The following is a 71,340-nucleotide window of genomic DNA, read 5'->3' on the forward strand; positions in this document are numbered from 1 at the left end:
GAGAAGAGAGAGAGATGACAGAAACAGAAGAACCAGGGGAACATTTTCATGTAACATTCAGTTGAGATTGGTGGAATTACTGAGCCTCTTCCCCTGCTCAGGGGAATGGTAAGGACCCTGAGGAGGGAAAGATGAAATGTTGGACTTTTGGGCAGCCCAAACACAAGGCACAGAGGCAGATACTCTTCTGCTCTCCATTGATCTGGATCCAGAATTGATGATGCTGTCGGCACTGTATGACAGGACAATTTACACCAGATGAACTTTTGAACTTTTCAATCTATTTCTTTACATTAAAAATCTAACTCTGCTAAAAATGTAACTAACCTATCATTAAAAATTTAAACTCATATTGGACAGGCCATAATATGATTGGCTTTTCACTTAGCATGCAGGTTTTTCGGTTGCAGTGAATGCAAAATCATGCATTCAGGGAAGTTTTTTTTAAAGTACCACATGACAAGCTACCATGATTACACATGGAAGATCAGATATTGTCACTAACAGGGTGACCATTATAACCTCAGATAAATATAATTTATGATATGGTCTCTTATAAGGAACAGAGGGGGAAAACTCCATATACTCGCAGAGGGAAAACAGGGGATTGTGGGAAGGTTTGGAGCTACTAATCCTTAGCACATTGGTACCTCTGCTCCTGACATAGCCAGTAGCACATGGCATGACGTGGCAAGCTAACGGGACTCAGATGCTCGTCTTCTCTCACACACTCTGACGCCGTCTCCTACAAGGTCTATAATTACACCGGGAGTTTGGGGAATTGTTATCTCTCACATTTCTTCCTCAGCTTTATAAATTGTGATATTCCTCCGCTGAGACTAAGAGTCAGATTCAATATGCACAATAACTGTATCTCTGACACTGGATACCGATTCCCAATGGCTGGACGCCTCTTGCCCCAGCTTGTTCAATGATACATGCAACTGCCTTTAATGGGTGAGTATTTTTTTCTGTATTTTGAGAGTAGTTTTAATTACTGAGTTATGAGCTTGGTCAGCTAGAGACAACAGTTGCAGTTGCAGACTTGATCTTTGTGTTTGTGATACACCTTTTCCGCTGCAAGCTGCTGCATGCCCATGACCCATTACGTAAAATACCCTGCTATCAGTTGCATACAATATCCCTCAGCAAGGGCACCAGGGCATTCAGCCTGAGGGAGATGGTGGACATTATTGGACACACAGTCACAACATTCAACACAGACATACTCACATACTGTGAGTAGGAAGTTCATGAAACACAAACTCAGAACTCCCCCTAGTGACTGCTTTATGCTAACACAGACCTAAACCCATCCAAATTATATGCCTCTAAATCTGAGTTTTTTTTTCCAAATTTAATATTAATTCATATCAAATCCCAAGGTTTTTAGAGCCATATTGAGGAATTATAAGGGGAAAGGACTTGGATCTATGTATATGTTGAGTGTGTGTGTGTGTGTGTGTGTGTGTGTGTGTGTGTGTGTGTGTCTCTGTGTGTCAGTGGATGTCTCAGACCAGGTACCAGCGTTGGTGGGAATTTATGTATTTATGTATCTGGAGGTCTTTCTCCACACCCTCACTATAACTAAATGGTGCAAAGGGTATTTTTGTCATCTGTGTCATAATCATTGAGATTGTGTGATTATTGCTTTTCAATAAAATGTTGCAAGCACACACATGCTTTGTTCAGACGTTTGTTGGACGTACAACCTGGCAATACTTGCTTTTGCTTGAAGCTGTCCTTAAGGACGAGGAAAGAAGAATCTTGACTGTTCCATGCTGAAGTAAATCATTGTTTGACAATTGTTTGGACATCCATTTCACTGAGGTCGGGATTGTGATATAGTACATGTGCAGCACCTATGAGGAACAAGAGCTTTCTTAAGAGTAGAATGTAACACCAAGCATGACGTAAATGCCTCTGCATACAGTATCTTTACCTATTTACGGGTGAATGTTTTGAAAGACTTCCTTCTCAGAGTAACAATTGGCCACAAAAACACTTCTTACAGGATCAACAATAAAAAACTCATAAACCATTCAACAGATATGAAGTGCAATAGACATCTTCTGTTTACATTTAGCTGCTTTACAGATATTTTTATCCAGAGAGACTTGCATTGGTTGTAATTCTTATATGTTATCCATTTATACAGCTGAATTTTTACTGAGGCAATTCCGGGTTAAGCACCTTGTCCAGGGGTTCAACAGCAGTGCCCCAGCTGGCTATCAAGCCCCCACCTTTTTTGGGTGACAGGCCCTGCCACTCCTTACCACTACACCACAGTCCTACATCATAGAGGCTTCCACCTTCTAAAATTGTTCAAGGGGGAAAAAACAAGCTTGACACTTGATTGAGGCTGAAACTGTGTTTGAAGAACAGGTTTTTAAATTTTAAATTTGATATTGAATCATAGATGTCTTGTAAGACAACGGCAAGCAGATGGCAATGTTATGTGACTCCAGCAAAAAAAAGCTACAGCTGCATCAAAACAGAAACTGACACTGAATCAGCTCACAAGGCCAAGCTCACTGTGGATGATAGCTTCCAGTCTCCACAATCAGAGCTCTCTCTGCAGATTACTATATGGAATAATTATCAATGTGGTTACAGTAGAATTTATGCTGCAGGCCAGATCCACTTCAGTCTGATACCTGTTTGGCTTATTCTTACACTATACACCATGTATATTACAAAATATAATATATTCACAATGTATTAAATGCCCAAAGGCTGAAATTGCAGTCATCAAACTCTCTCTCCCCCCTTCTCTCTATCTCTCTTTTTCAAACGTATTCCCTCTCCTTCTGTGTATGTGTTTGCGTGTGTGCGTGCGTGCATGCGCATGGCTGTGTGTGTGCACATATGCATGTGTGTGAGTGTGTATGTGTGTGTGTGTGTGTGTGTGTGTTGAAGTGAGAAGGGGCAGACTGAGTCATTGGAAAACAGGAAGTGCTTGGCTCTAGCTACAGCTGATGAGTATTTATGTATGGGTGGATGTTTATCTGTTTGTTGACAACTAAACCCTGTCGTTAGACCAATGCAGGCAGCTGTTTGGTAAAACTGGATGTCCAAATCCCTTATGAGTAGTTGACCAAGTTTGCTCATTTTCAGGAATGCCCCACTGGCCACACCCCTTCTCTGACGCATCTGATAAACACTTCCTAGAGGAAGCCTATGACTATATTTGTATTGGTTTTGATTTGATCCTGTGCATGTCAGCATGATGATAGCACAATTTTTAATCCACCAGAAAGGGACAGTCTTACTGGACAAATTAAAAATTGATCACACTTCTCCACAAGTGTCTTATTTAAAAATAGCCCGAGACATCTCTATACATTTCACTGAACTACACTAACTGACATAACGTAAAACACATCTGTTGTTCTGTATTTTCATACCCATTATCAGCAGCTCTTCATTTGTGCAGATGAGAACTAGGACCTTGATGGGGCAATAGTGACCTCTGGTGGTTAGGAGAGACCAAGAAAAGATGTCTAGAGGAAAAAATAGCTTCTCAATCTGCTCATCAAAACAGAATGTCACTAGTTCATTGTGTGCATTGTCAAATACAACGGGGAACCCAACCTGCAGTAGCTCTCTGTCTATATAATGCACCATACACATAGCCAGGACAGCTATAGCAAACACGGACAAATTGTCTGACCCAAGATCCCTCTTCCGATGTCCTGCGCTGAGCAGAGCTCTTGGACAGACAGCATTCTAGTACGTGTCATTCTGCCTCGTCGGAGTCATTATGGGGGAAAAAAAGAGTCCTCTGAGTCTTAATTCCAATGAAAGGCCGCTCTCATCGCTTTTGTGTAGGTTACAACAGCTGCTGTGTCACCCGTCCTCGACACACCAGTCTCTGTTATGTAAAGTTGAACTTGACCCACACACGCTGCTTTTCAATTAACACTTTCCTTACTGCACAGGGACACCACCCTGGATCAGATCACTAGGCCGGTCTGACCCGCCTGCTGTGTCTAGAAGCTCAGCTCCAGGTGATTCCCTGGGGGGCACCATCCACTGGCTTGCCCGGCCGTGTCTTCCCCTCACTCCAGCTCACCTCCACTTCAGCTGCGGTCATGCAAAACTCCAAACACTCCACCTGAAACAGGCACAATAAAGGTAACCACTCCCCTGCCAGTACTCTCCCATAGTGAATGAGTCAGCTACCTCACTAACCATGTACCACTCTTTCAATCCTCAGGCTGTGTGTAAATAAACCCTCAGGCTCATACTTCCCCACCCCATTTAAAGAGGCACAGGTGTGCCTTCTTAACAGTCAGCTTACGCAGGGGCCCATCCCGCTTCCACTCCCAGGTAAGCTCCCACTATCTGACAGCTTAATACAGTCTGACATGATAATATACTATGTAAATGATGTATGACCTATCCCTGCCACATGACTCAGCTCTGCTATTGCTAACATTGCCACCAAAAACTATTTTTCTCACTCTATGACATCTACTGTTAATGCATAATAATTAAGCTTTTTTGCTTTACTTCTGCAGGAATGGGGAAATTTCTGTGCTTAAAAGGATGATTGAACTCCATGAATACCATGCTAATGGACTGCTTCCTTTTGAAAGAGCCATTTGTCTTAGGAAATGTCCTTATCTTCTCAAGAGTTGGCGTTGCAGGCTGCAACAGAACAAGGTTTGTTCTCACTTCCTGAACCAGACTGACCATTGACCACTGAATGTGCAGCAGCAGAATCACTTAGGAACACATAAAACTGCTCGTATGATGCGGAGATAAAGTCTTGAATCAAAAATGATAGGATAACGGACTTATAGAATGCTTTTTGCACACAGTTCTAAAACATATGATATCTATGTGAAGAAACAGATGGAAAAACAGCTAAAAAAATTACAACACAAAAAGAAGAGAGAACAGAGGTGTGCATTTAATTATGCGGAGGCAGCATTGGCCTCCGCTATACAATCTGACATGCCAGAAAACAGACAACTGATGACATTAAACAGTCCTTAAAAAAAACAAGTTTGGTGCATTTGTACAGAAGATGTAAACACAAAGAACTTCACTTAAGGATTCTCATTGTTTGTGTACTAAGTATAGCAAAAAGGGTGTTGCAATGTTGTTTGGGTCATACTTTTGGAGAAGACATTCCATTGCAATATGATCAGACAACATGGGTCCGTCTCAATTACATCGTCCCCCGAGTAGGCAGAATGAGTTCAGAATGTTCAAAGTTGCAAATAAACCTGGATGCTGTCAATCCTTATAACAAGATCTAATACTGTGCATCAAGGTAGGGTTATGTGTTTTTACACTTAATAAAACTTAACAAAATTCTCTTTAGAATGGCACAGTCAGGGATTATGAATGCAGCCTCCAGATGCCCCGAAGGGCTCCCTGACTAAGGCCACTGAGGCTGCGTCAGTGTAATTAAGCAACGGCAAATTAATCAGGGGGAGAGGGATTTAATTGTATTGATGCTGTTAACGACTGATAGCTTTTTTAAAGAATGGAACTTTGTTGAAGCTTATTGTCATTTACAAACTTTATAGAACACAGACGTAATACTGCTGGGGTGGTGTGGGTCCAGGATTTGGACATGGGAGCAGTCGCTGTGTAAAGTGATGTGACAGTGGACAGGTTGGATGTATACAGTATGTGTGTATTTTTATCCTCTGTTTTATGTATATCCCACATGTCTGTACAGCTTTGTTTTATGGCTGTTGGCCAAGACATCATTGTTTAAAGAATGGTTATCCAAAAAATTAATAATATAAAAGGCGTATCTGTTGCAAAAGCTTGCTTGCAGATACAAGCAAAAATATACTTCAGATAGCAGACAAACTGGAGATAACAAAACCTACAGGCCGATGATACCAGCCCCACTTGAAATTGGCTATGGTGAGCCTGTTGCTTGCCATGATTTAAATACAGCTCAAGTCTTTGATCCCCCTTTAAATTACATTCAAAATTACAGTTCTGGCCAACCTGTTACAACGAAAGCACCACTTCAATCCGCACAGTAACTTCCGATGGCAAATATGGTACTAAGCAGAAACTCACAGTAAGGTGATATATCTAGCGGCTTGGCAGCCAGACGCACTGTGAAAATATGATTACACAACGATAGCGACGCTTGTACCAGAGATTTAAAAGCAAAACATGACAAGGCTATTAGGTCCATGTCTGCAAATATCACATCAATCTGCACATGTACTGTAACATATTTCAACTACAAATGTTCTCTACATGACGGTACTCGTTCTTGGCAGAACTGTGTGCCATCACGCATGCTGTAATTAACGGGTCAGCTCTGGCGGTAATTAGAGCCTATCGCGGCAGTTCAAGAGCCGTCACGGCGGCCGTCTGATGTACCGCACGGGTTGCCGTAGCAATGATCTCTGTCACTCCTTCGATGATTGTTGGTAAGATGGCGTCGGCGCACACACAGGCGAGTCTGGACTCTGCAGGCGGATAAGAAAGTGGGCACCGAGGGCGCTGATTTGAGCAGACCTTGCAAGAAAGTGCAAACCGCAGTAATCTTTAGCCTGACATGGTGGGTTCAGTGCACGACTAGAAAATACCCCCTCGCCTTGGTATGGAGCCCCCGGACCGCAGCGATCACAGCAGGTAAGCGAATGGGAGTTATTCTGTGCAATTTACGATCATGAACTACATAGCCGGGACCTGGCCCCTGCCACATTGTGAGCTTGTGGCGAATATCAAAGCATGGCCATGATTGCGCTTGCGCACTTGTAGGTGGCTACCTTCCTGTCAAATAGTGATCAGCGTGCAGTTGCAACCTCCAGTGAAAAGTTGCAAACTTTTGGAAGAAAAAAATTGCAATTATATAAATATATGCATTTGCTTTGCGGTCTGTGGTGAATAGTGAAGGAGCTGGTGAAAATGCTTTTCATCTGAAAAAGGTAAAATTACTACGACGAATTGACTAGAAGGAACAGAACATCAGACTTAGCTAGCCAGCTAGCCAGCGAGCTACCGCTCGCCGTATTGTCTGCTTGCGTAGCTAGCTATCAAGGTAGCATGAAATCCTTTGTAATAAAGTTTTAAGATTAAACTCAAGCGCTGGAAGGTGACACAGTATGCATGCATCTCTAGCCTTCTTCACTTGCTAAACTTGTTTAGCTAACAAGCAAGCTAGCTAAACGTGGTGCACGCAACAGATGATCATTATCGCTCAGTTAACGATTGCTTGGATTTTTATTCTGTCTTTGTCTCCGTGCATTGCGTGATATATTAAATCAGAGATGAAGCACCACGCAGCTTTGCAGAAGCCCTCTAACGTTGTTACGTTGTGATTAGCGCTGGGCTCGCAGTGTGTACCAGGGAAATGTATGTTAGCTAGCTGTGCTCGAACCAAAACTATTAGATAACCCCAGCAGCAACGTGAATCTTCTATTGATATTGGCATTCATAATCTTTACATATGTGATTGAGACTATTCTGTGGGTGTATTAGGCAGCCAATATTACGTAGCGCTGATATTCTGCATTAGTAACTCGTCAGCCCGTTTTATCATCTTGTAGCTTTTGCCTTTATTCTCATCGGTGATTGCTTTCTTAGAGCTGTCTTGCAAACCATTCCATGGGTCAAGGTAATGTTGCTAGCTACCCATTTAACACGATACTAGTAGCATAAGTGTTATTCAGGTGATGCTGTGAGATGTGGCAATTATCTCTACTATCTTACCAGCTATGTAAATTTACTGTAAATGCACTTGTTGGCTCATGAGACTGATTTTGCATTGGGGATTGCATTTGCTTTCAGTGCTTGCTCATTGTAAAATGAAGGAGACACGTGAATGTGTTGACGCCTTTACGGTTTTTGCAGCTAGGCAGCTTTACACTTAATTTTTGAACGCGCCTGATACCGAATGTGATTTAGTCAGGTCGTAATTGATATTGCTAACTAGTTATGTAGGTAGCAATAATTAATACGCTACAAATAAAACGGGAGGTTAGAGTAAAAATATGCCTTAAGTATTGTTGCTCAGTGTACGATGATGAACTGAACTCCAGCTCTTTGTGTTCATTAAACTTGTCGTATTGGATTTCTCCAGTTACAAGGAAACGTTTGAACATGGCTGATGGCGTTGCTGTTTCGTATTGTTGGACTTTGAAACTCCACTCGTATGGGAGTGCCATTGAAGTACGCGCTGCCAAGTTTTCCAGCGAGAAGTGCGTTTTTGTTATCCACATCTCTGTTGACCCCGCACGACGTCATTGCGCGCCTTTGAGGCGACAGATTCTTTGGAATGCGGTGTTGTGTCTGTACAATAGCACCCCTCTCCCACCCCAAACACTTATGCATAGCATTGCACTGATGCGTTGCCCCTGCGCTGTCAAAAGGTAAAACGTAATATTCGGTGTTTTAAATTGTATTTCTAGAATTTCTAGTGTTGTTGTTTTCGTTTAAGCCTGCAAGCAGTGGACGACAGTACACTCGGCTTTTGCAGTCGAGGCACAGAACAGAGCAGACAGTGTCTATTATGAATGGGTGAGAGAAGGGTGGAGAGCGGGGAATATTTTGTTCTGTTCTGTGCTCCATTTGTGGAAGCTTATTGTATTTTTGCACGTGATACATAACCATGCCTGCAGGCACTTCCTGTAAGAAGCTAAGAAACTGGACCTGGCTGGCACTGCCAATGCTCTGGTTTAAAACCTGCTTTAATGGTGTGGGCTGGGTGGGTGGGGAGTAAATACCTTGATGGTGACATGATGTCACACCTCCTCTCACTCTTAGGAAAAGAGGGGCATTTCCTGTTGGATTCGCAGAATGTCTGAGGGGCCCCTTTGTCTAAGAGGGGCACAAACAATGTATGTGTGCAGTGCTCTCTCTCGACATATGTATATGCAAACTTAAAGTATTTATCGTTTGTGTTACTGTCTGGCACATGCAAGGCTAGATAAATGTTGCTTTGGCATTCCCCCCTTCACCCTTCACACACACACACACACACACACACACACACACACACACACAGGCATTCCTGGGATTTCAGAATGTGGCGTGTATAGTGGAGAACACTGCTAGGGCTGGAACTCATTATAACGTATTTATTTGTTAGCAGGCCCCAGAGCCAATTGTGGTGCTAACCACACGCTTCCGAACTCCCAAGACTCTCTGAAATTCTGGGTGCTACCCTCTCTCCCGTGACGTGTGCACAATTACGGCGCTGCATGTGCACATGGATGGCCCGCGGTGCACGAGCTCCAGCACCGCTACAGAGCGCTTGTCGAAGTGACCCGCCTGCCCGGCGACGTTATCACCCAGCCGTCCTTCGCGGAATTTGGGAGCGAGGGAGCATTTAAGTTTGTGTGGAGGGGGGCAAAGTTAAAGTGTGACTTTTTGTCTGCCCCAAACTTGCCCCTCCCCTATCCGGCCCTGTCACGGCACACGCAGATTTGTGAGCCCCTGGAAGAGGAGAGGCTTTACCAGAGCTGTGCGGCTGTGTCTAGGGGTAGGAAGTGGCGTAACATTATCTAGGCTCTTATTGCATGATTTATTTACTTAGTAGAGGCCCACATCCAAGTCCGCTTGCATGCTCCTTGTTTTCCTATGTCGCAAATTACGGCTAGACTTATAGTTTCTTTTACTTGAGGGACTTTGGTGAAGTATCGTACAATCAGATGGTTATGTCAGTGTTCTCGCCCACCTAGACTATGGACTGAGCCCTTGCTCTGCTGGCCAGGCTCCGAAAGCCTGTGTGGTCCTCTGTGTAAACGCATCCTGTGGATGGCCTTTGGCCCGTAGCTGTTGCTGTTATTGCAGGGCCGCATTACTGGGTGCAGGTTTAAGCAGCTCTCCAGCTCCCTCGCGGAGGCCTGGGCGATGACTGGCATTCCTCACATTTCCACATTTCGCTGTTCAGACGCCAGCCACAGGTGTGAGATGTTTTGCGTTCGGTGCTAGAAGGCTTCTTCTTGGTTATTTCAGGAAACCATGATGAGGGTGAAAGCAATCCAGAAGGGCAGGGAGAGGAGATTGCGCCGTTATTCCAGCAAAAAGGAACCCTCTAATTCGTTCAAGGAGCTTATTGTTTCAGAGCACAATTGTTTGTGCAACGGCAGCACTAATTTACTGTCAGGTCTATCCCAGTGGTGTCCTCGCCATTGAAAAGAACAGGATACATAGTTGCGTTTCCTGTCTTATTGGTTGTGTGAGGGTTCATTTCATGTTTTTAGATTCAGCTGTGGTCTAACAGGAATGAGTTTCTTATTTCCTGAAAGATTTGATGTGCGAGTTCAGTGGCTTCTATAGCTCTGAGAAGCATTGTGCAGTAGGTCTGTTGAAAAACGGGCAAACTTGGTAATCAGTTCTCAGGCACATCACTGTGGCGATGGTGCCATCTGGGGTGGCATTGGTTGCGCTATGGTCTCGTTTGTGTTTAGTGCTAGCGCTAGGTGTGTCCTGTTGCCTGTGGCGAGGTGTGCATTTGGTGACATGGTGCTGTTTTTAAACCCGCATGTCAAAGTATAAAATAGTTGAAGACGGTGTTCTCCCCCCTTCCCTGGGCCCCCTAATAGCTTGTGTAACCAGACCACGTGCTAACCTGTCTGTTGAGGACAGGGTAGCTTCAAACGCTCCCGTGTTTGCCCTTGCCGGCTGTGTCATTTGCAGTGTCCTAGACTGCGGCGTGCATTGCGGAGAAGGGCAGGGGCATTAGCGAAAAGGGATCAGTGTGCAGTAGCAGAGAGCGGGGGGGACCCGTCATCTGGAAGGGAGATTGTTGATTGTTTTGGATGGTGCTGTGTGCGGCTGGACCATTTAGCTGGGTCAGGCCGTGGCTGAAAGAAGGCCTTTACAGAACACTTCTGTACTTCAACAGATTGGTCATGCTGAGTTTGTGAGGCTGGGCGCTCAGAGGTGGAGTGGAATTCCTGCAGTTCTAAAGGGCATTTTGCAAAGTGCGAATAATGCAAAGCTGCGCTGGCTAAAGGGGACTGTTGTGCAGATAAATAATATCATGTGCTGTCAAAGGTTGCCCCCGGAAGGCAGAATGTGCAAGACACTTTCCCTGATGAAGGAAAAAAATTTGCGGATTAGAAAAAGGGAGAGACTGAAAGAAATGGAGGGACTGAATGAGACAGAGTGAAAGTGAAAGAGAGGGAGAGAGATTGAAAGAGAAAGAGAGATTGAAAGAGAGAGGGGGAGATAAAGGCATATTTGATTGCCTCTGTGATTTAATAAGCGAGAGGGAGAGAGCAAGAGAGCAGAGACTCCAGGGTGTTTGTCAGGGAGGCAGAGGGAGAGAATGCCGAGTACTGTTCCGGGTGGGGCTGTGTTGTTGGGTTGTGGACTTGCTGTTCCTCAGGCAGGGCGGGGTGCAGTCTGTCTCCTGCTCTCTGCATTATTTCTTCTGGAAGGCAGGGCCCCCCGACTGGCTACCCGTCCTGCTGTGCAGGGTTTTCAAGGGAAAAGGCGCAATTAGGGAGCTGGCGTGTGCCATGTCCCCTAGGCACAGAGGGACGGGGAGAGGGTGGTCTGCTGGTTGGCACAGCACTGACACAGTGAAGCGAAGTATTTATGACAAAGGCTTCAGAGAGAAATAAACAAGTACCCCATTTCAAGGGTTGGATACTGGCTTGCAGGGCAACATGATGTGTGCTTTTTAAACACCCCCACCCCCCATGAGGAGCTAAACCCCCCCTGTGCAGGGATGGGAGTGTGTCATAGGGCAGACGGTAAAAGCAAAACAGGGAGAGTGTGTGTGTGTGTGTGTGTGTGTGTGTGTGTGCGTGTGCGCTTTGGCTGAGCACAGACAGTGTTTGTGACCCAGGCAGCTGCTTCTGAAATGTGCTTTTCAGTGCACTACAGAGGTCAAAGAAGGAGCCAGTTTAAGCAGTCAAATCCTTTCAGAGACAATCAGGTGAAGAAGTAATTGCCTGACTCATAACTGTCAGCATACTTTTAAACTCTGCCCTAATTGGACGTGATTGTTAATGTGCCCAGCTGTCCTTTTATTTCCTGAATTTTGCCGCCTCTGACTCACTGTAACTGGTATGTGTGTGTGCCATGAGCACGTGCATGTGCATATGTGTGTGTGCACTGTGCATGTGTGATTGTGCATGTGTGTACTGCTTTGGAGTGATAGGTCCGCCATATCCATTTTGTTTGCGTTGCGCAGTTTTGTGTCGGAGGGTGCATATGCATGTGGGATGCTGTGTGTGTCAGATGCTGTGTGTGCGATGAGAGAGTGAATTGGAGGGTGTTATCCTGCTCAGTTTGGTGGTGGTGGTGGTGCTGGTGCTGTGTGCTTTGGTTTGGACTTTGTCTCCCACTTCCAGACGGGTGCAATCACAAGCTAACAGGTTCATGATTGCACACGATGTGCAATGTGCAAATTAACATGCGCTTCGAAGTGCTGCAGCAGAAACGCTAAAATCGCTGTCTGTAATATCTCTCTCGTCTGTTCCTCCCTTTCACAAAAGAAAAATACAACCCCCCTCCGCTAACAATCGCTGTTAGTGTGGCCATTGTGAGCGAGGTGCTCACTGAACAGCTGTGACCGGCTTTTTTAGCATGGGGCTTGTGGCCCACGTGTCGTCTGCAGACAATAGGGGGGCCTACCGGTGGGGACAATAGGCTGGTGGATTTTAGAAGGGGGGGTGGGTGGGTGGGGGGCGGTTGGGAAGAACAGGGTCGATACCCCCTCTCCCGCCCAACCCTCGCATGCAGCTTTGGGCCTCCGCCTACACAGAAAGGCAGAAGTTGAGGGTCGTTAATTCCCTCACTTTTCACACGGCTAATTGCCCAGTATGTTTTAATTACAGGTTTTTTTTTTTTTTGTAATTAATTCCAGTCAGTAACAGTTAGCCCTTGAATGCATTTAGGTACCATCTGCAACTGATAAAGCACACTCTTTAATGGCACACGGGGCTTGGCATGAGGGTGTCACGCGGGTGCACTCTTGAACAGGATCGGGCGATTTTTTCGGAAACAGAATCTGCAGGGCTCTCTCAAGCAAACGGAGCTCGGCGAGGCTGGGACTGACTCCCGCGTTCTCACTGCGCTTCTCTGCCTCTCTGCTGTCTCCAGGCAACCAAACAAACAACGGGCAGCTGATGATGTCACAGTTTCCCTAATCATTCCTTGGTGATGCAGTCACCCCTGGTGCTGTACCTTGTGAAAGTCTACAGTATATAAATTGCAGAGTATATAAATGCTCACGTTGTCCTTGTGCATGCACGTTGTGTGTATGCATGTGCATGCACGTTGTGTGTATGCACATGTGCATGCACGTTGTGTGCATGCACATGCACATGCACAGACACACACATTCACAAGTCCCTGCTGGCATGCATGTGCACTGTGCACAAGCAGGCGCACACGCACATACATGCACATGTATATGCTGATTGCACAAGCAGACGTGCATGCAGTGACGACAGACGGACACACAATGTACACAAAGAATTTCGCTCTCTGAAGGAATCTGTGTTGCGACAGCTCAGTTCCATTCTTCCCCGATGTGGTTTATCTGGATGCATGTTTTTCTGTTTGTGTGTATTGGGGGGAGGAGGGGGAGTGTGCTAGATGCGGTTGGTATTTTTCCGAAAGTCTTGGATAGCACCAGATTAATTTTCCGTGCAGGAAGGAAAAAGCGTGAAAAAGTGCTCACTTGCTTCCCAGAAAGTGATTCCAGTGAGGCTCAAAAATAAAAACCAGCTCCGTCCGCAGCCCGGCTCTTGGCACATAGCTGCAGTGACACATGCCATCTTTTGCAACCAGGAGTAGTCAGGAGAATCGTGCTCTTTTATGCTGCTGCACATGGCACGATCACCTGACTTCAGGTTGTTGTTTTTGGATCGGTGCTGCCCACATGATGGACAGAGAATTTCAGGCATCTCAGAAAGATAGGTGTAACGCAGGTGTCCTTAGTGTGTGTGATTGTGTTGCAAACACAGTCACACACACCCATTACTACTGTACCGCTGCTCTGCGGAACTGTTTTCTTGCTCAGCACCTTTTCTCGACGTCATTTTCACAGGCGTGCCAGCGTCCAGCCTGCTTTGCCCCGGTTCAGTGCTGCTTAGCTGGTACTCCCCAAGGGGGTGCTCTTTTGTGCCCTGAAATCGGCTGTTCTGGAGCGCAGACTGTCCGTGATAATTGGATGGATCGAGGCTGTTGCGATGTTACGCACTTAACTGGATGCACATAAGAGGACCAAGTAAAAGTCAGCAGGATTAAAAAGGGAGCAGCTGCACACTGTTCTATAAAACGGAGCGGGCAGCTACGCGATGTGCAGTAATATGGAGTTTACCACAGTACCTGAGGGTGCAGGGGAGTCCGCCTGGTAACGCCTGACAGGAACCGAACTAGCTGCCAATCAGGGGCCTCCTCTTGCGCAAGGGTTTAGCCCCTCCTCCTCACTGTGGGCAGGAGAGGGGCAGATGGGCAGTAGAACTCTCTCTCTCCAGTTCAGCGCTTTCTTGAGTGAAAGGCTTTGTAGGCTCATCCAAGGATTAGTCCACCTCCGTGAAAGGGATCCCGGTGCCCCACTGCCTCCCAGCAGTGACTTGGAGGTGGAATATCCCGGAATCAGATGACTGACAGAGGAGTGTGGAGTGAGAAGTCTCCCGGGCAGCAGGCAGAGTACCCCCACCCCTCCCCAACCCCCCCAGCTTTCTGCTGATCTGCTGTCTTTGCCAGAGCCCCCCCTTCATAATCCTATTAAAAAGCCTTTAGATGCACTTAAGGAGCAAAGCTTGGCCACAGTAATCCTAGCATGCGTTTTGCTCTTCTTTCTTCATATTTGTTTTTTATGTTTCTTACAGGAAGTGTTTTGAGAACATTACCCATATTTTTCCCTCACTATTCTGGTGAAGGCACTTTCAGGACTTTGAGCTGTTAAATGGCAGATGTGAAAAATGAAGTATAATATAATATTTGTACTTTCAATTGCCAAATTGAACCTTTTCCTCAAATCTTTCAACCTCAAAAGGTTCACTTTCATTATCAAGCCATCAAACAGTTTAAGTAAAGAGGCAGAGCAAGAATGGCAATTGTGTCTACTGGTGAAATGTAGTCACAGGAATATAATGTGTAAGTGTCATACAGAGAAGGCTGAGTGACCTTTGACCCTTTAGCAGGTGGCTAGCTGGTTGGCAGGGTATTCAGAGGGCAGTATCTCTGTGTGCGTAATTTTTTTGGTCCTTGTGTGACAAAGGGGTATGCGTGTGTTACTCTTAACTCAATGCACGGGCATTACTTTCACTCAGTAGTGTGTGTGTATATATTTTTGTAATGATTCTGAGTGGTATATGTATGTGTTGCTGTTACGTGTGCGTGTGTGTGCGTGCATGCGTGCATTACATTGACTCAGTGTTAGTTCGACTCTGTAGTGTGTGCATACATACGCATATTTGTGTTGGTCTGACTGAACGGTGTGTGTGTTTGTGTGCTCAGACCGGACAGTTCCTCAGAAGATGCGTCGGCCCGGAGCTCAAAGGTGGATGAAATGTGGGACGCTTCCAGCGAGGACGAGGACGTCCCGTACAGCACCTCCCCACCCTGCACCCGCCGGCAGATAAAACGCATGTCTGGCAAACACCAGAGGAACACCCCAGGCAGGGCCGCCGGGCGCTCACCCAAGGGTAAGGGTCACTCACCCCAAATGTAATGGGCCCAGACCCCCCCCTCATGGAACACCTACAAACACTGAGTGATGAAAAAGGGGGCAGAAACTGATTGTAGATACACATTTGCACGCATACATCAGTTTGTTTTTCCACATTGTCCTTATTATAGCAAGGGGCAGTTTTTCCACAACTTGGCAGTGCTAGTTAGCCTTCTGTCTAGCTAACTGTCTTCTTGCAAAAGTTGTTTCTAGAAAATTTCTGATGCACCCTTTTCTTAGACATGGATTTCAAACATTTTCCCATTTTTTATCACTCACTCGCCAAATGCTTCAAAGATCCAAAGCCACTTTTCGATAAGCGTTTTCTCTGTTGATGTGTTTAATATTGATTTCCTGTGACCGTGGTGAGGAAGTGGGATCAAAGCGGATAGCAAGAGGTGGGTCCAGGGATGAAGAGAGAAAGATGCTGTAAGAGAAGAGTAATGTATCTAGCTAATACGTATTTGGAAAAATAGGCAAGGTTTTTTATTGGTGACTGCATTTGAAAAGAACATTCAAACAGATGATATTCAGACAAAGGGGGTAGTTTTAGCTGACAAATGTGACAGGAATCCTTGTCTGAAGTCATAGGGAAGAAGAAGAACTCTGAGGTTAAAAACAAACATTTCTTTGAGTCAAGTTGGGAATAGGCGATGCCCATAGCAGTAATTGAAACAAGGGACGGAACATGAACTGTTCAGTGGGTTATGCTGCCCTCTTTGTTCTCAAGAGGTAAAAATGTCGTTGTTGTCGTTATTTTTGGGAAACACTCCCAACTCGGTCAACTGGCTTACCTACAAGGGGTGTCGTGTATGTGCACATAACAACCTTAATCATCTTTCCTAGCAGTTTCACTTGAAATGTTATTGTGGGCCCCAAGCATTCTGCAGTAGCGAGTGACTGTGTTATTCTCCCTGTGCGTTTCAGCAGAGAAAGTGTCCCCCTCCAGCCAGGCCCCACACAGAGAGAAGGAAGGCGCTAAGCTGGCTGAGCCCCCAGAGGAGTACAGCTACAAGCAGGGAAAGAAGCAGCGGGCCACCCTGCGCTCCACCGAGCGCGACCACAAGAAGACCTTCCAGGGCTCTTTCATGCTGGACTCCCTTTCCAAGCCCAGCCCCTTCGGATCGCTGGGCATGGATCCCCGGAAGCCCTACCTGAGCCTGGCCTGTGGCAGCGCCAAGATCCCCGTCACCATGCCGCACCCCATGGCCCGCACCCACCGGCAGACGTCCCGCACGGACTGCCCCGCCGACCGCCTCAAGTTCTTTGAGACGCTGCGGCTGCTGCTGAAGCTGACTTCCATGTCGTCCAAGAAAAAGGAGCGCGAGCGTGAGCAGCGGGGCCTGGAGAACACCGCCTTCCTGGGCCAGAACAACGAGGTCATCTGGCTGGAGCTGCAGGCCTGGCATGCCCGCCGCAGCGTCACCGACCAGGACCTGTTCCTCTACACGGCGCGGCAGGCCATCCCCGACATCATCAACGAGGTGCTCCACTTCAAGGTCAACTACCGCAGCCTGGGAGGCGGTGCCGCGGGGGAGGTGGACGCCGAGGCGGATGCCGGGGGCGGGGATCTCGCTGGGGCCGTGCTGGGCGTCGCCGGTGTCTGCCGGGAGGACGAGGAGGGTGGGGTGGGGATAGGGGTCGGGGTGAACTGTGGAACTGAACCCCAGGCTTTCGCTGGCTGCACTCCGGGGGTGGCGGAGGCAGGCGCAGACGCGGGTGTGACCACAGGCGTGACCGCGAGCATGAACACGGACGTGCCCCTGGGCGACTCGCCAGGCTGCCGCGGGCACCTGCAGCGGCAGCGGCTGGCCTTCGAGCAGGTGAAGAGGGTGATGGAGCTGCTGGAGTCTGTGGAGGCGCTGTACCCGTCCCTGCAGACGCTGCAGAAGGACTACGAGAAGTACGCTGCGCGGGACTTCCAGGCCAGGGTGCAGGCGCTCTGCCTGTGGCTCAACATCACCCAGGACCTCAACCAGAAGCTGCGGGTCATGGGCACGGTCCTGGGGCTCCGCGACCTGTCCCGCCTGGGCTGGCCCGTCTTCGAGATCCCCTCCCCCCGCTGCTCCCGGGGCAACGAGGAGGAGGAGGAGGAGGAGGACGACGACGAGGAGAACGACTCCACCGCCACCTTCACGGCGGACAGCGACCTGGACGAGAGGGACCCGGGGGAGGAGGGGGCGGAGGGGCAGGGGGCGGGCGAGCAGTCGCCCTGCCTCACGCCCAAATTCGCCCGGCTGCTGTCGGAGGACGAGCTCCTCTTGGCAGCTGGGGGAGGGGGCGGCTCCCAGGAGGTGACGGGGTTGTTGGAGGGCGTGGCCGGGGCAGGCCGTTACTGCCCCACCTCCATCTACAGGCCGTTCGTAGACAAGGCGCTGAAGCAGATGGGGCTTCGCAAGCTGATCCTCAGACTGCACAAGCTGATGGACCGCTCGCTGCAGAGGGCCCGGGCAGCGCTCCTCTGCCACACCCCTCCACAGGAGGTGAGGCACTGGCCTGTTTGTCTGCAGGCCGGGGGTTTGTCTGCAATGAAAAGCTGATCCACGGTCAGGAGGATATGAACAATGCGATGTGTTTTATGCGATGTATAGTACCAGTCAAAATTTTGGACACATCTTTCTATTTTTATTATTTTCCACATTTTAGAATAATAGTAATAACAGGTATAACACAAATGCAATTATGCAGTGACCAAAAGGTGTTAAACAAATCAAAACCATCTGATATTTTAGATTCTTCAAAGTAGCCAAAAATATGTTTGTTTTTTTTGATAGTCATCAACTTCACCATTTACATTGGTCTAAGAAACAAATTTCAAGCATTTAAGCATAAGTCTTTAGATCAAAATGTCTTTGAATGCATAGTTGCCGTTATCTTAATCAGGTGTGTCCAAACTTTTGGTGGGAACTGTACCTGTTCCAAAAGATAGGAAAAGTGGCAGCAGTAATTCAGTATCCACCAGCTTTGTGATGTGCAGGGAAGTGTTGCAAGCTCTTTTGATTTATTTCCTGCTGTCTTTAAGAAAAAGGCTCTAATAGTGATATATTTGTCATGAAGTGGTGCCATTCTGACCCCGCCTTTAAACACTTTTTAGTATTCGGAGCTCCCGGATGCCCTCCTGTACAGTGACTACCTGCCAGAGCTCTCTCGCCACCTGTCCTGTGGCGGTGCGGGGTTTGAGGACACGGGGGCAGGGTGTGTGTCGTGGGTGGAGCTCCAGGCCATGGACCTGCCCTCCTTCCAGCCGGCCTTCCTGGTACTGTGCCGCGTCCTGCTCAACGTCATCCATGAGTGCCTGAAACTGCGCCTGGAGCAGCGGCCCGCTGGAGAGCCCTCCCTCCTCAGCATCAAACAGGTCTGAGCCACATTCACTGAATCCCTCCCTCCTCAGCATCAAACAGGTCTGAGCCACATTCACTGAATCCCTCCCTCCTCAGCATCAAACAGGTCTGAGCCACATTCACTGAATCCCTCCCTCCTCAGCATCAAACAGATCTGAGCCACATTCACTGAATCCCTCCCTCCTCAGCATCAAACAGGTCTGAGCCACATTCACTGAATCCCTCCCTCCTCAGCATCAAACAGATCTGAGCCACATTCACTGAATCCCTCCCTTCTCAGCATCAAACAGGATTGAACTGTATTAACTTACCCATCTGTTAACGCAAGCCCACCCTCCTCAGTATCAAACACATTTGAGCCACATTCAGCCAAGCTCTCACTCTTCAAACAGATTTGAACCGTGCTCAGTCACTCAACCTTCAGTGTTGGCCTTCACTGAAGCACTCACTCACACTCTCACACTCTTTCATGCTCGGAGTTTGGGGGAATGTTCTGACCTGTTTGAGTGTGTGTGTTTTTCAGTTGGTGCGCGAGTGTAAGGAGGTGCTGAAGGGGGGTCTCCTGATGAAGCAGTACTACCAGTTCATGCTGCGCGGTGTAATCGCAGACCCCGAGGGCCTGCAGACCAACGCCAACATCGATGACTTTGAGGAGGACCTCCATAAGATGCTCATGGTAGGATCTGCTGCAGAACATCACCTCAGCATGCGGAGGGGTGGGTTGCAACTGATCAGACAGGGACCAGGAGGACATGGGAGTCCATTTGAATATCGGAATGGGAATATGGGTTTCATTGGTGGTATTACAGTGGACACTATAGGGCAGATCGGTTCAACATTACTGCAGTGTAGAAGTCTGGAGAGATCCACCTGAAAACTTACCCTGCTGCCCTGAGAAGGGTGTCTGGTCTTGACTGGTACGATGATAGGGTAGATTGGGTTGGAGTGAATATATACAGCACCAGCCAAAAGTTTGGACACTCTTTATTTTTACTATTTTCCACATTTTAGAACAATAGTAGAGAAACAACAAAAATAACAAAAATTGAATTATGCAGTGCGCAAGAAAGTGTTATAAATAAATGAAAAGTGTCTTATATTTTAGATTCTTCTGAATAGCCAGAATAATGTTTTTAAATGAAAATGTTTTGGAAAGAAATTCTTACATAGGCATCAACTTCACTATTTATAATAGTCTAAGAAACAAATTTCAAGCATTTAAGCATACATCTTTACATCAGAATATATTTGAATGCATGTTTCCCATTATCTTAATCAGGTGTGTCCAGACCATTGGCTGGTACTGTGTATATGGTGTGAGTAACATTCTGGTTGGGGTCATGTGTAATTATTTGGCCCCATGAAGACCCCTCTGCCTCAGTGCGTGGCTGGGAAGCGGAGCGGAGTGGGTGGGCGGGGTCGGTAGCCTCTGTGAGTAATGCGTCAGCTGAAGGCGCTTCGGCTGAAGCGCTGCATTCCAGCCTTGAGCTCCCAGAAGGAAATGAAGGTCGAAGTCTATTACAGGCACCCTGCTGATGGTTTAAAGCCCAGCTGATCGTAAAAAAAATTTCCCCGCTGCAGTCACTGACGGTAATAACTTGTGTACAGCGGCGGTGATACTTCCAATGACTCAGTGCCTCTGGAGCAAAAAACTGTTTTCCAGTGAAATGCAATCTCCCTTTGTGTGTGTGTGTCGGTGTGTGTCTGGTTTGTGTGTAAATTGTGGCTACAGTGGTGTAGGGGGGTTTGATTCTAAGTACTACACCTTCTGTGGCTGTACTGTTTGCACAAAGGCTGGTGCAAGTTGCTCAGTAACACTCGCCCTGAAGACATTGCATGCAGCATAAATAGGGACTCACGGTACAGGACATTCCTCTTTATGTTATGGGGTGGAGAATGAGGGCTAGGCCTGCACTGACTGCCGCTGTGTTCCCATCATCACGCTGATGATCACACGGTATGGACGTGTGCGTGCCGGCGCCGCCGTTTCACCTGCGCTCCCTCCTTCCCCCTCTGCCCCGCAGGTGTATTTCGACTACATGCGCAGCTGGATCCAGATGCTGCAGCAGCTGCCGCAGGCGTCCCACAGCCTGAAGAACCTGCTGGAGGAGGAGTGGAACTTCACTAAGGTCATCACGCCTTACATCCGGGGCGGCGAGGCCCAATCCGGACGCCTCTTCTGGTCAGTCTCTCACACTGGCATACCTGTGTCTCACCCACCTTGGGTTTTATCAACTTTGTATGTTTGTGTTTTGTATAGCGCATAGTGTGCAGTACACATAATGCCCTGGTTTAGGATTTTGGTAGCTCCTTTTGAGTCATTGCATGCATTCTGAAATCATACTTCTGACTCAACACCATGTATGTCATGTGCATAACCCTCCCTTGTGTTTTTGGTTTGCCACTCACCCCCAACCCTCTTCTTACAGTGACATAGCTGGCATGCTTCTCAAATCCACTGGGGAATTCCTGGACGCAGGGCTGCAGAGAAGTGGTGATGAATTCTGGGAAAGTGCCGACGACAGCACTGCCTCTGATGAGATCAGGTGGGACTCAAGATCAAGACCAGCTTAAAATGCCATCCTAATGATTTTTGGAAAAAAATTTTTTGGAAATTTTGGATGACTCGCTGTACTGTTACCAGGGGTTTAGTGTCCATATTGGCTGATACCAGGCATCTATTGGAAATCACTTTAAACTTTGACTGGTCTTTTGCATCACATGGCAAACAATGCAGTTTACGAGAAGTAATGGGAGCATGATTTTGCCATGTCTCTCTCTCTCTCTCACACACACACACACACACACACACACACACACACACACCCAAATATACACAGGCTGCAGTATTGTCACTTAGCAGACACAAGAGCGACTTATATAGGTTGCATATTTTATCCCTTTATATGGCTGGATATTTATGGGGAAAATTCTGGGTTAAGTACCTTGCACAAAGGTACAACAGCAGTGGCCGAGTGGGGTGCCTCTTTCCCTTAGGTTGCAGTCATACTTTGTGTTTTATCTGTCTGGGATATGTGTGGGTATTGTGTCTGGCACTGTGGTAACATCGCAGCCTCGTTGCTGATGCCATGTGTTCCCGGTAGGCGTTCAGTCATTGAGACGAGCCGCTCTCTGAAGGAGCTCTTCCATGAGGCGCGTGAAAGGGCTTCCAAAGCGCTCGGCTTCGCCAAGATGCTCCGCAAGGTGAGACCGGCATTCTTCCATCTCCTGAGGGCTGGTACTCTAAAATGTAGTTGGTGTGACAATCTGCTTTTTTAAAATTTGGTTCAGACTCTGTGGTTTGTGTGGCAATGCCATTTTCTGTGTTTCACAGCGTATGTTGGTTTTTTTTTAAGCATAGCTGCACTTTCATCAGGTCACTTTGTTTTCATTTTCACTGTTTGTTCCACTTGTTTTAGTTAAACGTCTCTTTGTTTGCAACTTTTGGATTACTGATTTAGCTTGGCTCTTGGGAAAAACTGTTCGTATTTTGTTAATCCACCTGTTATCTTGCATGTTGTGTACATATAGTCTATATTTTATAGTGATGTTTATATTTAACATTTAGTTAAGTGTGTCCACACTTACAAAGTCTCAGGGGTTGGGTTTCTCCCCCTTCATTTGCTCATCTGTGCTCTCCCCATCCTCAGGACCTGGAAATCGCTGCTGACTTCAGCATCACCAGCGGAGTGCCGGCGCTCCTGGAGGCTCTCAAAGAGAAGAATTATGTCAAGGTAAGAAGTTGCAGGGGAGTTTCCTCCCTTTCTCTCTCTCCCATTTCTACCTCACCCTCTGTCCCTCTGTCATAGTCCAGGTAGTTGTCTCAGTCTGGGCAGATGATGTGTTCAGTGTAATGTCTTGTGCTGTGCTGTTCTGTTTGTCGGTAATGTGATGTGCAAGCCTGCTTCAGGCTCCGCAGTGTCCTGTCTGCCTCACCTGCCTGGCCCTGCTTCTCTGCAGGTGCAGATCCCGGGACTGGAGGAGCTCCAGGTGTTCGTCCCGTCTGGCCTGGCCTCCCAGCGGCCCGTCATCCTGCAGCTCCTCAATGCGGCGGCTGGGAAGGACTGCTCCAAGGAGCCCGACGAGATGGCTGACGACGAGGCCTACCTGCTCATGAGCAAACAGGGAGCCGGGGATTTGCCTGCCGAAGCTGACTGGGCGCAGTGGGAGGGAGCCCTGCTAAAGCTGGTGCCTCAGATGGAGACGGTGGACACGCTTAGGTCCATGAAGGTATGCCGTGATTCTTGCAGCAACACTTTTTTTAATGCCCATTCTTCGAATACCCCTGCTTTATTAAAATGAAATGGAGGGAGAAGATTTGTGACACAATTAAATTACACGATTGATGTTGCTGGGTGTTCTGTGACCCTTTTTTCTTAGGCCTTTCCCTTATAATATATAATATATGTAAAAGTGTTGATGCTTGATTAATATCGTTGTGTCACACAGGGAAGGCTTTATGTCAGGACCACCCTGTTCAGCATCATTTACACAGTGTCTTGAATCTTGTGAACTCCCTGCTCATCCTTGCATTCCTCTAATACTTATTCTCCTCCCCCTCCCCTCTGTCTTGTCCCTTCCTCTCCCTCCTGTCTCCTCTGCTCCTCTTCCTCCCCTCTCCCCCCGGTTCTCAGGTAGAGAACCTGCTGTTGATTGTGATGCAGTCGGCTCACCTGGTCACCCAGCGCAAGGCCTTCCAGCAGTCCATGGAGGACATGCTGACCCTTAGACGTGAGCAGACGTCCAGCCAGCCCCTCATTGCCGGAGCGCTGGAGCAGCTAAAGGTACCGCCCTCCAAACCACGCAGCGCGACCGCCAACGGCCCGTCATGGCGCCAAACCGCCTGTCACACGCACAGTCTGTCGGGCGCGCTTCCAGGCTCTCTCGCTACCCTGCCGACCCGTCATACTGTCTGTAAGGGAGGCTAGTGCGCCTGCAGTCTCGCACTGTGGGTTTGTGAACACAGGTGTGTTGGGTCAAGTTCCTCAGGTATGACAGCACAGCTAGTTTTGTGTCGTGATTAACCAGAAGTACGCCTGCAGTTTAAAGACTGCACATATGTCAAGCTGCCTGATGCAGCTACAGTGCCAGTTGTGAAAAGTGAAAGGGATTTTCAGGTCAGAAGTTTTTTGATAAGGCCCTCTTGAGTTCTTGTATGGTAAAGTTGTGGTAAGGAAGACTGAGAGATGGAAGGCTTTTTTTTTTTTTTAATACCCCCAACCCTGCTTTCTCAGAACGAGGCCCTGCAGCTGTGCATTAAGATCAACACAGCCATCGACCGGGTGGAGATCATGTTCACCTCTGAGTTCCAGGCTGAGGTGGATGAGTCCGAGTCTGCCACCCTGCAGCAGTACTACAGAGAGGCCATGATCCAGGGCTACAACTTCGCCTTCGAGGTCAGTGGTCAGGGGTTCAAAGGATCAGGCGTGCCACAGGCAACATGGCCTTCTATTGGGGTAGCAGGGTTTCAGTCACACCCCTGCAGTTAACAAATGAAGTTCTTATGCTGCAGCACCGGTGTGGGCCCAGTGCAGTGATGTTCCTAAAGCGTAGTTACATTGTGAGAATGTTATTACTTGTGTGTGGAAGGACTCGCATTGTTTAACTTCACTGATCTTTCCCCGGTTTGCTCGTATAGTACTCTGATTCTTTTTAAGGTTAGGCTCCATACAGAATAAACTCTAGGACACACACACACACACACAAACACACACTCACACACTTGTATAGATATCAGTGCATGTCCACTCATTTATGTTCACTCCAAGACTCTTGAAACACCCACTCTAATATAATACAACACTGCAACTGACTTTTCTCATCGGAAACTATGAAGGACATCCAAAGAACCATACATGACATGAATGTGTCAGTGACTTTAAATCTCTTCCCAGTGATTCATTTGTACATAGAAATAGAGTTTCAGACAGTGGGGAAAAAACTGTTTGATTATTTGAATACCCAATGCTGTATGTATGTGCAGAACTGAGACAAAATGAGGGCGGTTTTTTGATCACTTGAAGATTGAAGTTGAAGATGTCCAGATTTTTTCAGAAGGTTGCTAGTATCTGCATGTGCAAGTACTATGTGGGAGATGTCTCACGCCTAATGTAGGGGATAATTCCCTGTATTTCAGTAATAAAGACCTAGAGTGCTAGATTGTGTTGAGTCATGGGTTTTGTGCTCTGTGTTACAGTACCATAAGGAGGTGGTGCGCTTGATGTCAGGGGAGTTCCGGCAGCGGATTGGCGAGCGCTACATTGCCTTTGCTCAAAAGTGGATGAATTACGTCCTGACCAAGTGCGAGAGTGGGCGGGGCACACGACCCAGGTGAGGTGGATGTCACTATGGCAACCATGCAGCAAAGATGGGGGGGCATGAAAGTCATGGAAGGTGCTTGTTTATCAGTGTCTGGTAGGGCTGTGCGGGCATTTTGGAGTATTTGTCATGTAATTACATTCATTTTTACACACAGATGGGCTACTCAAGGCTTTGACTTTCTCCAAGCAATTGAACCTGGCTTTATTTCAGCACTGCCTGAGGATGACTTCCTGGTAACAAAAAATATTTACTGTGGTCTGATTTTTTTTTTCTTTTGTGTGTATGCGTGTGCTTGTGAGAGTCAGTGTACCAGTATAAAGCAAGTCTATGTTGTGAAGGTATGAAACTGATTAACTTGAATGGGCATGTGTATGGCGTGTGTCCACACGTGTTTTCATGCACGTGTGTCTGTAACATTGTTTTTTTATTTTTGGATCAGTGCTGCGCAGGTTCACAAATCTGTAAATCATCTGAATGGGTTATTCAGCTCAATGAGCCCATTATTTCAGCTGATCCAGATCTGTGAATCTGTGCAGCATCTGTCCAGCTCTGGTCCAAAAACAACAAGCCCGTTGTCTTTCAGAGTCTGCAGGCACTAATGAACGAGTGTATTGGTCATGTGATCGGGAAGCCTCACAGCCCTGTCAGCGGCCTCTACTTTGGTAAGAGCCTCTCTCCTGCCATGCCCACCACTTGTCATTGTCTGATTGGCCTAGAGTGAAACTTTAATTGTATTTCAACAGACATTTATAGGAATGTGTCTTAGTAATATAAGCATTAATTAGAGTGAATGGAGCTCACAGGCCTGTGTGACTTGTGTTGTGAATAGCCTCCATTGCTTTAAGTTACTGTGACATGAGAAACACCGATTTTATTCACAGAGAAGAGAAGCACAGATGACTGACTCTCATTGAGCGTGTCTCAGTGTTGAAGCTCCTCCGCTGAGAGTCTGCCAGCATAGACACGCACACCACAGTGCCTTTCTGTTTAGCTGAGTCACACAGGAAGTGCGCCTTTTGGGAGATGAGTAAATTTATTCCTCTTTTCAGCACCAAGGAATAACCCCCGACCCGTAAAGGTGCCTCGCTGCCACAGTGACCCCCCGAACCCCAACCTGTTCATCCCCAACACCGAGGGTTTCAGGTATGCTGTGGTATGCACATGACCACTGCCCCCCCCCCCTTTCACAGCAGGGCTGATTTGTCTGTGTGTGAACTTTTTTCCCTGCATGTTTTTCCTCACTTTTCATTTGCAATCAGTGGGAATTCAATCATGTGGGGAAGTTTAGAGTAACTGCTTATTGGTGTGTTAATACCATAACACTGTTACCATAACATAACATAGTAACATATTACTATTAAGTGTTAACAGCTGGAAAAGCTATAAATGTTGTGTGTGTGTGTATTTGTGTGCACCTGTGGCGGGCTGTAATTTATGGTAGCATTTCTCCAGCTTACAGCAAGATGTCGCTCTTGGTGGCTAAACCAGCTGCACCAGCTAGATTGGTGACACCTTGTCCACCAGTTGAACTGCTTTAAAAGTAAATGTATGGAGAAAGATTATTCAGTGAGGAGCTGCACGTGTAGTGGTATTCTGGTGCGAGAGCGTGTGTATGCGTGTTAGCTTTGTGTGTGTGTGTGTGTGTGTGTGTGTGTGTGTGTGTGTGTGTGTGTGTGTGTGTGCGTGTGCGTGTGCGTGCGCGCGTGCGCGTGCGTGCGTGTGTGCGTGTGCGTGTGTGTGCATCCCTCCCCTGCGTTGCGCGAGGCAGAGATCGTCAGTTTGTTTCTCTGCCACAGCTCTAGGAGTCTCCCCTGCGACCTTCGGACCCCGCTGTGCCCCACCGGCCCCCGCCCTGCCCCGCAGGGCCCCGGGGAACCCGGCCACTCCAAACCGCCCTGCAGCACCCCCAATGACGTCAGGTAGCCCTGCCCCACCCCAAACCCCCGTGTGACCCGCGCAGTATGCCGCCCTCTCCACCCCCCCTCCGTGGCTACCGTTCCGCTGCCTGCCGCGGCGCCCCCTGGCTTTTGTGCCGTTCCATTTGCATTGAGCAAAGCTAACCGATTAATCATCTGTTTTGATTGATCGATCAGTTTAAATGCATTGACTCATTTGTTTTTACTCATCCACCCACTCATCCAACAGCAGAGGTCATATTCGGAACAGAAACGCGTATCAACGAGGTGTCTTATTACATTCCCACATTACGCTGCCATGTTTCACATTTTTAATGTTGCTTTGAGGACGCCTCCATCCAGATTGACTCAACTCCCACTTTGTGAACATTTTACACATAGTTACTGACGTGGTTCAAGTTAAGTACCTTGTTATGTCCTAAGTACAAGTCATGTCCCACCCCAGTTACAGAAACCTGCGGTCCTCTAGTGATGAGCGTAGTTCACTGCCACAGCTAGAGCACTGACCCCATTTGCTTGGAGGAATGTTGGATGCTGAGACTGAATGACTGACAAAGGAATTTTAAGGCCTCAGTGTACAGGTTGTAGCCAAACCGATACAAAGGGGAAATGTTTGGAGAAATGTCATTTTAGACTCTTGCTGTGCATGGAGGTGCAAATGGTGCTAGTAAATGCTACCATTGGAAGAGGAAATGACTGAGAGACTGATTCTCTAACCCTGGAGCACGCTAACAGTGTGGCTTACATCCCAGTTTTGATTGTTTTTTTTGTTTTTTTTTTCTTCCCCATGTAGACATTTCTGTTTCTTGCCTGAGGAAAGCATGCTTTCCAGTGCATGTGACATGTGTGTCTTTCTCTTCTGACTGAGTGATTGAGGCATATAAGGAGGGGTGGCGTGGGGGTGATATGGCTGGTAGTCATGGTTACAGAACAGCGTGACAGTACATTTGGTGATGACCTTGCTGTAAATCAACAAATGTGTGGAAGCACAAGGGGCAAGCAGTGAGAAGCAGCGTTTTGATCGCCTGCTCATTGGACACACAGTAGGTGCTTCTGTTATCGAATGCTTGGAGCTATGCGGTCTGTGCATACTTATCACAGTTAAGTGCATGGTTGTCATCAGACTCATGTCAGACTGGCTGAAAAAGACTAGCTGGATACAGAACTGTTTCAGATGATTGGAGAGACTGGAAGGAGGGGTGGGGCTAGCGAATGACATCACCATCACAGCCTAAATCCCCCACAGATATGTAAATGTGTGTGTTGGGGTGGCTGAATGCCCTGCTCCTGTTTTGTGGGTCTCCATGGGCCATTGATGCTGTGGACGTGTGACAGAATGGCACAGCACTGTGGATCTGAATGAGAGGGTTTAGCGTCAGTATGGTTGGGGGAACCCTGAGTTTATGTAGATGGCGGGGGGGGGGGGGGGTGGTTAAGTGGTGGACATGGTGTTGCTGACCCTGTCCGCCTCTCCCACACCACACAGAGGATCAAACCTCCACGAGAACGACCGGCTGTCGTCGGTGGCGGCGGAGCTGCAGTTCAAATCCCTAAGCCGCCACTCCAGTCCAACAGAGGACAGAGAAGGTGGGAGAGCATGTCTGTTTTTCCGTCTGTCTTGTCTTTCTGACAAACTCACACCCTTAGCTGTCCTTGTTCGTCTGTGTCCTTATCCTTGTCCTGGTGTAACCTGTGTCTGCAGGATAGAATTCAGTTCATTGCCCTTCGGGACCACTATCCAAGATCTCCCTTGTTTAGTCTTACTTTTGTAGTTCCTCTGATCGCCTGTCTGTCCGTCTTCCCTCCAGAGCCCTCGTATCCAAAGGGAGACCCCAACACCACAGCCCGACGCAGCTGGGAGCTTCGCACCTTCATCAGTCAGTCTAAGGGTGAGAAGTGAGAGTTTAGGCTGCCCTCTTAAGCTTGGGATAGGCGCAGCAGTCCTTCCTTCTCACAGCGTGTCTACCTCAGAGGATCATCAGCCTCTGCATTATTACATCGTGGATCACCAGGGGGCAGCATTGTCATTGAGTAATCTGTTTATAATTTCCATATTTTTCGCCCTGATGTGTGTGTTCACTGTACTCCCCTTTTCCACCGTTCCTCCGCTCTCAGACACGGCCGCGCGGCAGAGCCCCATGGAGGCGGTGCGCCGCTCCATCCGCTCCTTCGAGGAGAAGCGCTACGCCGTCATGAAGCAGCGCAACATCATCGGCCAGGTGTGCCACACGCCCAAGTCCTACGACACCGTCATGCACGTCGGCCTGAGGAAGGTCACCTTCAAGTGGCAGAGGGGCAACAAGATTGGTACGACATGCCCGGGCTCCCTGTGCTCTTGACTATCCCCATCATTTCTCTTTCTCTCCTCTTTATCCCTCTTGCACTCGCTTGGTAAGCTTCTCCTCTCCGTTCAGTCCTCTCGTCTCATATCCGCAGTTGCGGTTTTGCAGACACACCATGCACTTCTCCTTGGTTAGTTTTATTGATGCACGGTTATCACATCCATGGTTCCAGTGTTGTAGATATATGGGTTGTCCTCCCCTTCGTATTATTGGATGCAGTGTGTTTGAGGACTGACAGCTTGGAAATTGTGAAAAGGCAGCTAATGAGCAGTCCTAGAGATGATTGAGGGTCACACTATCTTTTTAAGTTTTGTTGGTCTCCTGTGGATATATTTGTGGGGGCAGTTAAATCTTGGAAATGGTGTGATGAGACCTCTGTCAATGGTGCTTTGTGTTGTCAGCTGACACAGGGCTGGAGAATGACAGTTAAAGATAGCTCCCTCTGATGGTGAGGACAGGTACATTTATATACACGTATAGTCTCCACAATTCTCTTCTGTTGAATTCACCCACAGGTGAAGGGCAGTATGGGAAGGTATACACCTGTATCAACGTGGACACTGGAGAACTGATGGCCATGAAGGAGGTGGGTGTGCTGAAATGACAAGGGAGCGATGACCTTGTGTTCAAGCTCACAAACTGATTTTTGGAGCACATGTGTGTACAGCAAGCTGTGACTTGAGCTTGCTTTGAGCTGCTTTGAAACTGTGTTTATGCGTTAAAAAATAATCTCAAGTAGTTATGTCTCAATAAGCAGTTATGTCTCTGTATCTGATGAATCAAGATAAGGTTCCAGCCCAACGACCACAAGACGATCAAGGAGACAGCGGATGAGCTGAAAATTTTCGAGGGAATAAAACACCCCAACCTGGTCCGCTACTTCGGGGTGGAGCTCCATCGGGTGAGGGAACGGTCGCAGCTTGTGTCTCGTGTGTGCCTGTCTGTCTGTCCAATTCTTTTACTCTTTGAATCTGTCAAAGAGTAGTGTATGAGTGTCTTGCTGTCTCCCGTGCTCTGTGCGTTTACAGATGTATGTCTTTATGGACTGCCCTGTGTGCATGTCTGTCCCTCTCTTTCCCCCTGTGATTACAGGAGTCCTGTGTCCTCTTGGCGTGCCGTGTACTTGAGCACAGTGGTTGTGCATCTCTGATTGTCTTTTTCCTCCTCTCTGTGCTCACAGGAGGAGATGTACATCTTCATGGAGTACTGTGACGAGGGGACCCTGGAGGAGGTGTCCAGGCTGGGCCTTCAGGAGCACGTCATCCGCCTCTACAGCAAGCAGATCACCACGGCCATCAACGTGCTTCACGAGCACGGCATCGTGCACCGTGACATCAAAGGTCAGCCCGGTTCCCGCGGCGACCGCACATAGCCTGCCCGCTGTTCTTTCTTTCTTTGTTGCATCAGGGCCTGAAGCTGGCACAGCGCACACCTCCGCACACTGAAGCGTGACATGGATTCTCTCTCTATTTAAATGCATTTTTAATGCGCCCACAGCATAAGTATGGCTTTGTGCTGTCATAAAGAGGAAGTCATTTAACCTGACTGTTGAACTGAATTGAAAACATTGTCGCAGGGCAGTTTTAATATTTCATTGACACGCTACCCCACCTACCCCAGGAGCCAACATCTTCCTGACGTCATCGGGCCTGATTAAGCTGGGCGATTTTGGGTGTTCAGTGAAGCTGAAGAACAATGCACAGACCATGCCGGGCGAGGTGAACAGCACGCTGGGAACAGCAGGTGAGGACACAGAGTAAGAGGAGGAGGCGTGGTTCGCCCATAGGACTCCAGAGAGGTAGTGCCTGATGCCTTGATCAACTAAATAAAATGAGTGAATGGGTAAATTGACACTGAAAGTGATGAAAGGATAAGGAAACTGTGTTAAGAGCAAAACTACTTTTACATCATGTCTAAGACAGTGGGCTGCAGTGGGCATTGGAGGCAGTGTGCTTCGTAGCCAGCAGGTGGTGCCACTGAGTCCTTTGTGGTGTAGATGGCTTGGAGCTATTTAATTATCATGAGCCACTCTTCACGTGGGAACTGGTGTAAATTTGCATAGTTTATCAGTGAATCTTTACTGGTGAGCTTTTACAAACAGGAGAGTACCTTCCTCTGGAAGTCAGGTAGTGCTATGTAGAGACAGGGAGGCCATGCATGGTGCCATGAGGTACTGTTCCTGTGGTTGCCATGGGTTTTCCTCCACTTGGATGTAAGTCAAGTCTCTCTCTCTCCTTCCCAGCATATATGGCACCTGAGGTCATTACCAGGGCAAAGGGCGAAGGTCACGGGCGAGCGGCAGACATCTGGAGCCTGGGTTGTGTCCTCATTGAGATGGTGACAGGGAAGGTAAAGATTGAGCCCTCCCTCTTCCTTCTCTCTCTCTCTCTCTCTCTCACCTCCCGTTGACTCATTCATTCCTCTCCCACTCCTGTTGCACGTTCTGTTTTGCGTGCAACTCGATCTGAATTCTCATCTTCATTTTCACAGAAAAGGCTGTGTGTATACACAAAACAGCTTTACTGTGTTATCCCACATATACAAACAGATAGTCCAGCGTTTTAACAACGCATAATTCAAATCTCATTTCCTAACCTAGCCCTTTGTCCACGCTGGTTAGGTGGGCATCACACCTTTCAGGAGTGTTAGTGCAGCTAAACCAGACTGCTCCTTTGGAATTTCTGTGCTTGCCTACACACGTTGAGTTGGCCCCTGTCAACCGACACTGAAAAAACCTTTTGGAAAAACAGTCACTTGGATCTGCCCTGATTCCAGTCCTGAGCTGATACAGATCTGACTCCAATGGCCTGTGCAGTTAAAGGGCTCCTGATGTGGGGGGAAATGTTACTGTTACCTTTTTTAGTTTACTTGTGCGCAAGTTAACATGTGCATCTGATCAGAACAAACTTGAGATTAAGTCTGGGTATTCTGCAGTTCTGAAAAGGTCTAATTATTCGAAAATGAACTCCAGGGAAAGTGCGGTTATGAAGACCTACTACATTCTACACAGCCTAGGCTTGTTTTCTCAGCAAACGAAGGTGCCTTTTTGACCAGTTATAACACTGATGGCGACTGATTATCTGTCCGTCTGTTTGTGAGCGCAGAGGCCGTGGCACGAGTACGAACACAACTTCCAGATCATGTACAAGGTGGGCATGGGCCACAAGCCGCCCATTCCGGAGAAACTGAGCACTGAGGGGAAGGACTTCCTGGGTCACTGTCTGGAGAGCGACCCCAAACAGCGCTGGACTGCCAGCACACTGCTGGACCACCCCTTTGTCAAGGTCAGACACACACACTTACAGCACACCTGAGGAGTCAGACTGCACACACGTTTTCAGCACACCTGTGAATTCACACACTCACACACATACAAACTTCTGGAACACACCACCACCATCATTATGCACATGCTCTACAGACATTATGTCTGCAAATGGATACATGCACAGTGGAATCAGATGGAATGAGTTTTGGAGGCAAAATATGAAACCTGCAGAAATCATACAGCATTCTCTCTTGCTCCAACTGCAGGTCTGCACGGATGAAGAATGAAAACTGTCCTGGGCCTACTCGCCTGTACAAACACCAAGCACTACTGTAACATGTAATATTAAATGTAATATTTACAAGGAACTGTGTTCTCAATTATCAGGTGGAAGAGGAAGGCAGTTTTTTAAAAGGGTGTAGAGCCATCATGGCTTTGCTGATGGACTCTGGCAGTCACCCTTCCCAGCATGCAACTCTGGAAGATGTTGAGCAGAACAGCGAGTCTTACATTGTACAGTTCCAGGGGGCATTGCTTTGTACATACTGTAAGAATGGGAATGGGTGCGATCCTTGTATAAATATTGTAAAGCTTAAGTAATAGCCATTTCTGGATCTGTTGTTCTTAATGATAACTAATAAAAAAGCAACAAGAATATATTAAAAAAAAATAATAAATCCAAAGCAGTTTTTTTTGGAAGCTGTCTCCCTCAGCAGACACAGGAGCAGCCAGATGTGTGGAAAGAGGGATGATGGAGAGAGTGTGAAAGGAAGGAGAAGAGTGGAGCTGGGGCTGCAGTGGGAGAGTGGAAACTAGACTCATCCGCTTCGCCTCTTAGGGGGATCAGGCTAAATTCGAAAGAAAAGGTATGAAAAGTTCCACAGAGGCCGTGAACTAGAGGGGGCGGGTAGTTGTGGCACGGTTGTGGCATAAGGCTTAGCGTATACACAACCACACTGTATATTTATGTACACATATACATGACATCTGTGTCAGAGGCAAGACTTGGATCCTGTTTTTTTTTTTTTTTTTGCTTTGCTCCAATGCTGCTGGTTATCAGCCTCATGCAGAAACTGCCGCCCATGGAACAAGTGCTGGTAGAGTGAGTGTGTTTGACTGGAGCCTGTCCAACAAACGAGAACACTGTGTTCACTTCCTGCTGCTGAGCACAGGAACAAACAGGCGTGCACACACACAGACACACACACACACTTTGCTGACTATTCTGCTCATGAGAGGTGCCATCATATTTACTGTGCACCAAACCCCTGTTTTGAAAATGTTTTTCGAGCATTTGGTGCCTCAACAGTCTGGAGTTTTGCTATGTGTGCTTGGTGTGTTGGTTATGTTCATGCGCTGATGTCACACATCCTGTTTTACTGGCTCATAGCTCATGATTTCAATAAATGGTATATTTTAGTTTAGTTATGTTTTGAGCAGTGGATTGCATCAGCCAGGAATTCTTTTTCGAGAGCACTTTACAGGAAAAGAACCAAGACATCTCAAAAACATTCACTTTATTTTTTGCCATCTCTTAGTGCTTTGGTCAGGGATTGCTGACTGACAGCGTTTTGGAACAAGCCTGTCCAAATAAGGTACCTGTTCAGTTGATGTAAAACTAGTACTGCATATCACTGCATGGAAGCATTCAAACACGTATTTCATCTAGAACTGTGACAGGGAATTAGAATTCTCTCCACAGTGTACAATTAATCATTTTCCTGGGCAAATGTGTAGCTGTACATGGCTCCGTGGTAAAATGTGTCCAGCTGTGTACTTGAACTGTGTTAAACAGGTTCTTGAACCTGAGGAGGATAACTGAGTTCAGCTAACTGAATCCATAGTCCAGTTCAGAACCATTCTGATCTATTCAGAATAGCCCTCTGAGGACCCCTCTGGCTGGCTGTTAACATTGCCACCATTTTCTCAGTTGCTTTCATATCCTCTTCTGTCTCCAAGTAGCTGCATAGTCTGTTATTTGTAAACTGTTCCAGCTCCATGTGGAACAGTCTTTTTTTTTAGGTTGGCTGCTGTTGTCTTTAGAGTCTTCAGTTGTTGTTAAGAGGGACATCTTTGTTCCCATAGCTGGAGCCCTTGTCAATCTCTGTCTGTCCAATCATCCAGCGGACGCCGACAGAGGCTAGACACAAAAGGAGAGGAGGAATCAATGAGTCATGGTGGAATGAGGATAAGGATGTTTAGTATTTGGTTATGGTGTCATTAGTCTGGTCCGTCAATCTCTTACTGGGCTCTCCATTCCTGCACTGTGATTGGTCAGACTCCTTCCTGTCCTCCAACAGGTGAGGTAACAATGCCATTTATTTTCAAAGCAAACTCAAAATGGAGTGGATGGTGATTGCTTGAACTCAAGGCTAAGGTTCTTTTCTCGAAACATGCACATTTGTCTAACGCTGGCCGTGTGGTTTAATACACGCTGTAATTGTTTCAATAAATGCATATATTGTAGTTTTGGTGCTTTTATTAAACCTGGACCATTTCTGTTGTAATGAATGATCAAGTGCTTGTCCGCATTAATGGAGAGCTCTTGTCAGAATCTGTAATGGTTTCTGATGCAGATGGATGTGTGACATCATTCCTTTCACGTTGGAAAAAAAGTCATGGTGGGATTGCAGCCGCTTTCTCTCTTTATGGGAGACCTTTCTGGGCAGAAAGGGTCAGGTATTATGATTTCAGACAGAAAAAGCAGCTGAGCTCCATGAATGCAGAAAGCACTAGTGATCCAGTGAGAGAGCTGAGAGATGGCATCTGAAATGCAGTATACACTGTTTTTCTGTCACACAAGGCACAACTTTATAGCCACCTGTATCGTAGATTTAAATTACAGTCTGATGGGAGTTAAATTTAGGCAAAAATCAATGGAATTTTTGTAGAAGCAAAAAATGGCCACAGGATTTAAGACCCGACTTCTGATTCTGAATCGACAGGGTAATTCAATTATGTGTTTGTTTTGTTCTCGGTCCCTTCTTCTGTAGAGTTTTTCTTTTGTGTCCTTTCAGAAAGGTAAGGAATAAGCCAGGGTTGGAAAAAATGACATCATGCAACTGACTGTAGGGCAACATGCTTAAATTCCATTATCATTCCGGGAAGTAAAAACTATACTTACTGTATAAGTACCTGACCTGCTTCCTAACGGAACGTTTGGATGAAAACAAAAGAATTAAAAACTGAAGACAACATCAGGTAGTTTCCCCTGACAACATAGGCCAAGGCAGGGAGGGTGTACTGGGGGATTGAACACAGCAATGACTAGAAACCCATTACAACCGAACAACAAAACCCCTGCCCCGCCCCTCCCGGTAATTCATCTGTCCAAGGATATACAGCCTACACAGTTATGGTTAGGAATTTTTAAGACAAGAATTGTGGCCAAGGATGGTCTGCCATAAAAAGGCACAATACCAACATGATTTAATAACCTGGGGCGTTACTGCGACTGGACCCACCTGCCACGCAGAGTGCCACAGTGCTGACGATGGTGAGGGAGGAGCCGGCACTAACCACCTGGACCAGCAGCACGCCCAGCGGGTAGAGCAGCAGGCAGGCCCAGAAAAGCCAGTTAAGGAGGGCCCAAGGCCGGCGCGGTGGGCTTACTATGGGGCCTGGGAAACGCCCTGTCTGGGAATACTGCTCCTGAAACTGATCCTGCAGGAGCAAAATCACAAGCACAGCTGAAATTAGTAGCTGTACAAAAACATTAATATTTTAATATTAATGTGACATCACACAAGTCATTTCAATACAATGTTCTCTCATGCATGCATGCAGAATTTATACAGAAGATCCAGAAATAAATATCTAATGTAAGTACAAACTACTGTCACAAAAGGATCTACAATGAGTGAAATCATACAGCATTTTCTTGTGGAATCAACATACTTACTACAAGGATCCCAAATTTATAAAATGTAGAGCTTTAGAGAGACTTAATAGTAATATTACACAGTGATACAGGTGAGCAGTAATAAAGTGTATAGTAAGTGTTCTATTATTAGCATACAGCAGTCACACTGCTAATAGGAGGGTTTTCATTCAAGGTATTGTATAACATAACAGGTATTGTGCTTGCAGTATAAAACTATAGAGAGTGTGGGTGAGAGGTAGAGTGGAACATAGTTATAGATCAGGGTGTAAAACTCCGAGGGGGCTGCATGCTTGCTGTTTTTTTCTCCTCCACTGACTCAATTCATCTGATGGTTTCTAAAGTCTTTTTCCCCACTTTATTTTAAATGAAACATCACATCAACATTACACTTGTGCCCTAGATTAAAGAAATGTATTACTGTCATGCACTCTAAGAAATGTACAACTGCAAGTATGTAAGGCTAATTACCTACACAGACTGGTTGGGTGAGTATCAGCATAAACATACCCCTTTCAGGAACTGAGTCTGCTATCTGCTAAGTGAAAAAAACACCACATTCCCTAAGGGCCACTGTCATATCTATAATCCCAATCTGGGCTCATGAACTACACACTGTTGTGTGGACAAGCCCTCCACCAAAAACACACACACACACTTGAGTGATAGAGCACAGCTCACCTTTTCCTGGTACAGTTTGTGAAGCCAGGCTGCACACTCTGTCTCGTCCTCTGGAATGGTGTCCAGAGGAATTCTCCTGGGATACACCACATGTGGGGAAAGGGGTGGTGCATGAGAGAGCTAATTTTACTCTGTACCTCTGCCACAGAGGACCACCAAAAAGCTGAGTGTACAATCAGCCAACAGAAATATAAAATAAAGCAAAAAAAAAAAAAATCAATGCCTCTATGGTTAGTTTTTTTTTTGGTGCTGCACAAATTACAAGACCGTATCCTTCTTTAATTGTGTTCAGTGGCTTGTACGTAGGAAGTAAGGCTTATATTCATTGCAGAAGATAGCCATAGCTGCTTAATCAAATAAATCAAAAACATATATACAAAACTATTTTCACAACAACACAGTAGGAGTTTTGGAAATAACAATATGTTGGGGTGACTGGCATAACTAAACAGCACTGTACAGCTCTGCCTCCCACCTCCGTGTCCCTTACCTCACGTATAAATCGGCATGGTATTTTTTCCCATTGAGAACTCCCAGCAAAGTTGGAGTTTCGTTGTTTCTGAAATTAAGTGTAGAATCGTACACAGCGGTAACTACAGAGGAGACACAAACACTGTCAGACAAGGGGAGTAGGGGGAACACTGTTACAGTGGGTGAACATTGGCTTGAACAGAGCAGATATCCTGCAATGACCTGGGAGCTTTTAAGCTTCATCACATATCCACAGCTTCACAAAGCCTAGGAATCCTAGACTTCATTATGTTTCTGATTTATTGTACTTTTATTTTTATCACGGTTGCTGGAGGTTTTTGTTTCATTGGTTAGAGAAAGAGAGAGAGACAGAAAGAGAGAGTGCGTGCATGTATGCGTGTGTGTGACAGAGAGAGAGAGAGAGAGAGAAAGAAAAAGAGTATGATGTGGGCCTCTGGGCTTGTTCGTTTCCAGAGGTCTCCAAGGCGCTAATTTCGGCGGGGTGCCTCCCTCCCCCTGACCTGTTCCTCTGAGGTTCTCGACGGTGATGCAGAAGCCCTTGGTGCGGGGCAGGAGGTGGTACTTCAGTTTGGGCAGGCCCTTGCTCTCTGCCACCTGCATGCTGATCTGATGCTTCTTCTCCGTGAAGCGTGTCCCCTCACAGTGCAGCAGGAACTGCGGCCAGCACATTCACAATGACCACACTTTCACCACACTCCATCATAACTCATCATGATTCAGAGTGTGCCGCCAATAATACACAAGTTACAAGCAAACAAGGGAATGTAAGATCATGTTTTCAGGTAATTCTCCTTACAAATAAATGAGCTCATCCAGAGAAAAAATGCAACTGAAATTTATTTAAGAGTGGCTGGTTTCTAACTGGAAAAACCAGACTGTTTTGGTCAACTTGAGATTCCTCTCCATAAGCCAGACTTACCCAGTAGTTTTCTGGGTAGTCCCGCAGGTTCTGAAGACTTTTCGCCACTGTCCTGCGATCCTCCTCCCACTTCCTCTTACAGAACACAATCTCCAGGAAGTACCACATCCAGCCAATCAGAGGAACATATGCCAGCTCCTTCTTGGCCAGCACTTTGGAGCTCTGAAAGGAAAAGAATTCTGTCTTATCTCAGGGAAATTGTCCTCTTTAAGTCCATGCATTCCTTTAGACATTTAATAAAATAAAATTTTCTAATAGATTTATTCAATCCCTTCTGTAATTCACAGAATATTGCATAGTGTATACTTCAATGGTTAACAAATGTTATTGTCAATTGTCACAAATGAAAATTTAGATAAATTTCAGTTTGAGTTCCCCTGCAGCAAATAGAATACCAATTACACAAACTGAATTACCAAACATACTTTCATTCTTTTTAACACTCAATCTAGTTTACTTACCCCCAGGACGCCAAATCTCTCACAGAAGGTCCAGCCACACAGAAAGTCGATCTCAAAGTTGTGGTTGAGCACAACAATGGCGTTCTCTTTGCCGTACAGCGGGTAGCTCTCGGGGTCAGTGTAGAGTGTGCACTCTGTGCCTGACCACCACTCCAGCAGTGCCACCATTTCTAAACAGGGAGGGACACAGGCATGTTCATGACACTATACGGTCATACGTACCATTATATCTTTGCACAAATTCTCCATATCACCAGTTGACTTTCCACTCCACTCCAGGCTGAATTTAAACAGTTTAACATTTTCACGCAAGTCCTTTATTTGGCTGCACTAAAAGTGTCTTGCACATTTATATGAGGTACACAAGCCCACTGCTTCCTGGGTCTTAAATATGGTCCCCTTTGTCTGCAACAGCCCTGACAGAGAGCAGCACTGCTGTACCTCAGCAGAGACAGCTGTTATTTAAGGATCATTTTACATTTGCAAATAAATCCAATCTAACCCCGTTCTGCCATTCATTCCAGTTTCTCAGGGGAACTGTAATCCTCTTATTAGACATTCAAAAGTTCTTTGACTTCATCACATTACTGCTAACAGGTTTTAGGGTTGGCTAATGAACGGTGCACAAACGGTGCTCTGAACGCCACGCTTGTTTGACTGGCCTGTGATGTTCGCAGGAAGTCCCCACCCAAAAATGGTTACAGGATTGAGCTCCATCTATGACTCCTCCTCTACACTCAGACAGCTACCAGTCCTTTGTTGTGGCTTTCACTTCATTTGGTGTAGCGCATTATGTGATAAAACTGCCACTGACAATCTCACTTAGCTAAAAGGAATATGCCATGACTAATTTAGCCAGATGGACATAGCGGCGTAACACTTAAAACAAGTGAGTAACACTAATCTTGTGTCCAATTCTGTGTGTCGTACTATTGTAGAAGCATCTGAACACAATGGCAGAGCGAGCATATTAATATACAGCAATAAATGAATTTTCCTCTGCTGGATCCTAGTTGATTCTACTACATTTCCTGTTTAACTGTTGACAGCATAAAGTTGCTATGGCAATGAACAGGACCAATGCCAGAGACAGAGTAACTAGTTCATAACCGATCCAGAGGAACATGAATACAGGCCTGTCCAGAACATGACTAGGGATAAATAAAATAAACACACACTACCATTCAAAAGTTTTGGATCACTTAGAAATTTCCTGGTTTTCCATGAAAAAATACATGAAATGAGTTTGAATAGGAAATATGGCAAAATGAATAGGAAATATAGTCATTGACAAAGTTAGAAATAATGATTTTTAATTGAAATAATAATTGTGCCCTTCAAACTTTGCTTTCATCAAAGAATCCTCCATTTGCATGAATTACAGCCTTGCAGACCATTGGCATTCTAGTTGTCAATTTGTTGAGATAATCTGAAGGGATTTCACCCCATGCTTCCTGAAACACCTCCCACAAGTTGGATTGGCTTGATGGGCACTTCTTATGTACCATACGGTCAAGCTGCTCCCACAACAGCTCAATAGGGTTGAGATCCGGTAACTGTGCTGGCCACTCCATTATTGACAGAATACCAGCTGACGAATACCAAATACCAAAGAATACCAAGCTTCCCTATACAGTTTTTGCATAGTTTGGAGCTGTGCTTTGGGTCATTGTCCTGTTGTAGGAGGAAACTGGCTCCAATCAAGCACTGTCCACAGGGTATGGCATGGTGTTGCAAAATGGAGTGATAGCCTTCCTTCTTCAAGATCCCTTTTACAAATCTCCCAATTTACCACCACCAAAGCAGCCCCAGGCCATCACATTGCCTCCACCATGCTTGACAGATGGCGTCAAGCACTCCTGCAGCATCTTTTCATTTGGTCTGTGTCTCACGAATGTTCTTCTTTGTGATCCGAACACCTCAAACTTAGATTCGTCTGTTCATAACACTTTTTTCCAATCTTCCTCCGTCCAGTGTCTGTGTTCTTTTGCCCATCTTAATCTTTTCTTTTTATTGGCCTGTCTGAGATTTGGCTTTTTCTTTGCAACTCTGCCCAGAAGGCCAGCATCCTGGAGTCGCCTCTTCACTGTTGACGTTGAGATTGGTGTTTTGCAGGTACTATTTAATGAAGCTGCCAGCTGAGGACCTGTGAGGTGTCTGTTTCTCAAACTAGACACTCTAATGCATTTGTTCTCCTGCTCAGTTGTGCACCGGGGCCTCCCACTCCTCTTTCTGTTCTGGTTAGAGCCAGTTTGCGCTGCTCTGTGAAGGGAGTAGTACACAGCCTTGTACGAGATCTTCAGTTTCTTGGCAATTTCTGGCATGGAATAGCCTTCATTTCTCAGAAAAAGAATAGACTGATGAGTTTCAGAAGAAAGTTCTTTGTTTCTGGCCATTTCGAGCCTGTAATCACACCCACAATTGCTGATGCTCCACATACTCAACTAGTCTAAAGGCGGCCAGTTTTATTGCTTCTTTAATCAGCACAATAGTTTTCAGCTGTGCTAACATAATTGCAAAAGGGTTTTCTAATGATCAATTAACCTTTTAGAATGATAAACCTGCATTAGCAAACAACGTGCCATCGGAACACAGGACTAACGGTTGTTAATAATGGGCCTCTGTACACCTATGTAGATGTTCCTTTAAAAACCAGCCGTTTCCAGCTACGATAGTCATTTACAACATTAACAATCTCTACACTGTATTTCTGATCAATCTGATGTTATTTAAATGGACAAAAAATTTGCTTTTCTTTCAAAAACAAGAAAATTTCTAAGTGACCCCAAACTTTTGAACGGTACTGTATTTAACAACGTGAGGAACAGCAGAGGTGCTGCTGGCGAAGAAGCCTTGAAGCTCAGGTTGTCAGAGTAAATAGGTAATGTCAGTGTGGAGTAATGCAAGCATAGGTGTGACAGGGTGAGTAAAGCAAGAGTAGGTGTGGTCACATGGGTAAAGCAAAGGCAGGCCTGAAAGTATGGCAAAGCAGAACTCAGTGTGAGAGCATGAGTAAAGCAGAAATAGGCGTGAAAATGAAAAAAGCAGGAGAGAGAATAAAGCAAGAGGTTTCTAATGAGTGCACTGTGACCAGCCTGTGGGCAAATTTAAGACCAAGTAAAGCATATATAAAGATAAAGGTAAAGGTATAATGGAGAGTGGATGTAAAAGAGGAGACAGGACATTTAGGTCAGAACAGGAGTAGAGGAGAGGGCAGGTAAATTAGGGGAGTGGGAGTAAAGGAGTCCTTGCGCTTACGGCTGGCGATGGAGTAGCCCAGCCTGCAGTTGATCCTGCGGGCCAGCTGCTTGTTGATTGGCCAGAGGGGCAGCGTGCAGATCTGAAGGAAGTTGATGATGAGGCCGCTGACCAGGAACACATAGCAGATGACCAGGTGGCAAAGGAACTGGGACTTCAGCAGCTGAAGCAGGCCCATATTTCTGACGCAGACTCGCCCCTCCTGCTAGATCTGCCTGCAGGATCACACAGAAGGCCACAGCATTACTCTCCAACAGTTTGCTCCATTAACACTCCCCAGCATTGTTCCATAAGAAACACCACAGAAAAAGTATTTGGTTGGATGAAACAAGAAATTATCAATCAGCACTGTAAGGGCCATCCACTTAGTCAGTGCACAGTATGTCTTAATAAACAAAATTACACTTACAGGGTGAACCACTGATATTGGTTTCTGAAAAACGGCCCCTCCTCTGCCATCTGTCACCACTGTAGTTCACTTCCACATATTCTTTTGGCTTCCTTCCATCTAGCTTGGTTTTGAAACTATGCCTCTTCCCTTATATCTCAAGAGCGCTGGACTAATCACAGTTCAACACTACCTCCATCATAACCTGCCCCTCCCTTCTCTGGGAACTCATTTATTAACCTACACAGTAGGCCATGATCTGTAAAATCACAGACTTGTCCAGGAGAAGTCTGAGCTAACCCGTCTCCCATTTTAAACTCAGACCGCCCCGTACACACGCATTCATATGTAAAGAGCTTTGGTTAAAAAGAGGTGTTAGAAGAGGAAGTTAACAATTACTTCCTGTTTGGTGCAGGTGTGTCAACACTTATGTCTGAAATCATCCCACCCATCTGGTGCAAGGGTGACATTACACCCCCCACCCCCCTGCCCCTGCCCCTGCCCTCGCCCTTGCCCCTGCCCCTGCCCCTGGGAGGAGAACTGCTAAATGGCGGCGCATGGCGCTGTCCCTGAGTGTCCTCGAGCAGTCAGAGATCGTCTCCATCAGCTGAGCGATGTGTCTGCGGCTCCGGGTTGTCTCTGAGTGACACTGTGCTCCTGCTGCCCCTCACAAAGCAGCACCCTCACAAAGCTCTCCTTTCATCCCTCTTTCTCATCCCTCGCTCCCTCTTCAGCAGAGGAGGGTCAGAATATGAGAGGCCCAAAGGGGGTGGGGGGGGAGGGGAGGACTGGGTGCAGACAGTGGCTTTGATGATAACACGTTACAAGGAACTAACAAGGTTATGGTTAGGAGCCAAGAAAACGTAACAGCACTTAACACCAGGCACTTTCTGAGGCAGCAGCACAGCGGTAAGGAGCAGGGCTTGTAGCCGCAAGGTTGCTGGTTCGATTCCCCCACTGGGGCACTGCCGTTGTACCCTTGGGCATGGTACTTAACCCAGAATCGCCTCAGTAAATATCCAGCTGCATAAATGGATAGCATGTAAAAACCGTAACCTGTGGAAGTCACTCTGGATAAGAGAGTCCGTTAAATGAGAATAATGTTATAATGTAATGTAATGTATAAAACATCTGCTGCGTCAGGTTGCCCTGCAAGGTTTGTGCATTTTCCTCTGCAGCGACCAGCTACAAGCCAAAAAAGTACTATGTGTAATTCTAAAAATTTATATTTAGTCACCTAGGCGCTCTTGTCCAGGGTGACGTACAAAGCAAGAGCACAAAAGTGCATCTGACAAAGTCACAGGAACAACCTCACATACAGAACACAACAGATTGTGTGTCAATCCATCACAGTGCTGAAACTGCCAGTGCCACCATCAATACTGAAGTGCTGTAGGAAGTTTCAATTAGTTCAACATGTTCTACAGTAATCAATGGGTTGAAAACTCAAGACTGCAATTTCTACTTGTTTCGCAACCAGTAATAAATACATTTCATGCCAACAGAAATGTTCCACTTTCAAAAATATTAAGATCTTACTGCAAGTTGCCCTCATGGGCCTGAACAACTGCTTTCCATTATCTATTCACTAGATGTTCCTGGTGATTTTATGACATGACACATATGAGAGTCAAAACATGGACATTCTGTTCAGTACAGTACAGCAAGGCTATACTATTGTTATTCCAGACACCTCCTTGAGCCACATGACTGTATCTGTATGTCCTTCTTACACGCCTGTCATATCACATGAGAAGCCATGTCATTGGAAAGGCTCAATGCCAGTGTTGGAGGGTCATGTGTTCAGAGCTTTGGGAGGAGGGGAGCAGACCAATGAACTGATAACAACGAGCACAGAAGGCACCTTGGGCCGCAGGCAAACCCACACAAAGCGCTGTCTGTCTATTCTCATTTTCCTCTGTCTGTGCGAGCATGTACAGCACATGTGTGCCTGCTTGTGTGTCTGTGTGTGGTTTCTTTGTGCGTGTGCGGTTTTCATGTCTTTACTCCTTCAAGCAAATAAAGTCATTGCTAAGCTCTCCACTGACAGGCCTGGCCTGATGAAGTGATGTGAGGAATGGAGGAGTGTGGTTTACCCATGGTGCTCCCTGACAATGTGATTAAATCCCGCCCCCCCTCCCCCTGTGCTGTGCAGTTCACAGGAAATGGAGAACAATACCGCTGGGGGTCTCATTGGTTATGGAAAAAAAGGTCTTCACCCCTCCGCACTACTCACACAGGAAGGTGCTACATCTGACAGCACAGTCATGCCACAAAAAGTCTTGTAGGATGTTTACTGAAACAAACAGCATGCAGCAATCTTTATTTGTATTGAATCTATGGTAACAAAAAACATTAATTACCCCATTTAGAAACCACATGCTGCCCAGACAACTATGTCTAAGACACTATGTCTAGATGTTTTTTTGTTTTTTTTGGGGGGGGAGGCATATATCCAGAGGCACTATTCACTATAGGGCATAGGTTATAGAGGTGAAATTGAAACTAAAAGGCTGCAGGTTTGCACAAGAAACTGCCATTATATCCTTCAACAACGCATTCTGCAAACATCCACCACACCTCATGGTCACAGCAGTTCCAAGCTACCTGTGCATAACCTCTTCAGTAATATAGATCACAGATCACAAAGAGACCAACAGCCACCATCACAAAACCTCTGCACCATACAGGGATGCAGGAGGCATCTTTAAGCTCTTAATGGTCAGCAAAGATGTAACACAATGTAAAGAAAGGTAGGGCGGGATGACAGTCACCAACCAAGAGGTAGCACAGGATTATGCAGTCTACACACTGAGTAGGGAGGGTAATGACAGACTGGAACTGGCCACATTCCCAAACTGCTGCTGGAGCTATTCCCCCCCCCATCTCTTTTCCCACAAGAGTCATTAACCAATCACATTTCCAGCTAATTACACAGCAGGAGCCTCTCACATTACCCTGCATTTCACATGTCACTGGAGAGCTTGTGCTGGAACAATGTAGGTTAAGCACCTTGAAGGCTCCGCATACTTCAGCCTAGAGACCCACAAGTAATGGTATTTTGCACACTGCAACGGTTTGTGATCGTGCAATCTACTGATCTCTTTATACAGGCTACACCTCTACTGTGCAAACACAGAAAAATCCAACCATCCAAACACGGCAGTCGTGACATCATACAAGCTAAAGCAAAGTCTGTAAAACTGGACAGTGGAAACACCGGTCCAACAGGAGTGTCTAACCTGCAGACGACCTGTGGTTGAAGAAAACTTAATGGAGGAGGTCTGAACCTGTAATTTTGCACTGGATGTGTGAGAACAGGCATTTGGTTTCTGCAGTATCAGGTGAGGTCAGTGAGAGCGAGGGGTGTTATGAAGTGAACGCTGAATATTATGGCACTGTAGCAGCAGTCAGGGTGCAGCACAAACATGACTTTAAGCAGTGTGCAAAAATAAGTCTGCTGGACAAACAGTGGAAAATGTCTAAAAGTATGAATGGAAAAATAAAAACACATTAAACATGACATGCAAAATATCCCAACAAAAATATTTAAGTGAGAGAAAAGTATCCATTTGGTCAATCACACCCGAATCAGTAATTAGCAAATCTATCCACCTAATTAGAATTTCTCTAAAAGGAAGTGTTTCCAATGTGTACCCATTCCCCAGAGTTAGCCCCTACCCAGACTTTCCATTACAACCGTTTATAATTTACTCCTCATTCTGTCTTGTCTTAAACCAACATTGTTGAACAAACACACAGAAATACTACTTGTGCCACAGTCACCGGGCCCATATTCCCCCATTCAAATACAGTGTATACCAACTTCTGTGAAAAGGTCACACCCCCAGTGGTAACACCAAAAAAACTGGCATCACCCACACATAACAGTGCTACCAGCTCACAGATTAACTTACTGTCAAGTTCTGACTGTGTACTGAAACAATATTATTGTGCAAATACTTACTTTTAAAAATCCAGACTGAAACATATGAAACCTTTGAAACAGTAATTCATACTTGTATATAGAATATGTGCACCTATTCTACAAGCAGATCTTTTATTAAATTACGTTACTAACAGACAGCTGTGTCAGTACTGTCACATTTCTCTTTATGCTTATTTTCAAGCATTAAAAACTTGACAACCGGACACACAGCTGCTGATACTCTGACCTGTGCTAGAAGGCATTGGCTAACAGTCATGGGGTATGTCATGATCTCTCGCCATCCCACTAATGCAGCCACTTTCAGGGCACAGTGAAACTTCAACAGTTCACTTTAAGGCCTGTGTTTCCACACACACACACACACACACACTGCTGTGCAATGTGGAGGTTTCATGCAGTTATGTAGTCATCCACGAGGATGATGTGTTGAAACAACAACCACTAATTGAACAAGCTGGGCGTGATGTGGCAGAACATACCTGCGGGACCCCGTGAGCCATTTCAGAACTGATGCAGAGCCCGGCCACCATTCGATTACACAACACACACCTTTCCTGAACTGTGCCCTTTAGCGCTTTATAGGCTGATAACAGTTTGGCCGGGCGAGCCGCACCTTGCACAGAGGGAGAGTGTTTCGGAGGGGTCAGCTGTTCATCTTTCATGCTTTGAGTGAGTCATAATCAAGCCGATGCAACGGCTGTACTACTTTATGATAAAATGAACAAATATAAGCCAAAGCAAAGAAAATAAAACGTGGAACACCAACAGCACTGGTGAGAAGAGGCAGACCTGAGCTCTTTCTAAGTGAAAGAACCTTCTTACCCCATCTCTGTTCTTTTCAGAGCAGGGGGCAGGGTGTCAAACCAGTCCCAACACCCGATGACCTCAGAGTCAACAAGAACTGACATCGGTACACCACTATCACTGATGAGAGCATGGACACCAGCAGTGGAGAGTGCCATTGTCAGTTCCCTTTTTATGGCCATTATCTCTGTGTAATCTCATGTGGCTATCCAGAGTCTATTCAGACTTCATGACATTTGCAAGGCGGGGGTATGTCAGAAACCACTGACATAAAAGTACTGCCCAGCTGAAATGAGAATAAATGTGTATATATCTGCATCTCAATGGATCAGAACAGAACATAAAAGTGTAGGACAGATACAAGGAGAATCAACTGGAAAAACACCCACAAACAGATGTCAAGTGGGCTACCGGATGTTTTTGCAACCTTTTAACATGAAGAGTGGAGACTGCTACAGAGTTTCAGACTTAAAAGAAAGCAAAAGAAAGGCAAAAGGGACACAAAAGAAAGAAACTAGATGACAAAGTGAAGAAAAAAAAGCTTTTAGGACTGAACGTAGAAACAGTAACCTCATACAGACCACTAGCACTTGGTGAACTTAAATTAAACAAAATAAGTGCAGCCCTGGAACCTTGCCAGGAATAACTCACTGTGATTAGTTTGTTGCTATTGAATATGAGACAGATATGTAAACAGATCCTTACATGGTTAAGAACGCAGACTTATGAAGAGCAGTGAATTTATTTAAAAAACTGATCTTATAGATCTCAATGCTGCCGCAACCATTAAAACGTATCCTGTATCAAACTACGCACGTTACAGGTAATTAATAAAAAAAACAACATAGGGAAGAACCGGTGATGTCCATCGATGTTATCGATCGTCCATGGTCAAAGCCGCAATAATAACACTAACAGTGCGAGAAATTACCATCAATAGCAGCTTTTGACGTGGTTGCTGTGGGAGACGGAGAACAACAATAGAGCGGTCCATAACAGCTGATGCCTGGAACGTTCTACAATCATTCCAACATAAAAAACCCACAACTGACGACCTTACCCTTCGACCTTCGCGTCTCAATGCGGGAGCGATACCTTCCGCGCCTCACCCGTCTCTGCCACCAGCACCGGGAAATGGGTAGTTTTTGAAAATACGCTGCATACCTTTCCCACTTCAGCTGCTGCGTGCACACGAATTCTGAACAAGGCCTCGAGATTCACTATTCCGAAAAACACTGGAAACATAGTGTACTCGTTTTCACAACACGCCCCCTGATATAGAAGCTTCAATAACCTAATCGTACATGTTGTGACATGCACTCTGAAGTGCAGGTAACTAGAAAATTGAGAAACAAAACAAAAAGACAACCTCCGCACAAATTAAAGCAATATTTTTTTTTTTCAAATGCTGGATGTTATTGCTGTATATGAGAGCGTACTATACCTCGTGGCTGGTGCCGCTGACCACATGGACTGTGCGGAATGTCACTGAAATGGAGGAAGTCTGAGGAGGCGGAGAGAGCAAAGCGAATGGAAATCGGGAAGATCGCGGAATATCTTTCTCCGGATCGGTGAAAAGCGGTGGCCACAACTTGCACAGCAGCTGAATGTAATCAGCGCCTTGGCTCGCTTCCCGGACCACACCCAGGCCGGGAAACTCCACCCCGAAATGGGGCTCTTGTCTTGGGAGGGCACAGGGGTTGGGTGTGTGTTGGAAAGGGTGGGTGGCATGCTTTGGCCGCTCATGTCATTTCCTCTCAGCTTTCAGTGAGTGCTTCTTGCCTGGCTGAAAGGGGAACTTTCCCATCGCTGCCAAAGAGAGCAGGGAATCACTGTTAACGACCGTCGACCACATCGCTAGTGCCGTTTAGAACGTCTCTCCCCCATAACTTATACAGCAGCGTCCTCTGCAGGTCATACGCGTAGCTCATTATTATTAGCCAAATTAGTTTATTTAGTAGGCCAGGCGTCCTTATTCAAAACTACTCGCAAAACGACAGAGTGTGTGGCACTTTCTATCTGTGGTCATTCATGAGGACCACATATCACATTTTTAAGAACTTCAAGAGTCCAAGATTAGCATCATTGATCATAAAGATTTATAACAAACTGACACATCCTCACATAGCCTATAACCCCTGTGAGATGTGCCGTTTCTATGACCTGTCAGATCACATTTTCTACAAAGTACTGCTTTTGAAAGCAACTTTCATTAAAACTGTATTACACATTGATAAACATTTAATAAAGTATCCAGAACCTTCACAGAAACTATTACCAAAAATGGTATGGTACAGTTCCATGGAGGAAATAAATTAATTGCATATCCCAGGTTCAAGTGCAATGAATAGCATTATAATTCATAATTGCTTAAACAGCTTGAAATACTGAAACAACTATGCTAATGGTTCATTAGTACCCACTATAGCACCACTTGATACTGTCAGTCAAAACGTGCCACTATAGATGACTGGAGGCCACCCTTGGACTGTTTGCTAACTACACTTCAATGGTCTTATATGAATGGTCATATGTGAGTCATATGGAACAGGAATTTGTGACCCTTGGGAATTTTAAATCCAGCCCTGTTTTTGGAACACATGGTATCTCACAGGGTTCTGTCCTGACACATTGTTTGAAGGGAATTAAAACCTGGATGAAACACAATGGTCTGAAGCTGAATTGTGACAAGTATGAGTTCGTTCTCATTGGTTCTAAGTCATTACTCTGGAGGGCAGCACAATTTTGCTTCACTGTTGATGATATTATCACAACTTCCTATGCTGTGAGAAATCTCACTGTCAACTTTGCCTTGAACCTTACTTTTCTGGAACATAATAAAAATGTAAAGAAAGTGCAACTCAGATGTCACCTTCAAATGCCAAAAGCTTTGTTCATGTATTTGTGACATCGTCCTTGTTTACCACAATTCTCAGTTGGCAGGAATTTCCTATCACAACTACAGGCAGTCCAGAATGCTGCTGCATGCTAGAGTCCTCACCCACACTCCTAACAAGAATCAAATTACTCCTGTACTTTCTATCCACCCTTGGCTTCAGAATTGTTCAGAACTGATTTCAAAGTCCTTCATATATACAAGGTTATTCATGGTTTTGCCCCAGACTATCTTCATCAACTGCTTCATTGCTGTCATTGCTACACCTCGCTGCCCATCTTAAGGTCTTCAGACACATCAAAAGTAGCAGTAACTACTACTGCTCTGCATACTATGAGTGATAGAGCCTTTTCCTCAGTTTCTCCCAGGCTATGGAATCCCTCCCCACTCATGTTAGGCCAGCTGACTCTTTGCCCTTTTCTTACATGGGAACTTGTCTCACCAGTCATCCTTGTTGTATTGCACTTGAGGAACATTTTGATTTCATTTTAATTGTATTCTTCTAACAGTAAATAGCAGAGTTTTTGATTACGTACAATGTGGTAAAACACAATTCTTGATGCTTGATTTCCCTGTGCAATAGTGTTTCCATGAGGTGTTTGCCCACTGTGTATTTTCTAATTCCATGACCTATCTACTCTTTCTGTGCCTTGTGTTCATAAATTGTATTTTATCTTGTACTGTGCAGCACCTTGAGTGCATGAAAGGGGCAGAACAAATCTACATGTCTATTCTTTTCTTTTTTCCAGCTCCTTTTTTTCAGAGGGTATACACTATATTGACACTATTTAGGCATATCTGCCTTGGTTTGAGAGTTAAAGGGGAGAACAAACTCATGCTCTTTGTTAACACTGTTTAAGACATTTGATTGCAGAAGTGTCCCAGCAAACCATGTTTCTTTCTCTGTGGTCTGCACATTCCAAATGCAGCAGCAGTGAAGGTGGCCAGTGCAAGGTCCTTTCATTACTGTGACAAGGTGTTCTTGGCAGCAGGTCATTGCACAAGTAGACTGTGACATCAGAGCACCCATAAAGAAGCAGTCATGGAGATGGATCTTGGTTCTTTTTGTAAGTACAATAATCTGAACAAAGTCTTAGTCATCATATGAAGCTATGATATATTATCTTAAGTATGTGGCTTTAAACTGAATAGGGCCAAGTTTTGTCAATGACTGATCTCTGTTCTTGACACATTTATTTTCATGTGAGCTATTTCAAAACAAATGTCTTTTATGATTTAATTGTGTGTTTAGTAAATGAACTGGTAAAGTATTAAAGCAAAGAAGCCTTTATGACTCAGGCTTTGATGACTCAGTTCCGCTAACAGTATATTTCTCAGGAACCTTTTGTTGCTGACCCCAGTTTTGCTAAACCTAAGGGTCTTCAGGAACAAAACCTCCACTGTTAGTGAGGGGTTTCTGTATCTGAAGGTTGTGTTGATGGACCAGGTGGGGGAGCTCTTGTCTCTTAAAATATCTCCCATTTCTTTCATGGGGACACTTTCTACCCCTCTAACCTCTAAGTCTCTGATTACCCACTGACAAAAGCTCTGAGTTTCCATGCATAACCTCATCACCCTTTACATTACAACGGCCTCATCTTTGGGTCTGTACGGCTGGACTGATTTGTAGTATGGTCATAGACCTTACGTGCTGAGGTATGACTGGGATTGCTCCTGGAATCACTCAGGATATGTGTAAAGGAGATGCCTTCACCTGTGCGGAACAGTGCCTACCCCTAAAATGGATTATGAGTGTTATATTATTGGAGTGATTTTTTTAAAATTGATTTTAAAATGTATGTTGATGTTGCTTGTTAATGTTAAATATGTGAATATTTCATCTATTATCCTCTCCATTTCCTATCTTGTACAATAACAAGATCTGTATATCGTCAATTCAAAGTAATTATTTTTTTTCTATACATTTCTTCTTTGGTTCAGTTTTTTAAAATTGTGTTCTGCTTTTACCTTTATCCTCAATACGTAAGAGTTATTTTATATTTTGAAGTTTTGAAATGGCTAGTTTAGATTCTTCAGTGAACTATTATTTTGCTAACTAAAACATTATATGAAAAATCACAATTGTATTAAATATGCGTTTTTGAGGAAGCCCCTGGAAGAGAGGACTCAAACACGGTCTTGTCCTTACAATATTCTAAAACACAGTATTCAAATAACAGCAAGACTTGAGACTTATTCAAACTTCTAACACATCAGCCACAAACATTACATACAAACATACATACAAACAAAGATCAAAATGATAAGAGTCAGGTGTGCCATAGCTGGAATAAAAGCTGACACCCATGGCAATTAGCGTATGATTTTATGAAACATTAAAATAGCGACCTCTTCTGGTGAGATGGAATTTAGCTTAATTTCTGCTTTTCTTTGGTTGCGGGATGGCTTTGAGAATTTCCTTAGCTTGAAGACTCTTGCTGTTTGCATAATGAGGGCTGAAAGCTGTCCGGACATCATAGCACTGGAGCCTTAATTTTACCAGCTTGTTTTGTTTTAGTATGTTTGACCATTTTGCATAATTGAAACCTGCTAGTGTGTGCACTTGAGGACCACTTGAATTGCAGTCTACTTTCTTCATCAGATTACTATGTAGAGTATTTCCCTGAAGAACTATCATATTGCTTTTTTGGTCTGCACATGCACATGTCCAGAATTCTGTACAAGTCTTAATGATTTTAGCCATTCTCTAACCCACTTATGCAGCTGGACCCATGGAACTCATTGGCTGGAACCCATGAGGTGAAGTTGCATGCTAGCTAAAGGTTGCAAAAGTAATGGCAGACCTTGCATTTACCTTCATAAAAACTCCAGTTCAGGGTCAAGTGTGAAGTTCAGGGCTGTGCATCCTCTCCTGTGGTCAGCTGTAATTCCTTGAACAGAAATGTTCAGGCTGATTACCAACTGCAAGGGTGCAGATGAAAACAGAACTCAATCTAAGCCACCACAATAAACATAATCCTTGAATTCCAGTCTGTACATGAGCTACATTTGGCTACTGTTGTCAAAATGATAGATGTTTGTTTCGGTGATTTCAAACGAACAAGTACAATTTCTGCTTCAGAGGAATTTTGCTTTTGACTGACATGCCCTACTGACCTGGTTTTGTATTTGCATGCATAAAACCTGTTGTAAATATTAATGTGATGCAGGCCATGAGGATTTGAGCTGAGTTGCAACAGTCAGGATATCTCCTTTTTATTTATGTTTCTCATTTTGGCCATTGTTTGCATTCCTTCCTGATAATGCACGGCGACAATGTTAAGACTTTCCTCATGTGCCGGCTCGGTTTCCCAAAGCCACTTACTCCATGTGCTGAATCCACTCCACCATTTAAACAGAGAGAGCTATCTAGTTTAGCTTTTTATTGTACTCTCTGTAAAACTAGGCCAGTATATGCACATGTGTATATGGCGAAAACCTCGTTTTACAAGTTCTTTTTTAACCAGCGGTTAACTTACAGCGCCTCTCAAATTCTAAACGAAGACACGTGCCAACCTGATATATAGGTCACACTGCTGTTAGAGAGTGAAATATTTGGCGTGAATGTGTGGGGGCCTGGGGTAGTCTGCTTTTGGAAGACATTTTGCTGAGATGTCAGCAGATGAGCAGGTAGCGTTGAGTGGCATTATGTGAATGTTTGATTATTCACACAAATGATTAACACACCGAGAACACACATGACACAGGCTCCAGTAATTCAGGGTCTATAACCTGCAGAGACAGGCTAAAGTCATAGGGCCACATACTGGAGAGAGACAATGCCAGTGTCTGTGGGATAAAAAAACAGAAGTGCAACTCAAAAAGGGTGGTCTTTGATTCAAATGTGATTGATGATGATGATGGTGATTATGGTGATGATAATAATAACAACAGCAACAACAACAACAACAATAATAATAATATAGGAATCACATTGCGAATTTCAGGCTTTTCAGGGATCTCAAAGTGCTTTACAGTAAAGAGGCAGTGACTCTCAGCAAGCATTTGGTACCAGATCACTCACCTCACATTGCCTCAGCTGGGGATGGAAGTATTTATTAAGCCAAATAAAGTAGGACATGATTGCGTAGGCATATGAGCAATTTTTCAGTAAGTGCACGTTGTTGTGGGGCAAAGCTGCCAGCCTCCAGAGAACAGACACATACAAAACTTTGACAGGTCCTACTTAGTGTCGTCCTTTATGGGAACCAGCAAAATAAATAAATAAATCAAATAGAAGTACAGGCAGCACAATATTGTGTATCAATGTCAACAAGAATCCTTGAAAACTGTAATAATGCCCTTTGTGTAAATAATCTGCAATATTGATTTTGAGACCAAAAGCAGGGATGTACACCCTATTTACAGTCAACCCGTTGACCTCTTGCCTGGCTGAAATCAATGGAAAGCGACTGTTTGTTGTCATCACACGGAGAAGAAGGCTGTCTTTGTTTCAGGCCCTGTGCCAGGCCTGTCTGTGTTATTCCTGAGTCTAGTTGCTTCTGACCTTGAGAAAGCTGAAGTAAGTGGGGCGAAAAAACAAACTTCAGGAGCTGGAATAAACCTGGAGGGAGACTCCATGGGAAGTCAAGCAGAGTGAGCCGGAATGCCTGCCTGCCAACTCTTGTGCAGGGATTCCATTCAGGAGGGGCGCAGGGGGGGGGGGGGGCACAGAAGTATTAGAGAGACCCCATCTTTCAGTGTTTTGGCAGACTCTGAGAAGGTGTCCAGCATTCTCACATGCTGTTTGAATTGGCCTGTAGGAGAAGAGGAGGTGCCTGGGCTAGCAGGCTGGTGGTGGTGGTTGGGGGGGGGGGGGGGGTGTATGTAATTTTGCCAGATGTAGGATGCAACGTGTCAGAGTGAGCTTAGTGAGGGAGTGGGGGGTATGCAAGGGAGAGCAAGAGAAGGAGACACATAAATATAGAAGATGGAGTGAGACAAAGAGAATTAAAATGGATACAGATTCAAAGAAGCAGAAGAGCAGAATACTTACCCAGATGGGGAGAGGAAGGAAGGGGGGCATTGAGAGTGATATAAAGAGAGGGATGTACAGAAAGACAGAGCGAGAGGGGGAGAGAGAAAGAGCTGGCAGTGCCCACAGTGCCTGGCAGACCCAGCTTTGGCTCCGGCCCTGTCGTCTGACACCGCTGCGAAACACTGACCAACACAAAACAGAACCGCTAGGTGCACAGTGTTACAGACTTTAAAGGCTACTTCACTACAACACTTCTCAGATAGCATCAGCAAAGCTTATGCACCATACTTATGGCTACACTCCAAGCTCCTTGTTAGAACTCATCTCAGCAAGGGTTCTGTTCTAACGCTATGATGATGTCTGGTGCAAAATGGCTACCATGCACCGACCCTCACAGTAAATTGCTTTGAGATTCATTAACGACATCATGTAAAAGCAATTAATTATCATTAATAGTATTGTTATTACTATTCTAACAAAGGCTTTCCTTTGCTTACACTATTGCTTCTGACTGGCGGTAGTGCAAGTGTTGATCCCATCCTTCGGGTAACAACCTACTTGCATACCACCATGGTGGCATTATGGGGAATGGGGAGCCGTTTCCAACACACATGTCAGACTGGGCCATTCAGGCAGATGGAAGTGCTCAATGGGGAGGGGTTGCAAGAAAAATATGACGTCTTTGCTGACTTAACTGGACACACCGCAACGTGCCAACATGCCAAAAAAAATTGAGCTATCCCAGTAGACCTTGTGCTTGACTTCCATAGAAAAATATTCCCTCCACGCCTTCAGATACGCTACCACTTTACAGCCACACTGAAAACATACTGTTAGTGCACTGTTACAGCCATGTTCCATGTAAATGGCCATGGCAATGCTCCACATACGTTGCCATGACAATGTTACAAATACTTTGCTCCAACTGTAACCTACAACAGGGATCCGTTCTCTTGGATTTCATAAGCATTGTGGATATTTTTAATCCAGTCAAAATAGCCAATCTGCCTTTATTAGAGAGTGCCAGGCAGGTTAGATGATTATCAGATTTCCACAGGAGCTTTGGAAATGGGCTCTCTGTAACCCAAGAATCCCCTGGGGTCTGGTTTAAAGCAAGGCTTGACTAAACGCCTTCACAATCATGGAGGATTTTACCGTTTTGGTCATCATATCATTTCAAAGTCAAAAATATGTTCAAGAGTCCTAGTGTTTCTATAGACAATAATGAGTAAGCACATACATGATTCATTAGAAAACATTCTAAATGTTTCTAAGTTCTAGTGCAGGCTTCATCCATGGGCAAAGACCTCTGCACTTTAGTGAGGTGGGGACTTAATCTCTTGAGCCATGTACTGTGGTTTGACGCAATGAGGGAAGTGTGTCAGCTGTCAAAACCTTTCTCTGCAAGACTTACAGACAGGTACTGAGGTGTAGATCAGGATAGCCTTCATCTCACACTGGCTTTGCTGGAAAAATCTGCATGTTTACTTCATCATCACTTCATTTCCTTGGTGCCTCGTGTCACCTTTTTTAACGTCTGTTCGTTGCTCCAAAAGACAGGGTAGTCCATCATTCCCAGAATGCAGTCTCTCACATTCCTGATAAAAGTCACAGGGCTTCGACTATAGCCCCAATGTGTACTACTTGGCATTGAATGATGATTTCCTTTTATTTTTGTCTAAAAATGAAGCTTGTTGCTATGGATTTTCTGATATTTTGGCACTGCTTTGAAATGGTGTCCTATCTGGAGGAGCTTGGGTGTTTTTCTCTGAGCAAAAATTGTTTCATTTCCTGCCTGTGGGTAGAGGGCATAGTTCAGAAAGAGAACACCTATAATTGGTTCTTACATCGGAGAAAGAGTCCAGTCAATGACAGAAAATGGTTTGAAAACATTGGTAAACAGCACTCCTCAGCAACAAATAAAAACTCACAGGCATGAAATCGAAAAGGGCAGAATGCCCTTTCAACAGTTATAACGTTCAACAGTTATACAGTAGGATCTGCACTGTTCTATATGATTGCATTCTCTTCTGTTGCATAACACACATAAAAGTTTAATTTGATCAATGTGACAGAGAGTGCAATATTGTCTTAAAGCGATCCTGATAAGCTGAGTTCCTGCCTTTTCTTCCAGATCATAAAAGGGTATTGGCTCTGCTTCTTTGGCATTTTCTTTCAATAAATAATCAACATATGGAAACAATCCCAGCTTTACACAAAGAATGGGAATCCCTTTCATCAGAACAATTGACCTTTAATCAATCTTAGTGAGCCCTTTGTTTGACGTAATGATGAATAATTATGGTCCCGTTGAGACAAAACAGCCAAAGCAGCGTGGTAATGGACTCATTCATTTTGATTGGTTTAACTGGACAAATTAATTGGTATCTATTACAAGATACATCTTGAGCTGTTCACAAATCACCGGGGGGTGACACAGCTGTGCACACGTGTCACCCCTTGGTGGAATAATTAGAAAAACAGTTGAGCTGGTCATAAAGAACAATCATGGGCGACTCTTGGAACGGGACAATGGGGGCCGTTCTGATTTCCGACATCATCATAGGCCAGATACCTGCACAACTGAATTGCTCTCATGTCACTAGACATAGATTAGAGTCTCATATGCTCTCTTTTAGCTGAATTTTTATTGTGCAACAAACCAAAATTATATGCTCTCATCAATATATAATGTCCAGGATTTCAGAGATCTACTGCTGAGATGGCATTTTTGTTCATGTATGTTTTCTTTATGAGCAGCTATGCTAGTTCTACTTAATAAAGACTTTTTTTTCTGCAGTTGCTCAGCTATAGTACGATGGCTCTGACTCTGAGTGGCAGTTCCACATTGCATCCAGCAGAGGGTGTCAGACATCCAGGTAGCTGTGCCTCAGAGGTGCCAGCCCAGTGAAAGGTATTGCTGACAGACAGCAATGGACAACATGCACAGTTCGAATGGTATGAGGACAGAATCATTCATCGGATAACACAAACCCTCCAAAAATGTGCAAACATAAAGACACCCATCAATGCCGTTGAATGAAATTAATCAAACCGAGGAGGCTCTGTTGCCACGGATGCCATCTTCACGTGCAGAGTTATGGTGCTTTTTTACCTTCCACTCTTCTTTTTTATTGCGCTGAATATACTTAATGTGAGTCAAGGATACTGCTGGGATTTTACCTTGATGTCTGTGTTATGATTGGATGGTGATTCCCTTTAACTCCTCTGATGGGAGAACCTGTATGGATTTATTCACATGAGAAGCAAAGTGGAAGGGATTTAGCTCTAATCCTCCACATTGATGAATAGTGTGAAACTCCTATTCATTTTGTGAAGTTTCATAAAATAAAAGTATTCCACTCCCACATGCAATGCTGTCTGCACCTTCATTTGGCAAAGGACTTTTTTCATCTAGCTCATAAGTCAATCATAATTCAATTATGGTCATGCTGACGGTGAAATATATACAGCAAAGTAGGGGTAGTATTATACTGAGTCTTAAAAAGTAAATGAATTATGAAAATTTTGCATTATGCGTTTAACAGACACCAGTCCCCAGGGTGACCTATATTTTTTCATTTGCATAGCTTAATATTTACTGAAGGGTAGAATGACAATGCCTCAGCCAGGATACAAACCTGCAGCTTTCAGGATATGAATCAACCTCATAGCAGCAGCACCACACTGTTACCTAATCGCAATTCAATATGGCAATGACATCTAACAGACACAGTTGCTGTTTTGCCATCATTGCACACAATCTTGTAGATCACTGAACCAGCCATTACGGACCGGCCTCACAGAGTCCACTCTGTGGAATCTTGTGGAGTGGCATGTCCTGTGCACAGGCGTTCCGTGATGGCGCGCTGGCCACTCCACAGCCTCAACAGATGTGCAGAACGCCAGCACGAGGTTGTTTGTCTCTTCATTTCAGAGCTGGAGGCGCCCAGCTGCAGGTTGGCCCGCCGGGGTGCACGTCTGTCTCTCGCATCCAGGGAGAAGTTGGAGAAGGTCTGCTATTTCCAAGTGGTGCAGCACAGGTGCGGAGGGGAGAGGAGCCCTGGAAAGAATGACACACAGAGGAGAAACGCGTCATGTGCTTCCCATCCCGTTAGTGCCCCCCTGTAATCTTCCTTCTTCGTGTCTGGCTCAGCCGAGCCCAACAGAACCGTGAGCTGTGAAAGGCAATCTCTGCAGGAGTGCTTGGATATGGAAGAGCGAGAGGCGCTGATGGAATCCGATAAGTCTAGCACACCGCTCGAAGAAGCACAGCTGACACTAGAGTGAAATATGGAAAGCATTATCGAATATCAGGCATGGAAATCCAACGGCTAATATTTTGAACGTGTCATTTTTAAGCATTCATGCTGCTGTTTCACATGTTGAAAACAGCAACAATTGCAACAACACTAAATTTCTTCAAGGGATTGATAATGTTTTTTCTCCCCCTCAAATCAAGCATATAATACAAATCAGGCTAAATTGCGGAAGGAGTCTGTCAAGGGTGATTTTTGTTTGCATGTAAATAAAATCAGTCTTTGGCTGAAAAAATAACCACAGTTATCGTGGTTACCTATTAGTGCAAATCAAATTCATTTAGAGGAGTTGCAAAGTGTTTAGATCTCCCATCTGTGGCAACAGAAATGCTGAGAAATTCCTTTTTGTTAGTAACAGCTAAACCAACTGACCCCAGTCCTGGAGGGGTACACTGAATTCTGCAAAATGCATTCACTGGCAGAGATTAAAAATCCTAATAAAAAATTTAAACTGCAATCAAGTTCAATAAAACCTATAATAACTGTTTCTGTGATTGCTTCAGACCTTAATGTGACTCCCGGGCAGAAGAGGAGAGAAAGAGAGTGCAAGAGTAAAGGTCAGATATAACAAAGCCTGTCCAAGACATAATCAAAGTCATGGTCGACCTGTATTTGAACAGACATCGAATGAACAAGCCAGTTGGTGCAATCAGACCCAGAGGGGAATGCATGATAGTTTTCATATTTGTTAAACTATTTTTAAGATCTTCTCTGTATTTTCCAAAAAAAGCTGACAAATGAAGATATTTTTCTTCCCTACAGATCTGAGAGCTTGAAAGTCAAGGGTGCAATGATGAAAAAGTGAGAAAATGACAGACATACACTGATGAATTGCATTATGCTGCAACTCTTTAACCTTTTCAATTCTTGCTGAAACTGGAATAATGGCAACACTTCACCAATATGGACTAAAATAGAATATTTGTGGGATAACTATGTATCTTTTTTGTACAAACAACCGAATTCCCTCATAGAATATGTGCATGGCAAAAATGAACACATCAGGAACGATGAGTCCTTCAAGGTTGGTGTCTCCTTCTTTGTCTGATGTCATACATCACAAATAACATCCTCTTGTGCTTTTTTCAACTCTGTCAATGGGAAATGATTTGGTTGTTTTGTGAGTGTGTATGTAGGAGCACAGAATTTTTCCCCTTCTGCTGTCAGTTTCATAATGTCAGTCATTGAGACTACATGTGGCATGTATGTGCCATAACGTGTGTCGTTTCACTGCTGCTTGAGAAGAGTCGTTTCCTGGCTACTGTTGGGTTCTAACGAGCTCCAAGGCTGAGGTCGCTGTGGGAGGTTCTGATCTGGTTCGGTTCCAGAGCATATGCACGCCCATCTGGTCCCGAGCTCGCTGGCTCAGAACAAACTCCTGGAAAAATCATTTCTGGCGCCGCTCCATCCCTCAGGATGGCTAATTTATGCATATTCATGTAACTTTATATCGTAACTCCACGAAGAAATAACTTCTGCACTGCCTCTGTTGATTTATTGGTGCATTTTCAGTTTTTGTAGCCTGCACTGATTGTGAACCTGATAAGGGCTGATGTGTAAGGCTAAAGCTTAGCAACAAGAGGCCTTAAGATTTGATTGATTTATTATGGATTTTGAAACTATGGTGGTGGCACAGTGTCTCTGATTATTTATTCCTTCCTCAAAAGTGAATTTCAAATGAGAGCATGTGCTTTATTGTTGCAAGTCTGAAGCAACACCAAACCCTCCTCCCCTCCCTTAATTTTTGTTAAATTTCAGTCCTTAGACTGAAAGACCTTAGTTTATTGTAGGCAGATGGGGGAAATGGTCTACCTGGTGATCTTTGACATTGTTCGGGGACGGCCCCAGCAACTGCGGTCTGCTGCTTGTCCTCTCCTTCCTTCCCCTGGCATAGGTTTTATGGTTTCACATTTATCCGAGACTGCCTTTGGTCAAAAGCACCATTTGCCTGCACCAATGTCTGCTCAGTACACCGCACCCTGTAGCCAGACGAGAAGATATTTCTAACAGCAAACTGAAACTCTGCAAGTAATCTCCTGGACAGCTGTCTGCCACCACCTCCCCAGTCTCCAATCCTCCCCTGCAAACGGCGAAAGAGACCTGTACGAAGGAAAAAGGTCATGTCCTCACAGAGAATGTTTTTTTTTTATTTTATTTTTTATTTAAAAAGTGACCTTTACAGATTAATGAAGTCAGCTTTTGTTTTGAGAAGAAATATCACGCATACTCATATGACCTTTTCTGACAGTGATTGACATGCACAAATAAATGCAATGTTATGTTTTTGTAAAAAAAATCAGGTGTATTTTAAACATCTTCAACGTACTCCATTGCCAAACTGCATAGGCCGGCGTGTGGAAAAAGTAACGCAACCGTGTTGACAGTTGACTTTACGTTCACGGTATGCATTTCCAGTCTATGCCATTAAAAAGGCTATTTTTTATTGAGGGTATTACAGCCATTTTCCTTGCAGTAATAAAGGGTGGCTATTTGTCTTTGCACAGAGGAAGTTAGAAGCGTGTCAATATGTCATCGGACAGGTTGGAATACTTACCAGCACAGATTTTTGAAGGCACCTTACACTTAAAACCGCTTTCAACTTGAATTTTTGAACAATTCTAAATTTCCCTACAACTTACTTATGTTTCCCTGTGTAGCATGTTTCAGAAGATTTTGTAAACAAGTGTGCATGTGGAAACTGAAGTGTTATCTGTAAAACAACTTAAAAAAAAAACAAAATCAAAAAAGACCAGAAGTCTGATGTTTTACAAAAGAAGGACGACCTAATGAAGCTATTACATGCTCCCCACAGCTGCTTTCAATCATTGCCTTTCTGATGAAATATAATGACTGGAGCCACAAAGCCTTACAAATCAATAGCACAGTGTTTACCGAATGGCATTAATTAACTACCATTCTCAAAAATTTACAAGCTTGCAGATTTTTTTTTTTAAAAAATGTATTTACATCCAAAAATATAAACATGCTATCAAATTACCATATGGGCACAACAGAAAGACACACATCTCCCTGAATAATTATACTGTATGTGGAGCCGAAGGCAGCATTGAGCACATTAATTTAACATGCATTTTCCCCAATATTTAATTAAATGACACTTTCTCATGTTTGTTTTTGCAAGTATATTGAATATTTAGGTTTGGTATTGAATACCTCTGAAATATACATAACCAAGAATGTGTTAAAAAAAAAAAAACAGAAACACCTCTTACCTAAAATTTTGTTTTGGTTCCCCATCTGATTGTGCCAGAGCTGAAATGTCCTTTGCCATTGCTGTCCTTCATGTTTCATTGAGAGTGGAGAACTAGACTTATATTGTGGTTATTGGACTCATATGATCAGCGAGATGTCAGTTCATAAAACATATCTATTTTTAGAGCTAATAATCACAACGTTTTAGGTTTAAACCTCATATGAGGCATTGCTGTCACACCATCTTAACAGGAGGCTCCTGAGGTGAAATGGAGGTCAAGGTATGCAGGCAGGATGAAGTTTTAGGGTTAGGGTTAAGCTTAAGGCTAGTGTAACCATTAGAGCTATGGTTAGTGTGACTGTTGCATTTTAGTCACCGATCAACTTCAGGTTAGGGTTTGGATCAGTTTAATGATCACTTCTTAGGGCTAGATCTATAGTGATGTTTGGGCTCATATAATGCACACATAGAGGCAATTGACATTTGGAGTGCCCTTTGTGTTCCTGTGTGAAAAATTTTGGGTTTTATGACCTCAAATTTAGTACACACATCTCGGAAGCAACTTGTGTGAGTATTTTACGCTTAGCTTTCATACTTTTTGAGATGGGAATGTCATGGACGTCTGTGGGAAAAATGATACGCAGTTTGCAGGTCCTGTTTACAAACCTCATGATTATATGGCCTCAAATTCAGCACATATGGTCCGGAGCCAATGACACACAATCTAAGAGTTTTACATGCTTGGCTATTACAGTTTGTGATACATTACATTATTGGCATTTAGCAGATGCTCTTATCCAAAGTGACTTACATAGGTTACATTTTTTTACATGTTACTCATTTATACAGCTGGATATTTACTGAGGCAATTCTGGCTTAAGTAGCTTGCCAAGGTACAGCAGCAGTGCCATAGTGGGGAATCGAACCAGCAACCTTTCAGTTACTAGTCCTGCTCCTTAGCACTATGCTCCACTGCTGCCCTATAAATGCATAAATATCCTGTTTGTCTATGAGGGGAGTGATTGACAGTTATTACATTGTACAACGCATTCTGGTGGGGACTGTTTGGACAAAAATCTGGCTAGGAGACTAGTTAGCCTTAAATACTAATATGTGGTTTCTGGAGGAACAATCATTGGGAGGTACTTATAACTTCAAATAAATATCCAGAGCTAGATATGAATCTGTAAACAAGGACTGTAAGTTGCAATGGGTAAGTCAACCTGCCATAAAAATAGATGTGCAAATAATACAATGTAAAAATGCAGTGCTAAAATGATTAATAAATGAAAAATTCCAAAAACAGAATGAATAAAAACACAATATAAGTAGGCAAAATGCAGAAATAATGTCATGTGTAATCATCTGATATTTAAAAATGGAAGCCTGCATAGATACAGTATGTACCTGTATGAAAAACTACTATTATGTTATGCTATTAACTATGCTATTATGTTATGTATTTAACAACCCATTGAAAAAATCTACAATAAGCAGGGAGTCATATACTACACAAAGCAATGTTTGGTTTCCTCTGAGTCTGGGATTAGTTGATCTTCATGCACACATTCACATTCCCTTCTGATTGGTTCATGATGACAGGTACTGCCCTCTGTTGTCATTCAGGAACCCATCTACAGTAGCTATTTGCCAAACTTTCCTACCTGCGTCCATTCAGAACTAGCTCAAATTACTTACTTGGCTTACAGCTTTGTTTACCGGTTATAGTCAGGAGGCTTTCCGTGAAGTAAATTTTGTTGATTTTTTGCCCCAAATGTACTTCACCTCCCTCAACGAAGTATCCCATTTTTTCGTCCAGATGTCAGTGAGGAGATGATTAATGAGTGTAATAAGTTATGGTTGTTCCTTTCCATTCCTAAGTATTTTGGGAATATTCTTTTTTTTTTGTCTTCTGTCGGAGGAGAAGTTGACATATCTGGGTCATGATTATCTCCATTTGGCAATTTGTAACCTGTAGGACAACTGTACGAACCAAAAAATGAAACGTACATAAAGGTGTTTTGGCAGCGATGACCATACAACAGTAATTTATGTGCTTGACTACATCACCAGAGCACGACCTGCCCCCGTTGCTGTCTGTGTTTTCCCGCTCATTTCATTAAGTAGTAAAGTCATGTTTGAACTTGCATAGCAGGTGCCACACAAAGCAACTTTGAACAGTCGTTCTGTCAAATACAGAGGTGAACCATCTCTTTATTGCTGAGGGGCTGTGTAATGGAGTTGCAGTGCTGCATCCACGCCCTTGGCCTCTGCATAGCACAACAAAAAGTACGATTTTCTGAAGGAGCTAAAGGCACAGCTTCCAAGCCAAGGGAGCCAAATACTCTTCCTCGAGTTCTAGTGTGGTGATGTTACCCTCTAAAGCTGATGCTTACCTGCTCCTGCATGGTACAGCTAGCAGTGGAGATGCAGGTGCTGTTTTTGTCAACTTGGCTGAGTATATGCACAACCATCAGAAGGTGGGCAAGACTCATGCTGTCTGTGAGATGTGATTGGACTGAGCAATTGATACAAAAGAGAGAGTCAATGTTATCATCAAACTTTGTTGAGAAGTTGCCTGGTTGCCTTTCTTAGTCTGTGTTTTGGTCAGCTCAGTGATACATACTTGAAACTGTAAACACTGTAAACAAAAAAAAAATGCATAAACATAAATAAGTTGCAAGAATTCTGGAGCAATTTAATTTAAACGGATCTGCACATCTCCTTCAATCTGTTTGACCTCAATCAAGGTGGAGAGGTTCTTTTCAGGGAATCTCTTAGACTTAAGCATGAACAATAGCAACAAGACTAACTAACAAGCACAATAACAGGGAAACTATTTATATCAACCGCGTGGTCAAAGAATGTACGAAACAGATGGAACTGCTGAGTGTTTAATAAGACGCAGATTTCAAAGTGCCTTGTTCCAATGATAATATGTGCAGTAGAAGTATTTCAGGGCTATGCTTCTGATAATTTTATCTCTTTCCCCTCAGTATCTCTCTCCCTTTATTTTTCTGTTTTTCTAGTACCATGTTTAGCTGGTTGCCTTTAGATAGAAAGGCAGCTAAGTAGAACAGCAGGTTTATTGTAAGATCTGCTGTATTGAGAAGTCAAACTAGCATTTTTATGGGCAGGTCTGCATGTAGGAATCTCAGAGGAATGTAAAGCAGGTCAAGTGTAACGGCAAACTTTGATGCATGTTCCATTTATTGTAAGGGTCATGAGGCCTCACCCTTCCATCACTAGTAAAACGTCCTTTACCAATAGTATGTGAGGATGTAAAACATCTTTATGTCAGTGATCACATGAATGTATGTATGAAGATATGCATTTGCGCATGAGCTCTGTGGTCTGAGACAGCTTGGTGTCTCTTGAGAAAGAAAGCACATGTGTGTTCAGGGGGCCCAGTGAAGAGAGTGGGATACATCTGTCTGAATGTCCACAGTGACCCAACATCATGGCCCGGTGCACCAGGGTGTCAGAACTACACATGGCCTGAATGTCTCCAGACAGGTGCAGCAGCACGTTGATTTGTATAAACATTCAGAGGTATCCATGAAACAAAAATAGTTTGGCTTCAATATCATATTGCCTGAAAATAATTACTGTTGATACTACTGCTGGTCATGACACACCCCCAACACATTTTAAATAGAAAATTTGTGTCACCAACTCCTAAAAAACACGCAATAAATGGAAACCCCTGTGAGCTTGCTTTTCATACTGCGGTATGATTACTGGTTTCCATATACAATAGTACTCAGGGTTATGAAAATTATTCTGAGAAAAGTATATAATTTTACATGAACTCTCAGTCAGACTGATGCATGATGTACAGCCTCTGCATAATGTACAGGGCCTGCCCCCTGACAGATCCTATTCCCCTTCTCTACTGAATGAAACCCTTGAATGCACAAAGTGAGCTTTGAGGCAGAGGTGCCCACTACCACACACACTGTGAGCTGCACATTGAGGCTCAACCCGAATCTGCCCTGTTTATGACCAGCATGATGTCAGCGCTGTACATATAAGCAGTTGCAAAGACAGCTAAGTCTCTCTTTCTATCTCTGTCTCTGTTGTGACTCTGTATTTAGAATGAATTTATTCATTTAATCATGTCCAAATTACTGAATGCCACTGTTTGTAAAGATCAAGCAGGATCACAGAAACCAGACATCTTTATTTTGTCATTCCCACCTCCTATACTCCCACTGTCCCTGGTCTCCAGAGTTTCCTCCTGGAGCCACAGTGAGGAGCAGTGCTTGGACAACTGGACATAAGACTGAAAAGTGGCCAGCACCTTGTCTCAGGTGGGACATAACTGCTGTATGCATCAGAATGTTTTTTAGCCCAGAGCTGTACCTCAGTACATATTCAGCTGTGTCATTGCATAATGCCCCAGGGTTGACCTAGATAAGGCTGTCAGCCAAGCAAAGACATAATGTCCACCTCACTCCCTGGACTGGGATGCATTTGAGTTCCAGCTCCACGTGGAATCGTGGTCACAGCATTGAGAATGATGCTATTGCTCCTGCTTTATCAAAAGACTTCCCTTAAGAGTTACGCAGTCAGTCCATGTTTCCACCAAATTAACTATATGTAAGGAACGGAATGCGTTAGGCGGTGCCCGTGACAAACATGGTTTACTTTTTTTAATGGAACCGAGCTGCAAATTTAAAGAGCCGCTTTACAGCATTCAGTTTCCATTCAGCAAAATGCTCAGGGAACGGGTGGTAGGAAACAGGACCGTAATGTATACCACATGGTAAATCACCCCTACATTTTCCTTGTAAAAGAGGGAATGTCGTAATAGGATTAACAGTCCCAATTATGCTCAATTAAACAGAACGTGAGCTTACGTGAAAGGCCACATGGCCATTATAGTGTGTGCAAGGCAGCCTTGTGCTGTACCTTTTCCCTCCTGCCATCTTCCCAGTCGTGTAAATAGCTTTAGTTTGACATGTCACTGATGCAAGGACAGTATTAAAAAATAGCATCTCAGGGGGAATCATTTGATTCTTCAGACCAGGCAACCCGGGAGATACGTGCCTTAACATCTGTTTGCTGCCATAAAGTCATGTGTTTGCTTTGATGGTCACTCTTTCCACCCCTCTCACATTGTTCTAGGCCTCTTAGAGGCACGTGGATGTGGACCATAGAGTAGAGATGTGGTCCAACTCCCAGCATTCCTTTCACATGGCCACTCAGCCCAACCATTTGCACCTCACCTTGCTGCCCTATCAAGGGCAGAGGTCAGCCTATCTTCCTGGTTTGAAAGCCAAAAACACATTCTTTGTTTACAAACCATTGCAAGGAACAAAAGCTAACATTTGGAGTACAATATTCCCCTGCTGGTAGCCAGTTTGACATTGATGTTTAGCAAGGCACAGACTGACTTGCTTTGCAGTTCCACGATGGGAAGTAACTTGATTGACATCTTTTCCCTGGCTTTATGATGGTCAGCTTAAAAAAATAATATATGTTCTGGCAAAGACTGTGGAAATCTGTTGCAGGTTTTCCAATGGTTTTCTAATAAGCTTAGAAAGAGAGAGAGAGAAAAAAAAAAGGAACTACTCATATCTTTTGAAAGGCCCTGATACAATAATAGAAGTTCCACTGCTGTGCAGCAACATGGCTGCAAAAGCCATTAGGCTGTAAAACGACACGGTGTGATCGTATGTTTCCATTGGCGTTGGGAAGGGAGCTACATGTAGCGTTGTAGTTCTGCTCCTGAACCAGCGCGCTCTCTCTCCTGACACGGTACAGTGAGAATCGGCGGTTTTCTCCGTGACTCCTCGTTCTGCAAGCGGAACATTGGACAGGTGGGCTTTCCTGCGCCACTACAACTCAAAAGCCTTTGAAAGCACAACTGTGTGTCAGTATATCTTTTTTTACAAGCTGTTGGCTTTTCCCAATGCCATAGGTTTGTCCCTTTGGCTGAAATTTTACTGCTTTCATTTCTGCTGTCACTTTTATTGAGGGCGAGATCGTATCATTTTATTTCCTTGTAGGTTCAAGCATGTGACATAACACATATAAAGGCGTTATGTAAGGGGAAAATGACCTCTGAAAGCAATAAATATCAATACACAGTAAAATATTACAAATGTATCCACTTTTGCCCCTTTCATGCACATTTAAATATATACTGCATTGGTGAATGTATTTTACAGCAGATAGTTTACAAAGAATTCAACAGTTTATGCAAGCACATGTCTCTAGCTATACACTATATATTTTAGTGAATTTTTGTTTCATATATCACATATTCTTGAGAGAGTGCAGCTGGTCTGATAGGCTGTGCCTCCCTCCAGAATTGAGACTGTAGATTCATAGATATATATAAAACCATTCATCATCAGCAGTAATTGCTCTCAAAAAATGAGATATGTGATTGTTTTTTTTTTTTCTTGTGGCTCATATATCTAGAAGGGATTGTTGTAATTTTCTGTTATTGTAATGGAAGTTGGTCTGCTGCAGGTGTCAAATCACAGCACGAAGTGTGGTTATGGACCTGAAAGCTTTAAATTGAAAGTGGTGCACTCCTGCTGTTCTGGCCCAAGGGGATGACGTTCTCCTGTGCGGCAGACGTTAACATGCTCACCTATGCTACCGAGCTCCACTAAATTCTCCCCCTTAACTCCCACAGAAACCTCAGCCAACTGATAAATGCTAGTCTAATTATCCTAGTCAATGACACCAGTGGAACAGAGGCGGGCGTGCCGCGGGTCTCATGCTGCGACCTTCCTTGCTCAGGCGCCACACCGTGATATACAGTTAGATTGCTGAGCTCAAGACCAAGGTCCCCAGATAAGGGAACATACCCTACTTTCGCTCTGGCTCTAGGGGGTGATGTCAGCATTCCGAAGTGGTCTTTCACATGCTCGCTCATGCTGCTCATCTGTTAATAACACCACATGATCACCTACAGAATACTGTGAACCTGCAGCAGCAGACATGGCCATTCAAATGCTGTGTGTATATGCTCAAGGAGACTAAATGCACGAGAGGGTTAAGGGGCGCCTTGCCAAATGCCTAGAGAATGGTACCATATCTGAAATCTGATGGCACGGCTCTCGGTGTGAAAGATGTTTAGGGGCGAAGCCAGCTTTTCAAAGCTGGTAAATCACTGGCATGCTTGATGTTGTTTGATGTGAGAAGGGCTTGTAGGAGGTCATGACTCTTTTTAGCTATGATATAGTGAAGCCTGCTGGCATTGCGGGCAGCTTGGATCTGATTCACAGCACTTTTTGAAGTAATCCTCTACTCATCTGTTTTGTTTCCACGACGATGACCAAAACCAGAAAATAGCTGATTGTAAAACAATAAAAATCCTTGTGTCTTCAAGTTGGCCAATACAATTTTGCGCAAGCAAAGAACATTACGCATGAAAAAACACCACATTTACTTCTCATTCAGGAATTTAAATGAAGGTCTGTAATAGCTTACTGGTGTAGTTTGTTTTGGGGTGAAATATTAAACACATCATAATAATACATAGCACAGAAGTGAGGTACATGCTCGTTTATGGAAACTGCATTACAAAAAGAAATCACTGACGTCAAAATGACGGGGTTAATGCTATCTTGGAAGCACTTTCCCCCATGCAGGTCAGTATCAAGCAGTCAGGGTAGTTCTGTGATCATCAAGACTGCAGATACCCCCTCCAAAAAAACAAGAAAAAAAGACGACACAATAGCTGGAGCATAATTCAGTAGTTTTGGAGAACTGATGGTTTTGATTTTCTTGTTTAAAGAAGGAGCACAAAATTCTTGCATTGTAAAAACTGAATTCTGCCATTCTCAAATGGCACGCTGTCACAAGATGAATGGAAAGTTCCTTCCTCCTCCCTGCCAGCTGCCTGGTGGATCATGCTTTTGGTGGTTTCCTCAGTACCAGGCTCCCTCTTGAACACGCTCCCAGCTCAACCTTGCTCTTGTTTCCACCTCAGTTCATTTTTTTTTGTTCCAAGAGCTTTTACTCATTGAAAGTAGTTTGATTCTTGTCTGATTAAGTTGAGTGGTAAGGTTGAGCAGTCACCACGGGGGCTTCTAACGCAGAGGTGCAGACAAGGCCAGCGCACAATATGTTTTTTAAGTTGTGTCACAATGCTTCACCAATCCCGCCTAGTCACACAACAGCAATCTCTCCTCTTGTTTTTTTTTTTTTTCATTTGGAGCTGTGTAATGCATTGTCAAACATAATTTTAATATTACTTTATTAATAGTTTCAGCAAAAGGTATTCCTTTAATCTTGGTTTAATTTATACATAGCAAATA

At 44.7% G+C, this 71,340-nt stretch overlaps 2 protein-coding genes across 8 annotated transcripts; one reads left to right on the forward strand and one right to left on the reverse strand.

Annotated features, from left to right (window-relative positions):
- The first annotated feature begins 6,413 nt into the window (after nt 1-6,413).
- On the forward strand, nt 6,414-33,751 carry map3k4 (mitogen-activated protein kinase kinase kinase 4). Of its 3 annotated transcripts, none has more exons than XM_036546890.1 (27): nt 6,414-6,621; nt 15,421-15,608; nt 16,559-18,114; nt 18,726-18,986; nt 19,496-19,648; nt 20,997-21,154; nt 21,402-21,518; nt 22,077-22,176; nt 22,623-22,706; nt 22,933-23,202; nt 23,607-23,756; nt 24,207-24,368; nt 25,169-25,302; nt 25,448-25,526; nt 25,877-25,955; nt 26,343-26,436; nt 27,090-27,212; nt 28,696-28,796; nt 29,018-29,098; nt 29,325-29,516; nt 30,067-30,137; nt 30,336-30,452; nt 30,732-30,891; nt 31,172-31,294; nt 31,794-31,900; nt 32,656-32,835; nt 33,086-33,751. In XM_036546890.1, the coding sequence occupies exons 1-27, from the start codon at nt 6,590-6,592 to the stop codon at nt 33,104-33,106; spliced, it is 4,893 nt and encodes a 1,630-aa protein (XP_036402783.1). In that variant the 5' UTR covers nt 6,414-6,589; the 3' UTR covers nt 33,107-33,751. The 3 variants fall into 3 exon arrangements, with proteins under 3 accessions (XP_036402783.1, XP_036402785.1, XP_036402784.1); XM_036546891.1 differs by lacking the exon at nt 6,414-6,621 and adding an exon at nt 6,789-6,917; XM_036546892.1 differs by lacking the exon at nt 27,090-27,212.
- A 560-nt stretch (nt 33,752-34,311) lies between these two features.
- agpat4 (1-acylglycerol-3-phosphate O-acyltransferase 4 (lysophosphatidic acid acyltransferase, delta)) lies at nt 34,312-49,452 on the reverse strand. Of its 5 annotated transcripts, none has more exons than XM_036547139.1 (9): nt 49,096-49,452; nt 42,511-42,721; nt 39,253-39,422; nt 38,792-38,953; nt 38,373-38,526; nt 37,871-37,973; nt 37,381-37,456; nt 36,284-36,482; nt 34,312-34,959 (listed from the first exon to the last, which is right to left on the reverse strand). In XM_036547139.1, the coding sequence occupies exons 2-9, from the start codon at nt 42,686-42,688 to the stop codon at nt 34,868-34,870; spliced, it is 1,134 nt and encodes a 377-aa protein (XP_036403032.1). In that variant the 5' UTR covers nt 42,689-42,721; nt 49,096-49,452; the 3' UTR covers nt 34,312-34,867. The 5 variants fall into 5 exon arrangements, with proteins under 5 accessions (XP_036403032.1, XP_036403029.1, XP_036403030.1 ...); XM_036547136.1 differs by having other exon boundaries at nt 42,511-42,725; XM_036547137.1 differs by lacking the exon at nt 49,096-49,452 and adding an exon at nt 48,816-48,902 and having other exon boundaries at nt 42,511-42,725.
- Between the last annotated feature and the right edge of the window lie 21,888 nt (nt 49,453-71,340).

Source organism: Megalops cyprinoides, chromosome 15, assembly GCF_013368585.1.
Source record: "Megalops cyprinoides isolate fMegCyp1 chromosome 15, fMegCyp1.pri, whole genome shotgun sequence".
Taxonomy (NCBI): Eukaryota; Metazoa; Chordata; class Actinopteri; order Elopiformes; family Megalopidae; genus Megalops; species Megalops cyprinoides.

What these genes read in the sequence shown, in the direction of transcription:
- map3k4 (XM_036546890.1), top strand. Translation starts at nt 6,590, where the DNA reads ATGGAGCCCCCGGACCGCAGCGATCACAGCAG. An exon ending in GCTACAACTTCGCCTTCGAG is followed by an intron (nt 24,369 to 25,168) that starts GTCAGTGGTCAG and finishes TCTGTGTTACAG; the next exon opens with TACCATAAGGAGGTGGTGCG. An exon ending in TTGAGATGGTGACAGGGAAG is followed by an intron (nt 31,901 to 32,655) that starts GTAAAGATTGAG and finishes TTGTGAGCGCAG; the next exon opens with AGGCCGTGGCACGAGTACGA.
- agpat4 (XM_036547139.1), bottom strand. Translation starts at nt 42,688, where the DNA reads ATGGGCCTGCTTCAGCTGCTGAAGTCCCAGTTCCTTTGCCACCTGGTC. An exon ending in GGGCTACTCCATCGCCAGCC is followed by an intron (nt 39,423 to 42,510) that starts GTAAGCGCAAGG and finishes CTCCCTGTTTAG; the next exon opens with AAATGGTGGCACTGCTGGAG. An exon ending in AGAGATTTGGCGTCCTGGGG is followed by an intron (nt 38,954 to 39,252) that starts GTAAGTAAACTA and finishes TTTTCCTTTCAG; the next exon opens with AGCTCCAAAGTGCTGGCCAA.